The 72,089-nt window shown below is 36.5% G+C and overlaps 4 protein-coding genes across 9 annotated transcripts; 3 read left to right on the top strand and 1 right to left on the bottom strand.

Moving 5' to 3' along the window:
- The first annotated feature begins 7,051 nt into the window (after positions 1–7,051).
- On the top strand, positions 7,052–35,081 carry phf24 (PHD finger protein 24). Of its 2 annotated transcripts, XM_088435810.1 has the most exons (9): positions 7,052–7,462; positions 18,565–18,971; positions 22,555–22,740; positions 26,075–26,153; positions 27,085–27,287; positions 28,683–28,849; positions 30,636–30,668; positions 32,141–32,218; positions 33,898–35,081. In XM_088435810.1, exons 2-9 carry the CDS (start codon positions 18,567–18,569, stop codon positions 33,992–33,994), a joined length of 1,248 nt encoding a protein of 415 aa, XP_088291936.1. In that variant the 5' UTR covers positions 7,052–7,462; positions 18,565–18,566; the 3' UTR covers positions 33,995–35,081. The 2 variants fall into 2 exon arrangements, with proteins under 2 accessions (XP_088291936.1, XP_088291937.1); XM_088435811.1 differs by lacking the exon at positions 30,636–30,668 and having other exon boundaries at positions 7,055–7,462.
- A 2,309-nt stretch (positions 35,082–37,390) lies between these two features.
- prkab1a (protein kinase, AMP-activated, beta 1 non-catalytic subunit, a) lies at positions 37,391–44,839 on the top strand. Of its 4 annotated transcripts, none has more exons than XR_015868032.1 (8): positions 37,391–37,613; positions 38,373–38,560; positions 38,869–39,038; positions 39,119–39,212; positions 39,289–39,403; positions 40,490–40,623; positions 40,693–41,022; positions 42,632–42,720. XR_015868032.1 is itself a non-coding variant. In XM_088435641.1 (8 exons), exons 2-8 carry the CDS (start codon positions 38,414–38,416, stop codon positions 42,707–42,709), a joined length of 807 nt encoding a protein of 268 aa, XP_088291767.1. In that variant the 5' UTR covers positions 37,391–37,613; positions 38,351–38,413; the 3' UTR covers positions 42,710–44,839. The 4 variants fall into 4 exon arrangements, 3 of the variants coding, with proteins under 3 accessions (XP_088291767.1, XP_088291766.1, XP_088291768.1); XM_088435641.1 differs by having other exon boundaries at positions 38,351–38,560; positions 40,954–41,022; positions 42,632–44,839; XM_088435640.1 differs by having other exon boundaries at positions 40,954–41,022; positions 42,632–44,839.
- A 1,457-nt stretch (positions 44,840–46,296) lies between these two features.
- On the top strand, positions 46,297–47,255 carry LOC148411668 (phospholipase A2, minor isoenzyme-like). Its single transcript, XM_088435225.1, has 4 exons — positions 46,297–46,401; positions 46,493–46,640; positions 46,721–46,854; positions 46,961–47,255. The coding sequence occupies exons 1-4, from the start codon at positions 46,353–46,355 to the stop codon at positions 47,077–47,079; spliced, it is 450 nt and encodes a 149-aa protein (XP_088291351.1). The 5' UTR covers positions 46,297–46,352; the 3' UTR covers positions 47,080–47,255.
- Positions 47,256–50,198: 2,943 nt separating this feature from the next.
- ppp1r3c2a (protein phosphatase 1 regulatory subunit 3C2, duplicate a) lies at positions 50,199–53,120 on the bottom strand. Of its 2 annotated transcripts, none has more exons than XM_088435322.1 (2): positions 53,071–53,120; positions 50,199–51,679 (listed from the first exon to the last, which is right to left on the bottom strand). In XM_088435322.1, exons 1-2 carry the CDS (start codon positions 53,079–53,081, stop codon positions 50,686–50,688), a joined length of 1,005 nt encoding a protein of 334 aa, XP_088291448.1. In that variant the 5' UTR covers positions 53,082–53,120; the 3' UTR covers positions 50,199–50,685. The 2 variants fall into 2 exon arrangements, with proteins under 2 accessions (XP_088291448.1, XP_088291447.1); XM_088435321.1 differs by having other exon boundaries at positions 52,351–53,109.
- Positions 53,121–72,089: the final 18,969 nt, after the last annotated feature.

Here is a 72,089-nt window from a genome sequence, read left to right on the forward strand (position 1 = left end):
AAGTTTGAAACAAAATATTGCATATATTTCGACCAATCAACTTACTTAACACAGCATCTCCAACATATTTGTTGCGCAAGATTTATTTTTTTTCAAGTGCATAGCAGTAGAGCCTTTGCCTTGCAAAATTGAGAAAATACAATTTTAAGTGTTATTAGATGCAGTGCTACAATTTATTCAGAGGCGTTCCAATGTGAAATTAGTGTTAGAGTTTGAAATAATGACAACTAGATGAGATGATACACATTCAATATTTCTGACTCAATGTGTGTATGTTTTGGCAGATAATACCAAAAAAAAAAAAGGAAACTAAATTATTGTTGATTAATCATTTGTCATCTCTTTCAGTTGAGTTGAGTCATTCTGATACATATGATAATTAGGTTGTTTTGAGGATTTGACTTGAAGAAATGATTTTACAAAATGAGGCGTGCATTATAATTTAGACTGACTTCATTATTCCTCAGACTGTTTTTCTTTATTTTTTTTTTAACACGCCTGTCACTTTTCTCCAACACTTTCCCAATGCTTGATTTCTTTTTAATCATTTCTGCTTTGGTGAGGATTTTGCTTTTCAAAATTTATGAATAGATTTATTGATGAAGCTTTGACATCAATGGCGATAAGGTCCCCCATTTAAATAATATGATGCATTACTTGAAATATTTTTGCAACTCAAACTTTATAGGGGTTTTTCTGTAAAATTGATCAAAGTCCAAAGTGTCATACTAAATAATTTTGTTTGTTTTTTAAGCATAAGCACAAATAAAGCATAATTAAAACAAAATCAAGGCTATGAAAAATGGATAGAAAAGAACATGATACAGAGAACATGGCCTTGGACCTTTTCCCATTAGTCACTGTTGCCATGCCTACTTGCTTTCATTGGTCCTGCATCACATACAAGTGTCTTTTCCCGACAACATGTTGAGATCGATGCAACTTCGATACAATGCAAGAGTGATGTTGTATAAATTAGCATTCAATCTCTGAGGAGGTGCAGCCTTTTGTATGTCTCCTAAATTTGTTGAAAAAAAAGTGGTTATACAAGGAAGTGCAATGGCAGTCTTGCACATTTTAATATGGATTTACTCCAAAATGTCTGTGGTGTAAAATCCAAGTCATTTTATTCCACATGACCTAGTAGACATGTTCTGTAAGTATCCAGGTGAACATTTCATATAGACAATTATATTTCCGCTAGTTCTTTTTTGAGCAAACATCCCTCTATTTGTTCATGCATGTCAATTATCCCATTTTCTGGAATCAATAAATAAAGATGAGACAACAGGGAATAATAAAATTAGTAACATCATATTTAAATGGCCAGGAGGAGCATATTTAAATGCATGATATTATCAGTTTTACAAGCCCTTTGGGTTTTCAGCTCTCCATGTAAAAGCCTTGCATCAGTTTTCTTTTTGTTTGTTTTATGAACATTTTACATTAATTTAACTTATTTTGCAGTTGTTAATCCTAATGAGACTGGCATTTAAATCAGTGAGTCCTGATTAATGCAAACTACCTCTGTGTTTGGCCAAGATCAATAAAATCTATGCTTATGAACATGAAAAGGTGTTTTATGCCCTCTCAGTGCCCAACTCTCAAAGAATAAAAATAACATTGTTCCCTTTAGTCCATCGCAGCAACATAATTAGCTTCCTTTCATGTGAAACAATGGCGTTCAAAGATATGTATGAGTGAAAAATAACCCCATGTTTGATCTGTCTTATTTACACCAATGGCTGATGTTGTTTAGACATGAAGATTGTCGGAGAAAAACCTATCTTGACTATTTCAGTACATCAAAAATGCTGTACAGTACATCAGAAATTTGTTTAAGTGTTTCTCCAGGTAGCCTGTCATAAATAATGAATAATGAAAACATAATAATGATACCTGTCTTTCGGTGGCAAAGAAAATTAAAGATACATAACGTATGAGACAAAACAAAAAGAATGAAATCGAAATATACCGTATACTGTACTGAATGCATTAATATTCAGTAAAGACAATATATAGAAAGGATTGCCCATTTGTCTGACTTCCTGATCGTACCAGGGACGGAAGTGCGACCCAGTACTATTGTTTATCATATGTAGGCATGGGGTGATATCAGTTTCTGACGGTATGATAACCTTGAGCAAAAATATCAAGCTGTAGATGGGGACACGGAGGTAGTCCTCGTTCCAGGGCTGGAGTTTCAACAATGTGATAACTTTTTAGCAATGTTTTCCATGGTAGTTAGCTGCAGGAGCAAAATTATATCGATATTAAAGCTCACAAAGCAGAAAATGGACAAATTGATTGGCTGGTGAAGCAGAGGAGGACTCACGTATGAAAAACAATGAGAGCACACTGCCGTTGCCATTAAGGCAGATGACGCAACGTCAAAACGTACCTGTTTTGACAGATTTGGATGGTTTTAATTAACCGTGACTTTAAAAATTACTGCCAATACAGTAATCACATACAAGGTATTTTGACCATTTTTGGGGTCATTTTATTCCATGACATTCTCACAGTATTTAAACCAAGGGATTGGGAATTCCTGGTAGTGTGATAACTAAGTGGCTATGCCATCATGCCAACTTTGTAACAGATATTAGTTTTGAGTTAATAATGAAAATATGAATTTTTGATGGAGATGTCCGTTTTGAGATTTCATACAGAGCCTCCTTAAGGTCTTTCATTTCAAGGTCTTTCATTTCAAGAGTACAATTACATTATGTCAGTATCTCAAATTTCATTTTCAAGAGAAGCCTGTTTTTGTATATATATATATATATATATATATATATATATATATATATATATATATATATATATATATATATATATATATATATATATATATAATTTTTTTAACAATGCACTCACACACACTTAGAATGAAATTGGCTGCTTATTGGCGGCTCTGCTCATTTGAAGTGGCGGCAGCAATTTTTGCTAAAGAAAATCCTGTGAATTCACACCTCCCTCCCCTGCACTGCACTGTGATGTCCATATAGAGGGGTGTTCAAATTTGTCAATAATCTGTGAACTGATTGATTGGTTTGGCCCATATTCCAGTCAATTTCCTGGTTATTATAGTATGGACCAAAAAGCAGTCTTTATTTTAAGACTTGATTTGCTTATGATTATGTATTTGTGCTTCTTAGTTGGGCGAATGGCCGCTCTTTAGAGCAGTTGTTAGCATGTCTACCTCACAGTTCAGGCACCCGAGTTCAAATCCATCTCGTTCCGGCCTTCCTGTGTGAAGTTCACATGTTTTCTTTGGGCTCTCCGGCTTCCTACAACACTCCAAAAACAGTTGGTATTGGACATACTAAAAATGTCCATAGGTGTGATTGGGTGCTTGAATGCTTGTTCGTCTCTGTGCGCCCTGCAAATTCTGCAATTGGCTGGCAACCAGTTCAGGGTACCCCCCGTCCACTACCCATAGACAGCTGGGATAGGCACCAACAAGCCTGCGACCCTTGTGAGGATAAGCGGCTTTAGAAAATGGATGGATGGATGGATGGATGGATGGATGGATGGATGGATGGATGGATGGATGGATGGATGGATGGATGGATGGATGGATGGATGGATGGATGGATGGTGGCGCCAAGTAAACAATCACGACTAATCTGGAGCAGAGTACTGCCGGCTAATGGAGATGTTGCCACCCATTAGACACATACACTTTTTTTTTAATGCACCCTTACATCCACATTTAAAACATGGTTTGATCTGTGAGGACATAAGTGGAGGTTAGGTAAGAGGGAGACATTTCAGAACAGAAAGCCAAACAGACAGAATGCAAAGTGAAAGGTACAATTACTGTTTAACTGAACGTAACAATCTTACATGATGAGCCCCATTTGTTTTTTTTGTCTTATTTTTCTGTCACCACCCCCAAGTGATTTTGAACTGAAAGAACAATGATTGCAGTGCTCCAAGTCCATGGGAGAGCTGTTTTGCATGCAGCTGGGCTGTAGACAGCCAGTTAATGCTGACCGACTATTCCTGTGATAAAATGAAATATAAATAAAATCTAAATATCTTGGCATAATGGCCGCTGCTGTTTTTGTTAATCTTTCTAAGCTTGGTTTTATTATTCATATGAAGAAAACTGCTTATGACATATAAAATAATGCACATAAAAAAAATTCATTTCATGTTACAAATGCATTTACAGGGATGCGCCATCAGCAGTGGTCAAAGTTCACACTTCCTGTATAACATACCACAATGGACAATTTCTTCGTTTTTTTTTTTCCCTCCACATGCTATAAAAGAACAAGAACCTCAAGACTGGTGGGTCAGCGTGCACTCACATCTTTATCAATAATGCAAGGTGCCTCCATTTAAACCAGCAAGCTTAGGAATGACACAGTGGGGCCCCGTACATGTAGCAGTTCATACATAAACCATAGCGTGCAGCTGCTGTGAAGGCGAGTCGCTGTTGTCCAAATCACTGTGTGGATACTAACTCTGCTGTTACATCCAACAACTTGAGTCATCCCTTCTGCAGCATGAAGAAAAGTTAAATATTAGGTTCCCGTGATGTAAAAAGGAGAACAGTTGAATACAGTGGGCCCCCGTGTTCCGAGATTAATCCGTTCCGCGGTTGGGCTCGTAAGGCGAATTCACCGTATGGCGGGCAATCCAAACCTATGTTAAATAGCTAATGCTTTTAGACCCCCAGGTAAAAAAATCAAAATTGTACATACATATTAAAACTTGTTACCAAAATAGTATATTCAGTGCTACGTATATATAATATACATGTATAAAATCAGAAAATGTAATGCATAAAAAATATAGAAAGGATTTATTTACCTTTGACTGCCGCTTGTTATGCCCATATTCCCTAGTATGAGTGGCCTAGGCTAGCTTCGTATTTCTTGTATTATCTTCAGCATCGTTTCCATATAAATCATCTTCTTACTTCTCTCTTTAACATCAGTTTCAATCTTGGAACCAATGGCCCACCCATTCAAGTATGAATTAAGCAGTAAAATGCACTATAAATACGATTTTGTAACCACTCTCGATAGAACAAAGCTTTACCATTCCGCCATTTTGAAACGAGTGAGGTCGACCGATAGCAGACCAGCCTCTCCGTTAGGACACGCCGACCAATAGCAGACCAGCATTATAGTGAAGCGTTGCATGGAGGCATTGACGGCAGCACAAATTAAGTGCAATTACCTAAAACGCCTGCATATGGAAAAAAAAACAACATAAATAGAGCCAACCCTCTAGGCCAGGGTCATGTCAGTTTTTTTTTTTTCCGCAAAGCCGTAAAGAGGGGACAAAAAACTCAGTATTCCTCATTGCAACATGAAAAAAATGTAAGCCAGGGATGTAACACGAGGGTCCACTGTACATTTAAAATAATTTTGTCTGGAATTCTTGGTTGATAACAATAAGAAACACTTTTCCAGACTTCTCTCCTTGAGTATTTGAAATGCTTGATACAGCGTCCACCATGAGTTGGTGACGAGACCTAAGCCATTTCATTCCTTAAGTTTCATTAAAATAAATTAAAATGGGTACTGATCCTTTCCTGGTTGTTAAGGGAGAATCATTTCACAATGGTTTAAGATTACGTCATTTTGCACACTCCAAATTGGGAAATGGGTTATATAAAATAACAGTGTATGGTTCAAATGCATAACAAAATGTCTTTCAACATCACTCTTGAAAGTTGTATTTGTGAAAATTTGTCTTTGAGCAAAGAACTGCACCTCAGCCCTTTTGTTCTATACTGTAAACATTGGGAGTGACTGACAAAATAACCACATTCATTTTTTCACCTATAACATGATGAGCTAGCATAGGGAAAAGTCCAGAGCCACTTTCAAGCAACATACTTTGGGAACCACAACAATGTAGAGAGTGGAGACACTATCAGACACTATAAAGCAGAGCTGCATTGATTTATTTTGATACTTTATTAAGCTACAAAATTGTGAATGCGGTCACTGTGGTAGCAGACTAGCAGTGGGGCTGGGGTGCGGGGGGTGCGGGGGTGGCTGTATTTGGTCATGAAAGAAGAAGCAAACAGTGCACACATGTCCGTAAAATGAGCCAAGTGATGCGAAAGAGCAGACGGCCAAATGCCACGCACATTCTCCAGCAAGTAGCATCCCACTGTTTAGTCTTTTTCGCACTGCACTCAATTTTCATGTCATTTACCGTGAGGGGAGGACACGGGAAGGATCAGGCACAATAACTATAAATTGTACTTTGAAATGTAGTTTCAAAGTTTAATAAACCAGACACATAAGGCACAGCTATTTGCGCTGATTAGGAGGTGAAAAAATATTTCACCTTGTTCTGCTATGTGGTCACTAAACATCACTGGAATAGAGGACAAAAGGTATATTATTTGGACTGAATGTAAATCATATTTTGGCCGATTTTACCTCATTAACTGAAGTTTACCATTCATCAGACAGACAACTCTAACATGCCTTTCCAGTTTCATGTTTTCCTTCTGCCCCTGAACTTGCCCTCCCGTCCACAACAGGAGTTTTTGTCAAACACGATGACAGCTAGTGTCTACTTCACTTGGGATTGAGATTTGTTTTTCTACTGACAACAAGACACAGGAAGCCGGATCCAAAAAGGACCAAATCCACATACAAAAGCATATAATTAATGATTAAAAATTAGATTAACACAATTAAAAAAAAATACAGTTTTACTCTGACTGTAATTAATTGAACCTAATTCATCTGTTAATCTGTTAAAATACATCAAATTGGACAAATTCCAAATGAAAATATCATCTGCGTTCTTTGTTTTGATACAAAGTCGAAGAATGAGTATGAAAAGAAAGAAGCAGGGGAAAAAAAAGTCTGACCTGTCACACTAAATGTGATAAGGGTTAATTGGCTGCTGAAGACGCATCTTCTCTAACGTCATTAGTTTGTCGCAGTCGCATGGTTCGGTCCAATCAGGGCGTCCTGCAACTTTATTAACCTCAGTGGTCACTTCACTGTCTCACTGAGGTCGAGGGAGGGAGGGTTGTGGAGGGGGGTCCTCCGGATGCTGCTTATAAATCCGAGATGTAACTTGATTGGCTGCCTGTGAGTCAGCAGCACCAAGGTCTCTCCTCTTGACGCGAGCGGCGGCGCGCTGCGTGGCCGCTCACAGGCACTGGCGGAGCAGCCCACGAAAGGAAGCCAACTACATTTCAGCACCGGAGCTGTCCATTGCCCTGCCAAGTCAAGTCTCTGCTCCCCCCCCAAACCCCTTTATCCCCTCAACCCCCTTTCCCCTCATTTTTTTTCCTGAAGGCGAGAAGCTGCTTCTAACCATAATTCTCCTCTCAGGGGTGAGAGACGAAGGAATAAACAAACTGTGCCATTTATCCGAGCCAAAGTCCTGCCATGCTGAACAGCCCGGTTTGAGGGCACTGGAGTGATCAAATCCTTATTGAAGCGTCATTCTTTTCCCTTTAACGGTGAGTCCGCTTGGGCTGCTCAAGCTCACACACACATACACACACGCAGACACACACACACACACACACACACACACACCTTTTTGAAAGATGTTACATAACAAATTGTAATGCAGGGTGCTAGTTGTGCTCTCGAGAGTCATTTGTCAGGGATCTCGCAGTGAACTAGACAATTACGAATGGGCTGATTTGTTCATATATGTATTTATTTATTACATAATTAGGGTTAATCAGTGGACCGTATATGTTTTAGGACCAAGCAGTTGTCCACTTTCATAGTTAGTAAGAGGCAAGCATTTAATATACTTGGGTTCATTGAGAGCATAGAGCCTCTATACAGATGACATGAAGCATATTTAGGTCAGCATACACTTGAGTGTGGATTGTTTGGGCTTTGCAGCCACCATACGTCACACCCAAGAGTTATGGAGTGGCTATACCTTTTTTTCTTTTTCTTTTGTTGTTTTCTTGTGAGGGCATGACCTTCACTCTTAATCGTACGAACGCCTAGTACCTGTCTCCCTAATGGATAGTCATGAGTGGAAATACAATAGGTTATATATCCCCCAAATCCCATATTTACTTTTTCTCATCAGTCTTTGTTCTCAACGCTGTTTTTATCTTGTTGCCCACATTGATGCACAAACAAACCAATTTCAAGTCCTGCCTCAGCATGTGACAGATCCCCACGGTCCGATCCGCCTTTGCAGCAGTTTATTGTCCGACTCTCTGTGAGCTGGCACACACACATGCTTGGCTCTGGCAGCGCCTGAATGCCAATGTGGTGTCTCTTAGAATACACATGAACCAAGATTTAAATTCCTCTGCCATTCTTGTGCTTTTCATTTGTGTCGCTGTCTCAGAGAGACATTTGTTGTATTTTCAAATGGATGCTAAACTTATTTAGCATCCCTTATTCAGTGTTAAAAAGTTAAGATTTTGTCCACAATTAATTTCTATAACAGTTACTGTACTTTTTCAGATACAGTTAATATATCTCGCTTGTTTTCTGGGTTGATCATGTGACATTTACAAGCTGAGCCGCTGATTGGTTATTACTTGAACCCTGAGCACATGTGATTTCATTTTCAGTCAATAGCAAGTTGAAAATGTGCTTTGAAAGGTATTAACAGTACTTCATCAAATTGATTATGGTCAAAATATTTATGTTTCACTGTCAAAAATGCCTAAATAAATTGAGTATCCTTTTAACTGTATGTAGGGTAATACAATGCTTGATAATACAATGCTTAATAACCTCCAAAATCAAATGCAGTGAGTATAAGATTTTGGAAAAACATTCTTTGAGAATCTAACAAAATATTTCGTTCAAGTAATTTTTAATCACTTATAGGCGTTGTTAGCACTTGACTTTATCTCACTGAACACTAAGGAAAAGACATTCTGACGTTTTCTTTACCTTTTTGTTTGTGTTGTTGTAGTTCCATGGCAGCGTTACAGTGAAAGCTAAAAGATAAAGAGGGATAATGACCACAGACAAGTATAATATAGGGCTGGGCAATAAATCAAATCAATTAAATTAATTTGTTATTTTAAAAATCATCAAAGTTAACATTTGTTCATTTTTGTAGTTAAATAGTTCTTTTTTAATTCTTTAAATGTTTGTTGGGCTTCTTACATTAATTAAAATCATATTAGACCAGAATGACAGAATAAATAAATACTTTTTTTTTTTTCCAGTGGTAGTGGGGGGGCAGGCATATTGCCCAGCCCAAGTACAATATCAGTAACCCAATGCATTCAATAGCCGAAGGCTTTAATATTTGCTGCATTACAAGGATGGTTAGAACACCACTTGGTAAAAAAACGAAAGCTTTTTAAGTTAGAGCGTTAACGCTGTAGATTAATTAACATTATTGTAAAGAAACATAAATTAAATATAAAATAATACCTCAGTTCTCTTTACTTCCTATGGCAGGTGAATTCTTCTAACTTTGCAACCAAATCAAGAGGAGAGCATAAAGACAGACAGTGAGACGTTTATGTAATTTTCATTTTTAAAGAAGTTGCCTGATGGCTCATTGGAAAAATAAAAAAAAAATCGCACACTTTGAAAAGTCCATTTTGAACACAATATTGCTTGTACATCTTTGGCATAACATCTCAGAGAAAAACACTCCACTCAAGTTACAATTGTCTAACAACTGTATTAAATCAAGAAAAAAAATCGCATAAAAAGAGTCATATTAAAATGTCATCATCATTAACGAAGTATATTTGATGATTTTACGTTAATTCCAAGATTTTACCCAAGCAAATATTTGTTCCAAGATTTTACTTAAGTAAACATCTGTTACAAACTTCATAGGAAATGCAAGTAATTGCGATCATGTAAACATATATCCTACGTATTTTTGATGGATATGCAGTTTCACTCATTTCACAGCTGTTAACGTGATATGTTCATAAAAGTTAAAGATGTTCAAATGTTGTGAGTTTTTAAAAGTCCAGAAATGTATTTATTTATTTAAGTGTGAGGCTGAAGGAGGGTCTAAAAATGGATCTCACTAAATTAGTCGAAAACGTTTTTATGATTTCAACAGTTTGTGCGATTCAGTAATCGGTGGTCGACTTCGGAGGGTTACACACAACTATGCGTTTTTTGTTTTTTGGTTTTTTTCTGATGAGTGAACCATGTATAAACATCTTTAATTCAATTCAGCTCTTCATGTTAAACAGAAGGTTTAAGTGCGCGTTTGAAATGTTCGAGAATGATTCCACTTACTCATTTACTGGAAGGTGCTGGCGAAACTCATTAGTGTAATTAGTTCCAGGTCTCCGCTTCCCTGGTCCGCGGGTCATTTCTGTGGCTAAAGGGGGCGGATTCTTTCCCATGAAAAGCTATGCTTTGTGGGGATTCCATTTGGAAAAAAAAACAAAACAAAAAAAAAAACTTCCTGTCAGGCAAGGAATGAAAGGGAGCATTGGTTGGGATTCTAATCAGCACATACCAGTGACATCCAACAGCTTTGGGAAAGGAGTCATGACCATTGAGGACTTGTGCCCACTGTGCCTCTAAGCAAAATAGCAGATTTAAAATTTTTAAATTGCAGATGGCACGACCGCACAGAGTCTGTTTTGTTGTTTATTCACAAGTGATAGGAGCTGTGAATGAAAACAATGGTGTTGTTTTAGTTTTGATGAGCCATTGATGTTGACAAGCCAAACCTGAAAAAACGGGCACATCTATGAGGTAAATTTGCCTTCTTTTAAAACATTTTCTCTTGCCTGTGAAAAACAAGCACTTTCTTTTATCTGGACTTGTAAAGAGAACATTTTCAGATCATTAATGACAGGGGCCAGAAAAAAAAAAAAAAAAAATTAAGGCTGAGTACGACGGGCCCCAAAAACTTCAATTTCTTTAAGTCAGTCTGCATGATTACAATGTTTATCAAAGTAATAAACCTAACAAATTCATCTAAAGAATTTTCAAAACTTAAAACCATTTAATAATGCGTGTAAAATGTTCGAACAACAATAATGTTTCCTGATTTAAAATCGGTTTTCCCGTCAACTTATTCTTAGCTTGTGGAAAAAAAATAGCTAGTCATAGTTTGCTCACCAAATGCTTAAATGTCACAATTATGGAGTTAATAATGACCATACAGCATTACCTTAGCATTTAATAATGCGTGTAAAATGTTCGAACAACAATAATGTTTCCTGATTTAAAATCGGTTTTCCCGTCAACTTATTCTTAGCTTGTGGAAAAAAAATAGCTAGTCATAGTTTGCTCACCAAATGCTTAAATGTCACAATTATGGAGTTAGTAATGACCATACAGCATTACCTTAGCTTTTAGCTGAGTTTCAAATGACCGATTTGTAAAAAGATATATTCATCAAAATGAATATATATATATATATATATATATATATATATATATATATATATATATATATATATATATATATATATATATATATATATATATATATATATATATATATATATTTTGGGGAAATCATCACACAGCACAAAAAAGGTTTCATTATTACCATGTCATTTCATATTAGATTGGTTTGTATCGATGTCCTACAAATGATTTTGAATATCTATAAATATCTTGACACAAGTCACTCCTTGCTTTTTTTTTCAGCATAGGTCTATAATATATTGATTAAGTCACAGCGATCTCATCACAAGTTGATTTAAATAACTTCCTTATTATGATATTAGCAGTGACATGTGCCTTCATTTGCCATGCGGGATTGTACTATGTACTGCAGCTACTTAATAACGAAAAAAAAAAAATAACACAAATTTTAAGTCATAATTAATTTCATCATAACATACAAGCCCTGGGATAATTCCAAAGAGAGACTAGATAAATATCTCAGAGGATCAGAAAAATAAATGAAGGATTGGAAGAGTTCGTTGGTCTCACCTCCCTTTTTAATTCATCAATATTTAATCAAGTTTCTCCTGAAAGCCCCATTGCCATCAATTGCTGACAGGACTCAAGAGGCTGAATGAGTATTGAGCCTCCCCTCCCACGCTTATACTTTACCTTCCCACTAAGGTTTGTCAGAGAAAACGACAGAGCACATTTTCTAAATTTATTAACAATATTTTTTTTTCAGCAACCTTGCAACGAAATATTCTGAATTGCAGCTTTGAAAGTAACATTCCCAAGTCGAGATATGTCACAATGTATCAGCCTGAAGGAGTGGTGCTATCTTACTTCCCTTCCCTTAGATCTTTTTTTAACCTGAGGCCTGTAAATCATTCAGATGCATCTGGGATGGGAAGAACACAAATGTCAAGTTTGAGATAGGTTTGAGATGTCCTTTTATAAATTGAGACTTTAGATACTAACCCTTGAGCCTCATCATTGTCATTTAAAAAAAAAAAAAGGATGATAATGATTTGGAACAGTTTATATATTAGTTATGGAACAACTGTTTGTTGTGTGGGTACATCAATCTTTAAATTAGTTTGATACTCCTCAAATCATTCATTTGACATTTATTTTAATTTAATATATAAATGAACAATCAGTTCTCCACAAAGCACGCATGCACAAATATCAGGTCTCTGAGTCATAAATCTTATTAAATGTTTGAGAGTATGCGCTAATTTTGAGCTAAAAATAAAGAGGAATCGTGCTCAATTTGGGTTTAATGACACCACTCAAATTTGATTCAAACCAGTTGTGTAAGTTTTAATTTGCCTCCAGGTCCATTTGTTCAGCGTCGATACACTCTAAAAACAGGTGGGTCAAAAATAACCCGATTCTGGCTCAAAAAAAGGACCAATCCGTTTTTGTGTCAATTTTACCCAACTATCTGAGTATTTATATACAAAACAATCCCATTTTTTGCAATTGTCTAGGAAATAAACGACCCATTTTTCAGGTTATTTCAGCAAAATTAAATGCAGAATGTTAGGTCAAATTGATCCACAATATTGGATTATGGTCAATTGCTTTTTCGGTTTACTGACTGATAGTACTCATAGAGGCTGGCAGATCATATTTGGTGCCGATATCCTTTTTTAGTAAGAGTTTATATTGGTGTCTCCTCATTTATTATTTTTTTTAATTAATTTTATTAATTGCAGAGACAAACAAGCATTCATGCACCCAATTACACCTAAGGACTATTTAGCACATCCAATACACCTGGGGTGAGGGAAGAAGCCGGACTGCCAGGAGAGAATCCTTGCAGGCTCGGGGAAAGCATGCAAACTCCAAACAGGAAGGCCGGCGCCCACTGAATTCAAACTCAGTTCACTGAACTGTGAGGCGGACTAAGCTCTATGCTACTATTGCCACCAGATTAAAAAATAATAATAAAAAAACTGATGCTGATGTTAGTCAAAATACCAAATATTGGCGTATTTGATATTAATAGAGGCTAAAAATATAAAAGTATTTGTGTGTACTTAGGTGTGTTGGAGTAGTTCCCGCAGTAGCTGAGCAGCACAAACCTGCTGTCAGTTGAGCATCTCGAAAGCTTAAACATATCACGCTTGAGAGGTGACAAACTGTCAGGTTACTGAACTCTAACAAACGAAGGCATCAAAGCGGGGCACTGACCCATTTTTGTCAGAGTAGACTGCACTGGGGCAGGAGGCAACCAAAGAGGTCTTATTTAATATTCAGAAGTTAACCTGAAAATGACATGCTTCTGTTTGTTCAGCAGATACTTCTGTCGGAAGTAGAAAAAAAAAATAAGCGAATATATATAAAAATGAATACATTTAAAAATATTGTCCTTCTGACAATATATAATTCTTGCTTCATACACACATAATGCATAATATTATATATATATATATATATATATATATATATATATATATATATATATATATATATATATATATATATATATATATATATATATATATATATATATATATATATATATATATTTTTTTTTTTTTTTTTTTTAACTGTGTATGGATTTCTTAGAACAGCCCTGGTGCTTTAAGAAAGATATAGCATTCTCTTCTATGTTTAGCTTCTCTTCTCCAAATCATGTTCATGAATTTTTTAATGAGATCCATGTTAAAGTGGTTATTATTTATGTACTTTAATCAAATCTACATACATTAAGGCATTCACATGAGTATTTTTGCTACGCTCAAGCACGCCTTCTCATCAAGCTAAAATTGCAATGCTTTCTGACAGTGATCAAGCCCAAAATAAAACAGTTGCTTACAGTTTCCTCTCATTTATATCCTACAGTTATTTTATTTGTGTGCCTTTTCTGAATGTTCAGTGGGTAAGCTGTAAATGTTGATCCCAAAAAGTCTCGATCAATGCACAAAAACATATTTTCTTAGCACTTAGAAACCTGCTGAAAACAAGAGCTCACCATTGTGAGGGAACAACAAAAAAATGAACGAACAGTGTTTGACAAAAGGTTGCTGTAGTATAGGAGAAAACCGATCTAATAAATAAAACCATGGCTCTTGTTCAAAATACAAAAATCAAAGCCCAAATAAGAATACCTAGAACATACATTTAGCTGGCGAAATGGGATGGAAAAAAAAACCGCAGAAAGCATACTTGATGTTCACTGAGGAGACATATAATACACACTAATTAACAAGCGGAGGCAAACAACTACTTGGCGCATTGAAGTCGAGAAATGAAAGTTTGACATTTGCTCTGCAGCAAGCAGCTGCACCTAAAAAGCTGCTAATTGTCAATCCATGATAGATGGCCTGCAGGACCACCGCCCACCAACGCTAACCCTGGCAGTGAAACACAAAAACACAAAGGAAAAACAGACACATGACACGGTGTTCAGTTCTGCTGACATCTAAGAGTAACACACAAAAAGCAAAGTTTTCTTTCTCCAAGCAGTTTGTCCTAAATGTTCATTCTAAGTGTTTTCTACTACAGAAGCGTGGAGCCGCCAACATGGAATAAACATTTTTTGACTGGCAAGCTTGTTTGAACGTATTGTTTGGATGTAATAAAATACATTTGAACAAGCATGTTCTAACATATTTTCAAATGCGTCAGAACCTACTTACACATACATTTGAGTGTAATTGTATGCTAAATGCTAATACAAACATGTTTACCCATAATGCTGCGAGGAATGCTCATCAACACCCCATGGAATTTTGGAAATAAATGCTATGTGTTCAGCAATTAGTCATTTGCAACTGTTTAAACATATTACCAAATGTGTTCAAACAGTTTCAAAAATACATTCATGTCTATTTTAAAATACATTCAAATGTATTTATAGGTACATATAAACTAATGCCCGGACTCACGCCAGCTGTTTGCCTAACATTTAACCACCAGATCCCACCAAAAAGCATTTTATTGTCCAACAAATCAAAAGTACAATTTCAGGGCACACTTTATCTACAGCATATGCAGTCTAAAGTGCTTTAGCAAGCAGTCATATTCACTTTTTGGAAACATAGTAGTAGTGTACCGACACCAGCCAATGTTCTCACTTTGGCAGGTTCAAGCTACGGAAGGGTTTTCATTTTTTAAATTTTTTTTAAGATCACTTATTTTATCCTAGAGGATCCCTTGTCAAACACTGTCAAACACCCAGAATTTTGTTTTTTTTTTGTTTTATTTTGGATTTTTGCTAATCTCTCATCGCATCCTAGCAACTATCCCCTATGTAGCACAAAAAGTAATTGCCACTGCCATAATCACTGTTTACAGGCTAGATTGATTGAAATACCCATATTTAAAGGGAATTTTATCCAGAACATCAATTTCTCAGTCATTGAAAACTGCTCAATCTTTACGGTATGTCAAATATATTACATTATTCATATCTTGGGACACAAATCTGTTGTTTTAACTGTTTCTCAGCGTGTCAGCTACTTATTAGTATGCTGTAGTGCATCCGAAGCACAATGGCTGACCTCTTTAGAGAGGGAATGTCCTTGTGGATGACATGCTATGTGTCACACTGTGGGTGACTTGGCAGGAAGTTTAGGGGAAGGTAAAATGGAAGCATGACCTGATGCTAGAAAGAAACAAAGATCAAATTTATTTTTAAAACAAAACAAATCATAACAGATTCTTAAAGTACAATGCATGAAACAAAAAAGCACCCATTTAAAAAGGTCCGATAGCCAACAAGTGGCCTTTTTTTCCCCCCTTGGAAACCTTTGGGACTGCCACCTGTGCCAATATGTTTACGATAAAAGATGGGTGTTGTCTCCTCTGCAGTCTATAAAGTACAAGAGTTCAGCAGCAGCCTGGGACCAAATAAAGAGGCTTGTAGGCTATTAGAGTAGCCCAGGAGGAAGAGAGCAAGAATGACTCCCATTTCACTCCTGATAGATGAGATTGAATTTCATACAAGCACTTATGTGGAGTGAAGATGGATGGGATTGAATGTCGGAGCAAAGAAACATGTCCCACAAGAAGCATGTAATCAACTTCAATCCATGATGGCGCCTTTTGAATAATAGATTTTGTTGTTTCACAAAAGTAGAAATTAGAACAAAGTATGTGCAGTTTGGGCATAGTTCTGTAATCACATCTACCTGAGCAAACATCTATTTTCAGAATGGATTATACTGCCGAATGTTTCATTGATTAATTGAATCTTTTGATACATTTTTACTATAGTTTATTCGAAAAAAGTTTTGCCACAATTGCTGTTTATTAATTACTTTTTATTTAGTATTATTTAGTAAAACAAAATAACAACAACTAAAATAACAATTAAGCAATGTCAAGCAAAAGGGATTGCTGTTACTCAATAAACTTGTTAAAACTGATTGAGTTACTGCTTTGTTCATCCTTTACCAAAGTAAAAGCAGTTTGCAAATCTCTTGTTTTAATTAAACACAAAAGATAATCAGTCTGCTTTCAGGGGAGTCCAAAGATACAAAGAGAATAAATACTACTGAGATGTTGAAATCAGAAAAAATGTATTTTAAACTAACAATCGCCCTAAACAATTACTTGATTATAAAAACAGTTGACAATTAATTTGATAAATGATTATTTGTCAAGTAATTGCTTAATTTTGACAGCTCTAGATAAAAGTGGGAAAAATGGCTGGCACTAAAAGAGTTATTGATGCCAAATTTTGATTAGCGTTGTTAGAGAGGAAGATAACAACTGTCCCAATTTTTGATGTAGATATGGAAATTCACCCAATATTTCTTATAGTGTGCTAAGACCATCATTCTTCAGTGTTATTTTCCAAACCTGAAAAGTGTTCCCAGCAACAAAATCACCCAAGATGTTATATCCCAGCTAACTGTAAGCGTTGCAGGGCACATATAGACAATTTACTCCCACAATCACACCTATTGGCATTTTAGAGCCTTCAGTTGATCTAAAAAGCATGTCCTTGGTTTGTGGGAGGAAGCCAGGATAAATGAAGAACATACACTAACTATTAGATAACTGCGCTTAATGGAGTAAAACTTTTAATTGGATTTAGCATGACTGGTGTTGTAGCGATAGATGCGGTGTATCTGTATTTTGCAGGTTCAATTAACAGAAAGGCATTTCTCCTGGGATTTATAGAACTCTGATAAAATAGCTGACTTGGGGAATGGGAAGTTACGTATTCTGACCTGCAGGTTAAAGATAGTTGAGAAGAAAGGCTACCTAATAGTTGGAAGTCACTCTGAGAAGCTGATACATGAAATAAGACGCCATTTTGTTTTGAAAAATGGAAAAGTTATTTAAATGATGGATTTATATCTTGGTTAGTTAGGGTCAGTTCTCATAATGATAACAGTGAACTGGACTTGACCTTCAAAACTGAAAGTCTGATACTGAGTCAACAGTTGTTGAAGAGATCATTTGTTTAACAGCAAGCATTTCAAAGCATTTAAGCTGTAGAACAAATTGAGGTTTTTTTTGTATAGGATTTGAATTTCCAAATAAACTACATCACATACCATTTCTTTATGGCCATAAACAGGACTGTATTAAGAGTGTTAATAAATTAATTATAATTTGTTAATTACAGTCATAGTTAAAGTGGTTTTTAAATCACATTACACACATTTTCAACCTCTAACTTTGTGCTTTCAGTGTGATGATCTGATCTGACACAAACAATTCTTATTCCTAACATTCTAAACATTTTCTAATTATGGCAAACTTCAAACTTGTCAACAGTTCTTACCATAAAAATATAGCCAAATATAGCAATGCTGATGGTGATACTGAAGCGAGAAAAAATAATCTAACATAACTATCTTAAATCTTGTTAGAACACATTGCTCGTGTACTGAAATTCTCACTCGTGTTTGTTGAGAACAACGCAATTCCTAATACGTATATCTGTTTGCCTACCGTCCAAAACACATCAGCTTTTTTTTCACTCTTTCATTTTTGAAATGACAGAAGCAATCTGGGGCAGACAACGTACTACTGCTGCACGGGAATAGAGATGAGTGTATTTTTGTTTCACCTTTAAAGACAGGAAATGAAAAAGCTCAGATACAACTGAGTGGGGAAAGTCTACTTTAATAGCGCAGAGATGATGTATATGTTGTTGTTGTTTTTTTCCTTTAACGGAAAACAGATGGATCTACTATGTGAGCCCCCTCAGGCCTTTTCACACTACTCACGCAAGTGTCCCCTGTTCCCTCCTCTCCCCATCTGTGTGCAGCCATGGGTGTGCTCATGTCAAAGAAGCAGCCGGTGGACAAGGTGCAGAGGTGCACCGCTGTGGTTTCAGCATTTCAGTCAGGCATCAAGGACCGCGCGGCGCTTGTCAAGCCGGCAGAGGGAGACCCAGAAGACGGTGACGTGCCAGCTAAAACCTCACCAGGAGCCGAGGAGAAGAACACGGAGGATGGAGAAGGTGGAGATACAGAAAGTGGCACCGGCCCGTCCCCAGCCCAGCAGACCACTTCTGTCAACCAGGAAGCTTGGTCCAGGTTACGAGATGGGAAAGGAGTTGAGCCTGAAGATCTGGAAAAGAGTCACCAGCTTACACCGCCTGCTTATGTGCGGCCCAAGAGGGAAGCAGATGATGATCAGCCTCTAGAAGTAGAGCTGGCCAAAAAAGAGCAGGTAATGGCAATAGCATAATCAATATGTCAATTAAAAGCATGGGTGAATGACGCATGAAAGTACAATACATATAAAATGACTTACTCTACACACATATTAAATCCCCGAGGCATAAGATTAAAGAGGTATTTAAACCAAGTCAGTATCCATGGCAACAGCAGCAAATGATCCGGTATCATCGTCCAAAGTCGAAACCATTCAGCGAGGAAATGTTGAGCTTTTCTCTTAACATTCTCGGAGAATGTGAGAAAGTTGAAAAGTTCAAAATGGTCATTAAATTCCAAACACACTGTGTGACTTTTGTGCGCACAAGGGCACTTCACACAGAGCATCAAGGGGGTGAGTTGCTTCGCCGGTCTCGGCAAAGTGACCCGCATGCATGGACCTGGAGGAGAACACGGTGGAGTTCACACTTACTCACACCATTAAGTAATGAGTTTTCAAGACTAAATATTGTGCTGAGAAATGTCTCTGGTGACTGGATTAAAAAAATTAAGTAAAAGATTTTTTCTGAGAGACAAAAAATTCAAGCTTATCCACGCAGAGCCTGTCTAGACCACAAGACAGTTGGCACGGTTTAATCTGTAATTAATGACAAATAATTGCACACGGTGGCAAGTTAAGTGGAACAAATGCTGCTTTTATTGTGCCAGTATTTTGTAAAAACATCGCCTCCCTTTTATGTGAAGTGGACTATGTTAATGATTTAATGCAACTAAAGGTCAAGGTTTTCCTATCAAGGTTTCGCTTAAATTATTTAGACATTTTTGGGAATAAAAATATAATGTTTAGAATATGTCTGTAGATAATTTTAGATCTCACGCCAATCTGATCAGCTTGATTGGCTGATATGTGCCATTTAATGCAAAATCAGTAATTGGTTGTCGTGTCATAAATGCTGAGCAATCAATAGTGTCGTTGATCAATTCTACAAGTTATTTTGCCATATGAATGCTTTGAGAGGAAACATTACATTTTTGATTTCACTAGTGTGACAATTTGTTTAAGTTGTTCATTTAGTTTGAGAAATATTTGTTGGAGAATCACTTCCTTTTTTCGGAGGCCTTTGATTGTTTTACCATTGGATACAGAAAAGATTAAGGAGGAGGAACAAGGTTCCCAAAATGGTTGCCATCTAGTTGCAGGAAACACAAAGATGCAAACACCATACAGGAAGCCCAGAGGGGGAATCAAACCCACAACTTCCACATGCACACGTTCACAATTCTTAGCACAAATTTTAGTTTTTACACATACTGTGGATGGTTTGGAGCCTCTAACGCCAAAAGCAATTTGCACAGACATATGACTGGGCAATAGATATAATTTAATACATTCATTTGTCTTTATAAAATTGTGAAATTAGCTAAAACATGAAATCATTATTTTGCCCAAATGGTAGATGTGTTGACAATGGTTGCTAACTACTTCAATGTGGCATTCAAACAAATCATGCACAAGCAATGAAAAGTTACTTTTTTTAGCACAAGATATGAATGTTAAGTTTTTATAAAAGCTCATTTAAAATGACTATACACTATTATTTTTCTGAATATTTTTCACATGATCGTTTTAAATAAAAGTTAAACATGTAAATTAATGTTTTTGGGGTTTGTTATTTTGCTTGAAATCAATGAAAACCAAAAATTAAGATTTCATTTTTGCGTCAGCCCTATTTATTACTTTCAATTTTTTTGTATTTTGAAAGTAATTGGGAAATACAACTAAGCAAAAGTCAAACAGGATCAAACATTGAATTATGCCCAAAGTTTAAGATTTATAGAACATTCGTCACCCTGTTGTTTTGGTATCGCTGAAAATAGTCTTTTTTGTTGGCGCAAAACTGTATTGTACAAATTTAACATTCTGTATGAGCAAATTAACCAACATTACAACTAAGCAAAAATCCGGGATATTTTCTGAAATGATCAGCCAACAACATTTACATGATTGTGTAATTTCACACTTATTAGATGAGCAGACAGCCTAAAAACAAGAACCGTTAAAAATAAAAAAGCGTGAGATGCCAAATTTATACTTTCTCTCTCAATACGCAAACTAAGCTATTAGCACTGGTGTTATTGAACGTGATGTTTGTCAATGAGGTTCATTTGCATAGAGGTGGGCGATTCTTCCGCTAAGTATATGCTTGTTATCTCATTTAAATACGTGCATATAGCACAGGCGCACTGAGACATAATCTGCTTGGCAGTGCAGTTAGCTGAGCATTTCCCCAGCTGTGTTTGCTTTTTGAATTAGATGCTATCTGTTTGCTCCATTTATACTGGTTAACACCACACAAAAGTCGCGTAACCATTTAGTGAGTTCAGTCTTCACTGCATTGAAATTACAGCAAGCGCATTTGAATTCCGGTCTATTTTAGCGTTATTTCAGTATTGTCTCCGGCACCATCGAAAATTTGGATGGATCGGCGCAGACAATAGCCAATGATATTAAATTCGGCTTTGCCAATTGTGGTGTTAGAAAATTTGGCACGTCGTTCAGTGGCGCCTCAAAGGTGGGAAGGGAATTGATAGAATCTCCCCTGCAAATGGGTTCCAATTCCCCATTTTGTGGACTATATAATAGTGAATCTTTAATGGCCTCTGCTCTTCAAAGTCCAGGCTCATACTCAATTTGGCATTTTTGTTTTATTCCACTGCACTGCAGTTACCCAAAGGATTACTGAGGGAAAATCATCCAAGCCAAAACACAACTCCATTCAGCGGCAGTTTGACTGGCTCATAACTCAACAGAAATCCCAGTGCTCACATATTGATAGGCATGTGTGTTCCCATAGTTACCAAATGATATTTGCATTCATGCTTCTTGTTACATCTGCTCCTGTACAATTACAGTGCCCCGGTAAAATATTAGATGCCATTTTAATGAGGGAACTAGCGGTATTCTTTAGTGTGAGGTCACAAGAGAAGTCACAGGTGTTTCGGTCAAATTCCTGAAAGAAGTGCCGTGGCATTTGAAAAGCGATAAGACAGGTGTAGAGTTTTATTTATGGTGGAAAATAGCAAGCATCGTGCGCTTGCTTCCTTCGTTAGCACAGTGGCTTTTGCATGTTAATTGAGGCAGCAGGAAATGGACATAGGAACACACCACCCCTCTAATTATCCATCTAGCAAACACTAAGTAATCTTTTCCACCTGCTTTCTCATTATTTAGACAGGACAGGTGAACTCATTAAAATTGGAACGACTTGATCAGGGTGCAAAGATGTCGGAGAAACAAGCTTTAAATCTTTCAACAACAAAAAAAGCAGGAGACTTACTGCAAATTTAGTGGGCGTATTGGCAAGTTAGATAATTGTACATTTAATGATTTGGATTTGTTTCCATCTGTCCTTTTTCTATACCAATTGTTTTTATTCAGGTCACCAGAGAACTGTAATCTGCTCAGTACAATGCTGGCATGCAAAGAGAAATTCATTTTGGTCAAGATCCTATCCCCTCTATAGACAAAAATATAACGTGTGACTATTCACTGGCAACAGTTTGCTTCCACACAATTTCATGTGCCAATTTAGTAAATCACTCACAAGCAAAATAACTTTTTTTTTCTTCAACCTCAGCCACCCAGTGATGAGATGTGCGACGTATGTGAGGTCTGGACCGCCGACGATCTCTACCCATGCAGGATCTGCACTCGGGTGTTCCATGACGGCTGCCTTAGGGAGTTGGGCTACCTGCGCGCAGAAGCCTTGCAGGAGATGAGGGATACAGCTCATACAGTTACGGGCTGGAGTTGCTACTATTGTGTAAGCATCATAATTTGTTGCAACATTCATACAAAAAATGTCTGAAATAATGGCAGCAAATATCCACATTCTATGTAAATTTTAAATCAAATGCTACATACATATTTTAATGTACACCCAGCAAGAGTGTACATTAAAATACCACTTTCCAAATTCAGAGCTTATTATTGAAGCTGTTTTGATTAATCAGCCATGTAAATAAATAGTTCCAGTTATTTTTTCAGTTTTAGATCCTCCTGAGGGCAAGCCTATTCATCTGTATGGCCTTTTTGATGTGATGCAATTAACTTTGATGTCTTGCTGAGACAAAATAGATCCAGCAGTGGCCACAAATGAATAGGCTGGGTATAATAACACAAGATGGGGCATTTTCCCCACAGTTCCTCTTCTGATGGGTCTCTATCACATTTGACCCTAATACAACCACAGTAGAAAGTAATGAGTTAATAAATACCTAAAACCAGGGTTTTTCAAACTTTTTGGAGTTAGGAGCCCCTTTTAGAATTTTTTTCCCCAAGGACACCTATTGCATATGTTTGTGGAACTGAAACAAACCAATAAAAAAAAAAAATCATCATATTTAGTGACCAAATAATCAAGCTCTTTGACGATGATGTGGATTACGTGTGTCTATCTGACAAATTTCAAAATTATCACATTTAAAAAAATGAAAATTACAACCAGTTGGTTGGAATTTACTGCTTTATTGAAGTCATAAATAATTTCACAATTTAATATAAAATAAAAAAAAAATCGCACTTAACTTGGTCTGTCTTAGCCTAGGTTATCGCCCTTATAATCAAACCATTCAATATTTACGAAGGTATTCAATACACAATCAGCAATTGGTCAGCCAATCAATTTGAGAAATACGTATACTGTACAGCATTTGTCATCACAGCTTAGAAATCAAAGGTTGTGAAGTTTGAAAGTAAAGTTTGAAGTACTTCCAGGTAGTAGTCAAACCCATATTCAAACTGTATGCCAAAAGTATCTTTGCTGGTCATGACCCTGCTGGAAAAATAATATAGTCTGTGTTAATTCCTGCAATGGGCTGAAGAGTGTTTTGCTCAAGAACGCTTCACTGTGGAGTAGAGGCTTTGCTGTGCTCCATCAGCACTGGCAAATTAAATCAAATGCCAAACACTCTCAGAGAGGCATTTTAGGGGGGCTTTCAGCCACTCTGAGAAAGGACCCTGAAAGGTCCTCTGTCTTTTGTTGGGTACTTCACTGGGAGAGGAATGTGGTCCGGAAGACTTTTGTGTCTCAGTGACAAAGAATGAGAAAACTCTTAAATGTCAGTTGTTGAAAAAAAAAAAAAACTATTTGCAGCATTTATTGCTTCAGAATGTGAGTGTTTTTTTTTTTTACATGTGTATTTATAGCAAGGCCTCAAAGCACACTGCTGTGTGTTTGGATGAATGGCTGTCGGTAAGAAAGGGGAAATGTTTATTATCATCATCACACCTTTTTCCTAAGGGTATGGTTAAAAAAAAAAAAAAATCCTATCATGTCTCTATTGTAGAGTTGCAGCCTCGGGAGGCACCCATCCTTTGCTGCTGTAACAACGTAAAAATCAACTTACAAAAGCAAGCTGTCAATTCTCATACATGGGGGTGTCTAAGGCTCAGGAAAAGTTTAAAACTCTACAAAGGTTAACAAAAAGAACAGAATGCTCAATAGCCACCGAATTCAAAGGATAAAGTCATTTTTAGCAGTGTTACTGAAACATACTTAAAATCTTTAACTCCAGAAAAATATCTTTGAAGGAATGTTCAATACCACTTTTTATGTTTTATTCCAGACAAACACCAGTATGAGGACCCAATTGCTGAGTAGTCACTGATATCAAAACAACGATAATGTTTTGAAAAATTTGCCCCAAAATCGATGACAGATCATCCATACAACATATCGTCTCATTACATTAACATCAATTTTGTCTTCTTCTTTGTGAACGCTACTTTGTGATCATAAAACTGATCCAAGAGCTTGTTGAGTGTTTGTATCGGCTGTCATCGCAAATACCGATACCCCAAAATACAGAACGCTATCTGTTTGATACTGATACTTGCTCAACCCAAATACTTTTGCAAACAAGCTTTGGAACATTATTAGTTCTGTTATATTCTATATTCTGATGGAAACTTTTAGCAATAACATGTGTTTCACTCTTCTTTGACACTGATCATTTTTTTCTCTTTTCTTTTAATTGCTTCAATGCAAATGATTAATGATATTGTTATTAGTATATTTATTTTTTTGAGTTGCTTTACCAATATTGCTTTATTCTTTAGGTTCAGATTGAAAATATAAACGCTGTATTTTTTTTTTCTTTATGGGGCTCAAATCCTGTTTATATTTTGACATTTATGAGATTGATATTTATTGTTCTGCAGGCACTGTTTCACCGGCAGTAACAATTTAATGGTTATGCTCCTGTGGATTAAAGACAATGAAGAACTCTGTCAAAATGAAATTGACTTAAAAGGCAGCTTTCAGATCATTTATAAAATGTCAAACACTATTTAACGTTGAATTTCATGCAATTTGTTATCATCTGATCCAAGTTGATGATCTTGACCACTGCACAAAATATGACATTCTTTAAACAAAGGTGTTTCATCATAGATCCTCCTGAACTGTACCTCAATAAACCATACCTCTTGCTTACATATTTTAAACCAGTACATTCTATTTAGAACTGATGGTCCCCAAGAAACCCCAAGTGGCCACTGTGTTTGCAATTGTTTTTCTACGTCCTTCCACAAGAGTTCATTTCATGTGTGGCAACCAGTTCCTCGCATCTGCCAAAAGGAGCTGAACACAGAGAATGTATGAAAGAATGACCCGGACTATGTCCTCCAATTTAAGGCTAATGGAGTTTCTGTTACCAGTTCTTTTCATCATCTTGAAAATATAGCTTGTGGAGTGCATTCATTACTCTGTGACACTTTCATTTGCTGCTGTCCAAGCTTTTTCCATTCACTCTTCTGCATGATGTCACATATACTTGATTTAGAGCTCTAGAAGCGACCTCAAACACATTTAACCGTGTTCTTTTGTTTTTATATTGGCTTCCCGTTAGTTTCTGAATTAATTTTTAGATTTTTGATTTTGTTAAGCGCTTTATGTCAGACACCAACTCCTTAGACAGCCAATTTGATGGACATTGATGTCTAAATAGAGTTCTTTTTTTGTTTGAATAATGCATTTTTTTCACTCATTTTTTATTTTATCATACCATGAGGTTTTTTTAATGAACTGTGTCAAATAGTTGATTCAATATGCCTGTTAACTGCAACGTAATCCTGCCTGTCCCTGTTTCTTGCAGGATAATTTGAATCTACTGTTAACAGAAGAAGAAATGTACAGCCTTATGGAGACCTTTAAGCAGTGTAAGATCATCCCAGGTGAGTTCCTGAATAACCCTGGAAAAACTGCTCTATGTGCATTTGACGCAAGCTATTTAAAGGTGTGTTGGCGTTTATGACTTTTCACTCTTTTAACATGTTTTTTAAGTCCAGATATTCGCTCCCAGGTAGTTATTAACACTTTGTTTCAACACTTGGTTTACCTAAAGAAAGGTCTAAAAATGGCTGGTACAAAATGAATTTAGAGCTGAAATAATACCTTCCTTTCGGGAATTAAGTACTAATTAAGTAATTCAGTAATGGTTTGCTTTAGTAATTTAGTACCTAATCAAGTTTAGATCGTTAGAACTAAGTGACAAAGTAATAGATTACCTAAGGTGATACTAATTGATAGAATACTTTAGGGACCAAAGGACCACAGTAATTAAATTAAAGTAATTCTGTTAAAGTATGATTACTTTGGTACTTCGTACTTAAGTAATCAACTAGTTTAGTATTTAATTCCTTGTAGTTATTTATTACTTTTGTTCTTAATTCATTTAGTCCATTTTTAGACCCACCTTTAGCCAAATACTTCAAAAAATACCTTGAAATACATTTAAATAATTATTTTGGATTGAATGTTTGGGTTCTTAAAATACACAAAAATATGCCTTTGGCTTTGAATGAGTTAATAATAAGAGTGGTATTCCAAAAATTTCCTCCTCACTTTTGGGGATGTGAGGAAAATTTCTCATGAAATAGGATTTCCATTAATATTTTCTATTTTTAACAGTCAAACAGCCACTTTACTTGCTCTCAGTCTCATTATCCTTAAGTACATATCTGTTTTAATTCTTTTATAGACCAGCGGGGGAGAGAACTTTGCTTTGTCTGAAATGTGTCATGGGAAATTCATTATAATTGAAGAAATGTTCTCAGTGACTAATGAAGGTGTACCGTATGTCATTAATTGTTCTTTGTGCTGTAGAGTCGTGCCTGGTATCGGACGAGTTGCTGCAGTATCACCACTTTGTATCCAAGCAGCAGTTTGAGAAAGACCTGAGTGATGAGCAAGAGGAAGAAGTCCTTGCCCAATTTGCGGCGCTGGACCCTGAGAAGAAGGGTCACATCGAATGGCCGGACTTTCTCTATTTTGAATCACTGGCAGTTTTGAGAAAGTTTCGAACTGAGGTAAAGAAAGTGTTGTTTTTTTTTTTAGGTTTCGTAACCTCATTTGTTTAATGAGGATACGAAATGCTTAAGAACTTTTTACATCTTGTATTGCATGTTTGTTTTCGTGCCACAGTATACTAACCACAATTTTGTGCAGACCAATGTATTTTTTTTTTTTTCAAAAGGTGTCATATCACTTGTCCTTCTGATATTAAAAAAAAAATCCTATGGTTGATTAAAACATGATTGGTTGGAACAGCAACTGTGTCAAGCTGTGAGCATCAAAGTGTGCAAAATCATTTATGTCCATCACATATGGAACACTCAAGCGCTGCTAGCTGGCGGCTAAGTCATGCATGAGACAGCTATAAAGGTGTCAAAGCCATACTTGCAACAGGTTATGTTTGACAATAACCAAGTAGGCTATTTCTTAACATTCTGAATTGGTTGTTAACATCCTGAATTGGCGATTGAACTTGATTTCAGAACAACATTTTCTGTTCTTTGCATCAGGAGTAGAGTGCAACAGTTGAAAGACTTCAAAATAAAACCACAAAAAGGTATTCATGCTCATATATTTTTTTGGTAAACTAATGTTTATTTTAAAGTTGGCCTTCTCGATGAGTGTTCAGCATATTATAATGTAATGCTAAGCCTTTAAAATTGTTTCTGCAAGCGGCTTGACCTTATATTTTTGATGTGTACACTAATAAGGAGGGTATCAGGGGAGCGGGCGTTTTTTTTTTCAGACCAAGGCATTCGAGGTACTCAAGGAATTGCTCCAGCCTTACCCTTTTTTTTTTTTTTTTGCCAATAATCCAGTCCTAGCCAAAATAGTTCACACCAGCTTACAATAACACTGCCATGTAAGACAACAACAGAGAGGTCTGAGCCAAGCCTGGTGGGATTGAAACTTGAAAGGCTCCAAAGCTAAATCTCATCCGACATTTCCTGATGTCAAGGCAGGGCTCTGAGTACATTTTTCAATGTCTTCCTTGAAGACTCGCACATAAAGAAATGTTGCTGTTGGTGAAATGTAACACTGTTGCTAAGAATGCTATTGCATTGCAAAACATCCACTCCTTGGCTACATACGAAAGTTGCCCTGTTAAAACACAGCTTCACACTGCCATGAAGGGGGGGGCAGAAAAAATATGCTATCCATCTCAATAATTGTGCATGAGATGTGAATGGCCTAGTGGAATTTTCTTGGAATTTTGCCCATTTATTGACTGGTGGGCAGCTCGCATAAACTCCAGTTTGCACAAAATGGCAAATGGAGAGTAACATTGCTGAAAGGACTTTTCTTGTGCCCAAACTGGATCAGAACTTTTTTTAACATTCCAAATCGTGATCCTTCATACGCGTCTCAAATGCCATTATCTAATACTCGATACAACTTGCTTCCCCCAGAATTCTCTTGTGCGCCTCCTGACTGCCAAGGAGAGAGACACTGCTCGGTCAGTGTTCCTGGGTCTGGATTTGGATGAGGATGGCCTGATCACAAGAGCAGAATGTCGCCAGGCCCAGCAATCCTGGTTCAACAAGCTCAGCAAAGACTCACAGTCCTGCAACGTGAGGTGAGTGCACAAAATGAGATCTATCACACACAGTCAATATGTCCTAAATGATTCATTGTGGATGCCACTTTTGAATAGGTTTTGAAGATTAATGTATTTAATCTAGCGTTTTGGACTACCACTTAAAATGTTGTTTTCTTATCACACTATTAAACACTTGTTAGTTCTAAAATAGAGTTTATTTGTTAATGTTGAACCATTAACAGTGTTAGGGATGTTACTCCTGTAAAAGTCATGAAATAAAATTATTCAATACTTTTTCAAAACGTTAGCTTGTTATTGAATTACGTTTAGATTTTAAACCTTTCAAAAATAATTACCATATTTTGTAGTCGACAGGGCACTCCATTTTCCCGATGCTTTGTACGTTGCATCTTAGAAGATGATTTCAACTTTTTTAGGACACTTTACTGATGTTCAAGTTAAATAAAAGTTTCCCGTGTGTGATGTTTCTAATGAAGGGAAATGAATTCATTCTATTCCTCTGTTTAGAAAAATAAATGGTGTTACCTAATGCTGTCGAATGGCCTTATTACCAACAATCATTAAATTCAACTTTAATGTCTTTTATATTTACTTGTTTTGTAATAATATATTAACTTGAATGATGGACTACAATTATAACTCCATTAATCTTGGTACTCATACTCATTCAATTCTTTGAATACGCCAAAATATAAAAGCAAAATAATATATCTGTCCCTCGCTCCCTTCTCATCATAATCACATCATTTATTATATAGTCATTATACGTATTACATTATTTTGCCATTTATTATGCAGATGAGATTGTCTTCTGCTTCAATGTGTGTTTGAAAAATATAATCATCACTGTATTTACTTTTTTGGGGACGTCATCCTTCACCATTTGAATTTCGAACCAAGTATGAAGTGGTGTTTGTTCATTTTCAATAATAATGACTGTTGAGGTCGCAGGATACTGCAAATGACCTAAGACCTAATCCAAAGTCTGCGCTTTGTATCCCGCATGACTCATTCATTTTCATGACCCTCCGCATAAAACCTGTGCATGCTCTGTCATGATGTTCGATGACGCATGTTTCTATTTTATGAAAATCGTTCTACAAAGAAATTAATAGGACATGATATACAAGGTTTTTGCACAGTTTCTAAACTACGTTTGATTTGGGATTTTCTCATGCCACTACAATATTTTTAAACCCTTTTTGGTATGTTTTGACTGGTTATTTATTTATTTATTTATGTATTTATTTATTTATTTATTTGTGTGCTTTTAATGAATACACTAACTAAGGGCAAGACGGGCTTTGTTGCATCCATCCCTATTATATTGATTCTTCATTCATTTGGCTCAAAGCGCTTTCAGGAAACCCGCTCAATATTGTGCAATATGAACTCTGTATTTGTGGCTGACAACTGCACGTTTATCACATTAATATCCACGGGGATGTAATATGACAACTGAGCGTATGTTTGAGCGTAACATCTGATATTCTGTAATTTGTTGATACTCATTGTTTACAATATTATTGTCTGTGTGTCAATGGTGGAAAAAAAATAATTGTCTCCCATATGTATTATCAACAACACATAAAAATATTTGCAATATTACCCTTGAGAAATTCTTTCAAGAAGGATCCTCTTGGATTATCTTTACATTTACTTGAAATCATTCTTTGGTAAATGATAGTCACACCACTGAGACAAACTTGCATGCGCTTCACCCACATCTCCTAATGTCTTATTTCACATGCACCATTCCATCCTGCTCACCTGTTCATCATGTGACACACCAACCACACAGAATTATGGGACTCTGCGCGCCTATGAATTGCGGGTGAGTGCGACTCAGCAATGTGCACGGCTCATCTCCTTTCTATCGCTTCAACACCCCAAGTACTCTCTGCAATACTTATCATGCATGCTCAGACAACCTATCCATTTAGACTCTTAACCAGAATGCAGCAATAAGGGACTCAAGCAAGCCCTAGAATGAAGTTGATCGTGAGGAGTGGGGAGCCCTTCACATGATGAGCTTGTTTATCCTAAGATTCTTAGCTGATTTTATACATGTGAATTAAGAGCGCCATTTATAATAAAGGTGGATACTCTAAACAAAGTGAGTTTAAGTGCTTTTTGGTATGACAAACACTAAAGTGCAGCTTAAATAAAGGTCATTAATTACAGAATTCCAAGTAAGTACCATCACTTTTGACAGCTGTTTTGCAAAGGTGCTATGCAATATTGATTTTTTTTTTTCTTTCCCTTTCTTTCGAGGCCAGACAATTCAGACTAAAAAAAATACAATAGTGATAACTCATTTTGTAGATCTGTCAATGTGCGAGACTATTTGGGTACTCATGTGAAAACTAAGAGACATTTGTTTATATAACCTGGTTTCACTTAGTAAGCAAACATTTTTGACTTTGCAAACACAACATTGAATTAGTAATACCAGATAAAGAGAAAAAATAAATATATACACACTTTTTCATCACTGCATAAAAATGACACTCGCTGTTGCACTTTTTTTCTGGCCAACATTTTTTTAAATACAATAATTGACTGCAAATGCGACTTTGTTTTTCTGTTAGCGAAAAGTAGTGATAGACTAGATTCTGACATACATACAAATAAGAATAAAGTAAAATGCCATTTTTGTCCTTGTGCACCAGAAATACAACACAATTAAAACATGAAGATGAAAAACAAATAGAATAGAATAGAATAGAATAGAATAGAATAGAATAGAAAAATATGGGGTACATCAAGTGAAAAATACGTATGTCATATGAACAGTGGGGCTCCCAATTTACAATGCGACCAACATAGGGCCTGGTGGGACAATGTTTAGCACGTTCGCCTGTGTTCAATTCCAGCTCGCTCCTGCCTTCCTGTGTGGAGTTTGCCTGTTCTCCCCGAGCCTACTTGGGATCTCTCCGGGCACTCATGCTTCCTCCCACACTCCAAAAACATGCATGGCTATTGTCCTTAGGTGGGATTGGGTGCATTAATGGTTGTTTGCCCCTGAGTGCCCTGCAATTGGGTGGCAACTGGCCCAGGGTGTCCCCTGCCTACTGCCTCAAGTCAGCTGGGAGAGGCACCAGTGAGCCAGCAACCCAAATGAGGAGTTTGAGTTACGAACTGTTGACAATGTAAATAATTTTAGTAAACGTTTTTACAAACTTACAACCCCCCACAAATGTTTTTAGTTTTTACCTTTTTTATACACTGGTCAGTTCAAATTGATTATTAATAATCACTTTTGTGTGTGTGTGTGTGTGTGTGTTTTTTTCTTGTGTGCAAAAGTATAAGTCACGTTGGTCCCATATGTGAGAGCAGCCCGGCCAGCTCCAGCAGTGAACAGAGCAAGACTGATGACAATCGGTTTGTAATGACTTTAATCAAATATGTAATCATGCACATACAGGTAGAGGCACCCTGTAAAACATATTAAAACATATAGGAACTTTGTATTTTAACAGCAATGAATTCCAAAATAAAAGTATGACAAAAATAATATCACATTTATTAATATGCTTGGAGAGCAGGATTTGATCGTCCTGAAAGTGTTTCTATTTTTGTCTCTCTCTCATGAATACAATTCATATCAACAAAATATGGTGTAGTATATATATCTCACTGGGATGGAGTACAGCTATTCGGTTTTGACAGTTGTCATGTTAAATTTTCATCAGAGAACATTTTGACACACAGTCAAAATCCAGCTTTAATAGTGGCACGTGATAAACCAGTAATAAAACAGAGCAGACACGTCATGATGATCGTAACACTAAAAAAAGACCAATACTAAAAATAACAACCCTCTAATAAGCATTAGCTTTATTTAAATAATTTGTTTAATTCAATGATGGATGTTTAAAAGAGGATCAGAGAGCAACTATTTATATGCCACTGAAATAGATTTAAAATAGAAATGCGATGAAGTAGCTAAGTTGAGTATAAGAACTGACACTATTGTAAAAACAGATGACATATTTTTAATATCAGGATGAAAAGCCTTTTTAAATACCTCTTTTAACACCAGCATTTTATTTTATTTTTTTACTTCATCACTTGATTATCTGAAGTAATCGGATACTTTGGTCCTTAATAATGGTCCATCAAAAATCTACTAGGTACTAAAATACTAATTTAATTGATTATTTGAGTCTTTAATTACCTAAAATAATTGATTATTTTGTTTTTTTTTTTAAGTCATTTAGTGCCAGTCATTTTTTAGTTCTCCTTTTGCCATGTATTTGATTTGTTATTTTTTTAAGTATCTCTTACGTTCCAAAGATTGAAAGATTTAAGATATAAATGAAAACATAAATAAGCATCGGACATTAAATGTCTGGACTCTTATAAAAATAATTACTTTGGGAACTGAAGTACCAGGTAATTGATTACCTTAGTTACTAAAACTACTCAAATAATTTATTACTTTAGTACATAAATTACTAATTCGATGACTTTCTGACATACAGTAATTATTTATATAATTAAATACTAAAATGGTTGGTGATAAATGAATTAAGTACCAAAGTAATTGATTATTTTAGAACCTGCTATGATATTGCTTAATTTAATGTGTAAAATAAATGATTAGTTTAGTTTTTAATTGCCTAAAATAATTGATTACTTAATTAATTTAGCACCTGCCATTTTCAGACAGCTTGAAAAAGAAGAAAAAAGTGATAACGATGAAAAATAATAAAAATAAATGAAAAAATGTCTTTGGTATTGAGTGAGTTTAAAAAAAAAAAAAAGAAACGGTGCTCAAAGTATTAATGACTGCAGGTTTTATTTTAAATATTTATTCCATTGGTGTGTAAATCAGAATTCAGCACTTTAGTTTCTATAGAGATTTTTAATTTCTTAGAACAGCAAATCCTGGACAGGATCAGGCATTTCCAAGCCATTTTCCAATTTAAATTTAATGCACTTTAATCTGCCGTAATTGTAAGTGCCAGCACAAGCAAATGACCTGTAAATGAAGGAGCAAGTCATTGAGTAGAGCCGTGGGCCGGTAATGTGTTTTTAATATTGTCTGTGTTCGATAGGCCAACGTCATGGGCGGACTTTCTCAGGGAGAGTGCCATCTACATCCTGGCCGCACGTCCCAATAGTTCGGCCATGCACATCCGTCTTCCCCTATAGTCCAGGACCTTGCGCTGGCTATAAGTGGGAGGGGGAGGGAGAGGATGTACATTAGAATTTGCAGGAGGATGAGCGAGACACCTGATGACAGCGTGACCGAGGCTGAACGATGGAACAAATAGAGCGCGAGGGTCAAGCATCTGGTTGGTTTTGAAGCCTATTAAAGAACAAGATACAAAATGAAGTGAATGGCAGCAGGAGGGATGGACGTGGAAGGCAGCCAGAGAGGTATTTTGGAAACCGAGAGAGTGAAGAAGTTTGGATGTTCGCGCTTTTCGAAGTGACACTCGACTCAACGCACTAACCTCTCTGTGCGGGTGTTGTTACTTTGACGGGCTGTTACTTTACAAGCATTGATTACTTTGGGCCTCATAATGTCTTTATGAAAATTTCTTGCTACTGTAATGGCATTGTGTTTATTTGCTATCACATTGTTAATCACACCACTCCGAAGCACATGCAAAATTAAGTTTTGGGCACACTAGGTGTCTGTGAGGATGTTTACCTTGCAGGCAAAAGAACATATACCGTACAAAAATATATGTAATAGAGCTGCTATACAAACTAGTCTAATTTATTATAAATGCATTACAAATCTATATTTATTCGTGTATCTTCAGATGTACATCGTTTTATCTTCACACTAATCCATAAATCTTTGTTTTTCCAATGTACTTTGAATACGGATGTGACCCAGTTTGTGACATGGATGTATAGCCATTAATTAGATTTGTTCATGTTGTGCTGTGTTTTGACACGGTGGTTAGATCTGTCATGAAATGCACCTCGAAACTGCAAGATGGTGTTGGACAACTGTGACATTGGCACCGTTGAGACTTTTATGTTGCTGAAGTGCTGGGGCTGTTAGATGTGCTGGTGAAATAGGAAACTCGACAAAAGATTACAAAATTGCTACTACAATGCCTGATGAGCGACTAGCATAACAACTAGAGCTTCATGTATGTGTGTATGTCCTGTAATTATGTTTTGAAGCTAGGTCTGCTTTGTGAATAAATTATGATTGACATAAAATGTGATCATGTGAGAGATGTCACAGTGCTAAAATAAATGCATGGCATTAACTCTCCTACAGGCTCTTGTGTTTCTGTCTTCTCTCCCTTTTCGTGAATCAAATAAAGGATTCAAGAGCATAGAGTTTAAAAGGAAACTCATGTGACATCATTTTTACAATTCAAAAATCCGACTAATGACATTTTTGTTTTTTTTTCCTCTCTGAGCCATGGTGTGTTAATAAAGAAAATCTGACCCAAACAAACACCTTTGTAATTTGTGGGGTAGGAGACCTCGCAATGCTGTAATAAAATAAGCAGAGTTTTTTTTTTTTTTTTTTTTTTTTTATTACATTCATTATCTTTGTACCTGTGGGACAATTGTCTCACTGCATGGCTTCTAAAACTGTTATAGTTGGAAACGGGTTGAAAGATTGATCTCAGAGCAGACTCCACAAACGATGAGCAATCAGTAGGATTTATTGAACCAAGAAAGCCAATATTGAAAACCAAAAAGAATGATGCCTAAAATGTTGCCCCCCCAAGACGACAACTAGACAGAGGCAATAATTACATGAACAAAAAAAAAAAAAAAAGTCGAGGAACCCACAGTGGAAGGAAGGCACAGGTAACAGTGCCATACTGTTTTTACTGTGGAGACCATTTTTGAGAGACAATGGAGATTAGAACTAAGAAAAAATATTTACATATGTGGGAGGCAAAATCATTTTGTGAATGTTACATAATTACTTCACAACACTTTCAGTGATGTTGTTTTTGCATTAAATTCTGTCATTTGCAATGAAACTTGAGCAGGGGCGTTCGAACCTTTTCCTCTGATGGCCACATTCAGAAAAGTGACAGGATGCCACTGAATTTTTATGACATTCAATTAATTAGCACACTAAAATCTATCTATTATTGTACTTGCATACTGTTTATACTATATATCACAGTGTGTTTTCAGAAAAGATACACAAATATCTTTTGACTAGGCAAAATTTTGAGATTTTTCAAGATCTTTTTGGTTGTCAGAAACCTTGTAATCCACCAGAAAATGTCAGCCCTTACACAGTTGAACAATAACAAAAACATAAAAAACAATAGACCAGCCTGAATCCCATCCCTGCATTCAGAACTAAAACAAGAGCAATCTGTCATAAAATCACCATATTTTTTTAGGCAGTGTAGTGTATTTTGTATGTGACCATGCATCTTCATTTACTTTTTATTAATTTATTTAGTAATACAATACAATACAATACAATACAATACAATACAATTTATACATTGATCAATTTTGGGTCATATGAGTCGTGAAAACCTTCGTTCTGATAAACCCAAAGCAAGCAGCTGCATTTAAACTTTTTTAACAACGTATTGACACCAACACTATATTTTTAGACCTGCCTCCACATGAAAAAAATGTCACTTTCAGTACAACCATTTGGCTGTCGCCTGCTGTGTCTGCAGGCAATTATGGCAGCCTTCTAACAAGCTGACACTTTGGATGTCAAAAAACATAAACCTCTCATACATGCAGAATCTGGGCTTAAATATGAAATATTTTTCAGTTTTAGTTCTCCAATTTAGATTGCATCCAAGCGGAAACAAATCAACCAGATCTAATAATGAATATACAGTATTTCTCTGAAAAGAGAAGAGACATTTATGATCTGCAAATGTCATGACTCCTGAGACATTCTAAGTAACAGGGCCTTGTTAAATATACATTCATCTGTGGACCAGTGAAGCTTTTCCTTCTTCCCACTTGCTTTCACTGCCCTGCTGGACTCCTCTTTTAATTTAGTGCCTCAGTATTAGCAAAAAAACACATCTTACCCTTGGGACTGAGGGATCTTGGAGTCTGGGGTGGGGGGCATCATTACGGCCATTACATGATAGAGTTGAGGGAAAAAATGGTATACAGTACTGTATGAAATGGAGCAAAGCAAAGACTTCCTCAGTTATTGCAGGGTTGTTTTTGTTTGTTTGTTTTGACAAAATAGAAGATCTGTAGCCTATTAGGCGAAAACAGTTCTCGAGATAATAATTACAGTATGCAGTAGTGATGTTTTGGTAGTATTTTCCTATGACTTTTTTTGTTCCTGACTTCGATTTCCAACATTTTCCTTGATTGGTGGTGTTGTTACATATATATATATATATATATATATATATATATATATATATATATATATATATATATATATATATATATATATATATATATATATATATATATATATATATCTAGTGACCCTCTTCATATTTTTCTACTGCTGCCTACATTTGTTATAGAAATAACGATTCAAGGACTGACCCTTGAATGATGCTACCATCTAGTGTCGAATATATATATTACATGTTGTGTTTGTCGTCTGTATTCATGTTTTAGGACTACGAAATAGCTCCACACACAAACGCTCAAAATATTTGCGTGATAATTATATGCATTATCGATTACTGCAACGTTGTTGTTGCGCTCTGCTGCGCATGCGCAAAATGCAGGAGACGCCGGTTAAATGTTTGTTTATCCTGGTCGGATGAAATGGGACAGGAGGACTAATATTCGATCAAAGTCATCTGTCATCGCTGTAACCCTGCAGGTAAATGATCACGTGCATCGTTTATTCCGCGTAATATTCGGTGTACTGTGTTGCAGACGCCGTTATCACTTAGTGAGATAAGATAACCAGCCAATGACATCGTACTATGTAGTGCTAATCTTAGCCGCTAGCTAGCGGCCGTTTAGTAAATAAATACAGTATAACGGTACCGCTTATTCCTCATGTAACTTTACTAATATTTGCTCTTTCTTCCCAAACGGTCGGCTGAAATGACACTGCACTAAAGCTCTATTTATTTTGCCCCACGTCACACCGCTGGCTAATAATTATTCAATACTAGTTTATCTTGGCTGGCAGCAATGTCGGAAATAGGTTTCAATTTATTTAGTTTGGCACGATTGCTTGTTTATGAAGTAGACAAATTCAGTCGTAGTGGTTGTGTTTAGTTCGTGGCAGATTTTTGGGGAATTTAGCCATTGTGAAGTGTACGCACTGGTCTGCTCATTGCACATTTGAATGAAATCTAATTCACAAAATGAATAAAAAATTGCACCTGTGGTCAGTTTTGATTGACAACGACAGAGAGTTATTGGTGTAATAAATAAACAAACAAACAAACAAATAAATACATAAACATATATTAAATATTTCTCTGTAATTGTGTGTCTTGCTAATGAAAACCGTTGCTGCTTGCACTTTGAAGTCACTTCCATTAATTATTAATTTGACTAATATATGAAATGTCAGGAGTTGCTCATTCCCTCCTCTTTGAACAGTAAAGTTTCCTGAATCTTACAGTCTGTTGGTCACCTTGAAGCTCACCACCGAGAAACGACGCAATGGGGAACACAAGCAGTGAGAGGGCATTGGGTCACGGAGAGAAGGCCCAGCGGAGAGACAGCAGGGGCACTAAGGATGGCGAAAGGCCCAAAATTCTTATGGACAGCCCTGAAGATGCAGATATTTTTCATGGTGAAGACATGAAAGTAGGTCATGCTTTTATATTGTGGACTAGTAGTTCAATTGAGCAAGTGACCCTTTTTTTATTTTAGTAATTTAATTAAACAAATTATATCATACACAAGAAATAGTCAACATTACTGTTTTCTCAATGGAAATGAGTTTCACTTCTTCAGTGTAACTAATGAAATGTGGAAACGAATGCTTATTTATGTATTTGTTCAGTTGTATATTTACTGTACTACATCTGCAGTCTTAGTTATGTGTCAGCTATTAAATTGCCTCTGTTACGCATGAACAAATATCTTACTATGTGGCTCTATTCTCACTGCAGGCTCCCTTGGAGAAAGAAGAGTTCCTTGCATGGCGACAAGATTTAGAAGCGGAAGACAAAGACCCAACCTTAGATCGACCTACCGTCTTTCGCTGGAAAGGCGATGGCAAAGAGGTGTTCCTCTCGGGATCTTTTAATAACTGGGCCAATAAGATTCCCCTCATTCGAAGGTAAGGAAAGCGAGAGTCATTTGGAGTCGCTTTTGATTATCTACGGTCATTTTTCCTTATGCCTTCATTACTTGTCCAAGTCAAAACACCTTTGTGACCATTGTGGAGCTACCTGAAGGGGAACATCAGTACAAGTTTTATGTAGACGGGCAGTGGACTCATGACCCAGCTGAGGTGTGTAATAAGAGGTAGTTATCGTTTTCCTGCTCCTTTTTATTGGCTTATTCTTTTTTGTTTCCTCCCCTGACAGCCTGTTGTAACAAGTCAGCTGGGTACAGTCAATAATATCATCCAAGTGAAGAAAACAGACTTTGAGGTGTTTGACGCTCTCATGGTGGACTCGCAGAAGTGCTCAGATATGTCCGGTAAGCTTTTGGGAGGGACAGAGCTGCTCTTATCAACTTGCTGTTTCTTCTGGTCCAGTGAACCACTCTCTGAAAAATGCGACCTGTCTATATTGAGGCATAGGAAGCTCAGAGAAGGGCAGCTTGTATGCCATCGGACCCGAGCCTCCTCAGCCAACTGTAATATTAGTGTATTGAGTTTTTTTTGTTTTTTGTTTTTTTTTGCCACCCAAGTACCCGTTAACTAGTGCAAAGCATTTCTAGATTTAAAAAAATATATAAAAGAAAGAAAAAGGGCTGCACGTTTATGTTCACACCTATCCTTCCCCCTTTAACGTCAGCATCCTGTCCGCTATCATGTCCTCCTCCTGGTTTTTTTTTTTTTTTTTTTTTTTTAACATAAGCGGCATGTGAGGAGGAAAGGTTTTCAGTCAGTCAAGCGAGGAACTCATTGATGTCACTCAGCAACATATACAAATTTTGGAACTGGGTGCACACTTACTACGCAGTACATCAGAAGACGCCTCGTCAATTTTGGCGGTAAATTAAGATTTTTAAATGCCCCTCAGGGCTCTGAAAATACGGTAGCTTATATTTTATACTGAGGTCAGTAGTGCTCACGGGCCGCATATCGAATTACCTTGAGTAATCAATTACTTTTGCACTTAGTTGTAATCTACCGAAAATCGATTGTGTACTTCTTTTAGCCAAATACTTTGAAAAAGAAAGGAAAAGATGAATAGGTAACTAGGATTGAATGTCCGGGCTCTTAAAAATGTACACATACAGGTATATCTTGGGGATTGAATGATTTGATTTGCTTTTGATTTGAAAACAACAATTCACTGTTCTTGTCACGAAAATAAAACCCATTCAATTAGATTTCCTGATTCTACAGAAACCCTGTTAAAGTCTCACATGCCCCCATTTAAGAACTGCTGCTGTAGAGATTACTCTGACTTTTTATGCATTCAAAGAACCAACATGCTCAGAAAACAAAATTGAAATAGCAACACTCAAAATGAAATCAAAACCAACTATAATGAAAATTTCACAATGGCGGTGTGTGTTATTATTTCACACATGCTGCCTCTCTTCCTCCATTAGACCTCTCCAGCTCTCCCCCTGGGCCGTATCACCAGGATGCGTACATTCCAAAACAAGAGGAAAAGTTCAAGTCTCCACCTATACTTCCACCTCATCTCCTCCAGGTCATACTCAATAAAGACACCGGAATATCTGTAAGTAATCGCAGTGCGTGTCTTAAGGACTGGAGTTTGCAAGTGTTGACTCAATATTGTCCTTGTAAGGGCGTGGGAATAGTTGTGTCTATCATATATGCCCTGTGATTGGGTGGCGACAAGTCCAAGGTGCACTCCACCTCTCAACGATTTGAATTTGTCTCCCCTGAAACCCTCATGAGGATTAGCACTGCAGCAAATACACAGATGGATGGATTGATCAACATGTGGTCATAGTGCAAAATTGCTCAATTTCAAATATCTCAACATAAAAAACAGAACTGTTTTATTCCTTTCAACACTAATTGAAATTGTTGTTTCTGTGCCTAGTGTGATCCCGCACTCTTGCCGGAGCCAAACCACGTTATGCTCAACCACCTCTATGCACTCTCCATTAAGGTACGATCTACTTCCTGCGGTGACCTGTGGGAAAGCAGTTTATTTATTGTTATTGTTTTCACCGGAAACCGTGAGCATTGCCTTGAACTGGCACAGCTGATCTGTCGATCTGTGGAATGCCAAGCATAATAACAAACTCCAATCGGAAGAAGCTGAAGGGGAGCCAATGTTCTTTTCTTTCAAGTGTGACTGGAAAAATAAACAAAACATCCATGCCAAGATAGACATTAGAACACACAGAGTCGGTTGCGTACGGGAAAAGGGGGAGGCGAAAGCACACACTTGTGCCATGCTCGCACCTTCCCAGCTGAGTCATGCTTACGTTCCCTTATCAGTAGACAGCTGCTCAGACAGCCGCTTTTTCCACTTGGATATGTCTGTGCCAGAAGTGTGTGTTCTAAGTTTGCGTGTGTTCCTTAAAGCCAGGCAGGTGTTTGATTGCAGATATGCAACTGTGATCAAACAAGAGCTTGGTAAAACTCTGAAATATTTACGCAAGTGATGATAAAATTGATAGGTGAATTAACCAAGCACAATAGGCTGTCTGTGTACCTTCTTCACATGCACATTTACATACACACATTGCCTCCTATGGATAACATTTTTTGGGGCTTTCACGATCAAATCTTTTTAAATACCAATCATTTCATCAAATAATTCTCCCTGCCACCCAAGTACTAGCTATTTATTATCTTTTATACATTAGAATTTTTAGAAACTAACATAAATTACCTATGCTAACCAATTAGCAATCTCAATTAGCATGCACGTGGTAATGATGGGATTTAAAGTCAACAAACACTAACTATCATTTAGTTCACACATACATAATGGTACATACTATGTACATTGCACATGTAATAGTGTACTTAGTCACTCACAGACGATGCTTCAACAATATTCCAAGAGTTAATTTGAGATTGGATTTACCTGTAGAGCTAATAAGAGGTCAATAACTTCCTCTTCCTCTATTCAAATACATAAAAATACATCTACATCTTGAGTAGACTGTGCACATTCTGTGCAGGATTACCCACTACTGGTTAAAATTTGAGGACCTAAAACCAAGTCGCTCTTGATTGTAGTGATTGTTTATGTTCTTAGATTGTATAACCTGAGTGCTTTTTGAGAATGTGTTTTCTATTGCTTTTTGAAGCTGGGTGTGCCAATATTGTATTTAATGAAAGCCACCATAGTAAGTGATGGTAAGTGTTTTGAAGCACACAAATAGCATCCGCATCCTTCGCCCACTAGTTGGAGCGCCACGCAAGCTGTAAGTCAAGAGGGTCTCTGCATATATGTTTTTTTTTTTTTTTAAGGAAGTATTACTGTGGTATCCCTTTACAACTTTGTGATAATTGAACTTTACTTTTGTACCCTTTTTATTATCATTAGATGATCCAAACTTGTAATATCTTCTGTTTTATGGGGGGAGTCTTTTTCCTTTGCCGCTATTGCGAGTCGTGTATTTTTAGTCGACCTATTTTTAAAGTTGACATCCCTGGCTAGGTCTACTTTTTTCCCCCAGCCCTACATTTTATACACAAAGCAGAACTAATTATGTTAACTATCACAACTAGAGGATGAACAACATTTTGGTCTTTTACAGGATGGTGTGATGGTACTCAGCGCAACACATCGCTACAAGAAGAAATACGTCACCACCTTACTCTATAAACCGATCTGATGAAAGAACATAGCATTATTAACTGAGAACCTATGTGAAATCAAGTAGCAATACTCATCCAGCTAAGGATGGAGCCACCCATCACCTGTTTAATCTATGGTACATTGTAGGAAAATATTGAAATACGTTTTTTTTTTTTTAATTCTTAACTGCTGAGTTATGGAGTATTATATGAAAGATGACTTGAAAAATTAGAGTGAAGAAACTAATAATGACTGCGATGAGCTGTGTGGAAACACTTTTTAGGACAGTAAACAAATTGATTGAGCCACTTGACCTTGCACAAACCGTTCAACTTTGAATCGGGTTGGATGGCTGATACCTAGCCTTATTTCAAGGTATTGAACCCTGTGAGGGCAGCCTATAAATACTATCCGCCCCTATCTAGGAGCACTTTTACCATCACAAACTAGAAATTAAAATTCAGCAAAATACACAATTGTCATTACTTACATGAAATTTTAAGGAAAATGCTATATTGGTGCTTTGTTTTAATCATACCCTTGGTATTGATAAACAGTATCTGTGAGTACTTAAACTGAGTAGTTTTACTGGTATTGATCTGGTAAAAAAAACACACACACATGCATAAAATATGTATATACATATAGATACATTTTCTAGGGCCACTTATCCTCACAAGGGTCACATGCTTGCTGGTGTCTATCCCAGCTGGCGTCAGGCAGTAGGCTGTGGACACCCTCAACAGGTTGCCAGTCAATCGCATGGCACACAGAGACGGAACATCCATTCACTCGCCCAATCACACCTAAAGACAATTTATTGTGTCCAATACACCTGCCATGCATGTTTTTGGAGTGTGGGAGGGAGCCGAAGTGCCCGGCGAGAACCCACGTGGGCTCGGGGAGAACATGCAAACCCCACACAGGAAGGCTGATTAGTTTACACAATTGTTTTATGGCATCGGATCAGTGAGGTTGTCGTTGGAACATCATAGTGTGACACCGCTCTTAAAACCCATTCCAATGCACTTTCCCTGGCAGTTAGACGTTTGTCACTTCCTAGTTTTATGGAATGCACTTGCATAGTAGACATTTTCGCGGTCATAACTATGCTTAACCTTAAAGATTAAAATGTTTTCAAAAATCTTTTAAGTCATCGTATACATAAAATGAGACAATGTGATGTTGAAATCATTGAAGAGAACTAATACCCTGTGGTAGCACTCCACTGTTTGAATTCCTTTGCATCTTTATTTTGCACATTCCATTATGAAATATACACTATTTTGGTTTTAAGTTGATGAAGTCATCTTATTTTTCTTAGCACTGACATTTGTATTGTTTTGCATGACAATGACCAACGTTGAATGTAGACTGTGTTTTTACTTATTACATTCTTTTATTTTTTTCATTATGCCCTTATTGCCATGAAATGTTGAAAATGTTTTTGTTTTTTTACAATTTCAAAACATAACATTAGACTAAATTCTTGTGACATCATGATGTTCCATGATGTCTGAGATACCATCAATGTTTTTGTCGATTCCAAAATACAAATACCGGTACATTACTATTTTAGACTCTATCATTTTAAACGGTACTTTAAAAAACTAAACTTTAAAAAACTTTAAAAAACTAGCATTCAAAGAATGTTTTGATCAAGGGTTCTAGATAAATGAATTAAAACATTTACACTGTTGACTGACTGTGTACATGTATAAAAACAATATGCTGAATTCAGATTTATGCCAACATAGTTGCTTTTAGCTTTTGACAAACACTGGTGAGACAATCAATCAATTTCAACAATTAAGACCAGTGAAGCTAGATCTATGTAATTTATGGTAAAATTCTATATATTTTGTTTGTGATGATGAAGGGACGAATGGAATGTTGTGTACTTACCATTTTCATGAAAGCTTGAATTACGTTCCTTGTTACATATTTTGATTTGTACATTATTATATATACTACTATTTTACTCTTGGTTTTTTATTCACATATTTAATTGTTTTCAGCTCTGTAGGCCAGTAAGCAATCATTCTAATGATGTTTTAAAAAATAACATTTTTTATTCCTGTAGCATTCAAAAAGTTGCTGAGTTTTTTGTTTTTCTTTATCCTGCTTCCATTGTCACTCTATTTATTAAATAAACAGATTAAGTGGACTTTGTTTCAGTTCTGTTTTCTTTTTAGTTCCGCTCTTATTTGGAGATGATTATTAATCTAGTTTGTTCTTTTTTGTCAAAATTGCACAATATCTATGAACCCACTGCTGGGACTTTCCATGTCGCTTCACACCCTCACCTAGTGTACAATCATTTCAATATGCTAATTCCTCCTAAGTATATTACAATCATGTCATGTCTAACAACACCCAAATATTCTTGTAAACAAATTTTGCTGCATTATAAGAAAATATAGTATAATGGTATTATTGTTATCGCAATATACTTTAATCAAATATGAGTTTCATTAATACATACTGTACATTTTATGGGACCGCTTACCCTCAAAGGGGTCACAGGCTTGCTGGCGCCCATCGCAGCTGATTTGGTTTGGTTGGAATTGGTTGTCAATTGCAGGGCGCACAGAGACAAACATTCACGCACCCAATCACAACTAAGGACGAATAAGTATGTCCTGAGCTTAATCTGTGTTAAATTTTCAACAGCTAATATTCAAACCTGTACTTTGACGTACAGAGATGTATTCATCCAAAAATTGTCGCAATATACAGTATATATATATATATATATATATATATATATATATATATATATATATATATATATATATATATATATATATTTATGTTTTTTTTTTTTTTTTTTTTTTTTTTTTTTTACCTCTTGACGCAAATCTAACAAATCAACTGGCGTAGACTCCAGAACGTGCTGTGATCATGAACAGAAGGAACAGTATAAAAAAATACAGAAAAACAGCAGTGTAAACTGGCAATAGTTAACTATTAAGTTAGCAATGTTTTTATTGTTTATTTGTTTATTTTGAGTTATGAATTTGTTATAAATTACGGTAGTTATAAATGATAATACTCGATAGAGTAAAGCTTCGATAACCCAACCAATGTAGTGATGGTACGTTATAAGCAGTAAACAAGTCAATAAAATAGATATTGCCACATCTTGTAATCTGATTGGTAATCAGATAAATTCGCCGATCATTGATCGTAGTCATATTAAATCTGGTATTAATTAAACATGGAAGATTTTTTAGTTATCAAAATATTTATTGGCAAAATATGAACTTTATACTGTTTTATACATGGAAGATAATTTAGTTATCAAGTTTCTTATAGGTAAAATATTAACTTGATACTACTGAAAATGTTTAAAAAGGATTTTTATCCTTTATTGTCTGAGGTGCTTGTAAGATTATGTCGCACATACAGTACACACACACAAGCCAACGATTCCAAACATGGCTGCCGACCATGTGAAGTCCATACAGAACATCCAACACGTTTGAACAAGTTCAGTGGGTTCACGTGACGCGAGAGTCCCGATCTTCCATACGTGTTGAACTCATTGTGCATTGTGAGGCGTGCGACCCTGGGCAGTATGAACAGCTGACGTTGCAGATACCAAGGTCCCCGGCTATATAAAGAAGGTCTGATGGGAGAGTGATCGCAACGCTGCCACTAACCTTTAGGCTCTCAGGATGAACACCCTCAACACTCTGCTTCTCTTGGCTTTAAGCCTCTCTGTTGGTAAGTCGCCGTGAGACTGCTTTGTCATTTAATCCCGTACATCAATGAGGACGCGGTGACCAGGCGTGCTCCTTCCTGTTACGTCCTGCAGCTCACTCCATGGATTACAGAGCTCTTAACCAGTTCAGAAAAATGATCCTGTGTGTGATGCCTGATAGCTGGCCCATCTTTGACTACGCTGACTATGGCTGCTTCTGCGGGAAGGGCGGCTCAGGCACACCTGTGGATGACCTGGATAGGTCTACGTTTATTTCAACACGAATTTCAGACCACAGCTAATTCATTGGGTCTTTCCTCACACGTTGTTTTATTTTGGCAGGTGCTGTTACGTGCACGACCAGTGTTATAGTGATGCGATGCAGCATCCTGATTGTTGGCCCATCATTGACAACCCTTACACAAATTTGTATCACTACAGCTGTGATGAGGACCAGAGGAAGGTCACCTGTGGAAGTAAGTAGAGCAAAAGATGGATTTCCCCCTTTAGCCAGATAACAGCCGAATAATAATCATTGTTGGTACTAACATGGACATTAATTTGTATATTTTTTCTATGTAGGCAAAAACAACAAATGTGAGATGTTCATCTGTGAGTGTGACAGGAAGGCCGCTGAATGTTTCGCCCGGTCGCCATGGAACCCTGAGCACGAGCACTTGCCCAGCCACATGTGCAAGTGAAGACCGCAGCGAACTTGTGCCAATTCATGACTCACCCGGAAACTGTACAACTGGAATGTTTGGAGCAGTTGAATATTGTCAAGAAGCATCAATCATGATGTTTTGTTATATTGTTTAAAACATCAGGCCTTGTCTCACATCAAACATGTTTCCATTAAAAGTGATGTCATACATGATTATCAACGATATTGTGCATTTATTTTACTCTTGCACTGAGTCATGATAATAGTCCGAAAAACATTCTTATCCTCCTGGCACCCATTTTTAATGTGTCCACTGTTGTGGGTATTTGTTTTGGTCTCTAATTATGATTACATTAAATTACATTACGATACTAAGTACTTGGTACTGAGTAGAGGACATCTAGGCCTTTCCAATGATGTTTTATTTGTTTGGTTGGGATGTAATTCACGTGACTGTCCTGATTAAACCAAATGGACACATCAGTGGACACAAATGAATAGGACTGGATCCCAGGAGGATATACATAATAGCACATACATAATGTATATGCTCAAAGGCCTCTGTATTTAAGAGATGATTTATTTTTAATAAATATTTGTGTTTTTATTTGCATTTGCTTACCTTCGACTACACAGTATTTTACATGCTGCCGAAATTAATTGGATGCCTATAAAAAGTGTTCTGCTTCCCGTCATAAATGTATTTGTTCATCAAAATGTACAAAAATGTTTACATTTGTCTCTTCCCTCCGGGAGCTCGGCACCCCTGAATATCTGACCCTAGAACCGCCCCTGCATACTGTATACAATGTGTATTTGTTTATGAATAGAATTATTGTAATTATAAATTTATCTTATTTTTAAAACCACTTTAGTACATGTTCTTAAAAAAAAGGAACTCAGCATTATGACACATCGTCATCCATGTTTACTAGGGTTGTGCAGACAGATCCAGCATCGATAGAATCACATTGAAACCAAAGAGTTATTATCAGTCCTTTACAATTATGCAGTTGTTTAATTATGTTTCTCATAGTTCACAATCCCCTTTTAGAGCCCAGTTTCTTCATTTACTAAATATATTTTGAATTCCAGATTTAGATTTTCAGTCCTTCTTTGACTCTAGTCCCTATGTCTGCATCCACATATTTCTTTTTCATGCTAGTTGTAGAACTCTAATATTATGGCATGACTCAACAAGACGGTGTAATTAAAAAAATCAAAAACAAAAACAAAAACATTAAACAGCACAAATGATTTACAAAAGGATAATATTTTATGATCCTAAAGGTACTTTTATCAGTATCAGCGATACTGACATCAGTATTCACTTCGTATCAATCAATACCAAAATGTAAAATATCACACAATCCATCATCACATGATTCTCTGTCTTTTTTGATTCTGTATCCCCTTACTTGGCATTTATATTCAATACCAACATTTTAAGTCTCGCACAGCTCTATCATCTACATCAGTGGATCTGAACCTTTCTTCTATGATGTACTGTACCCAGCGTAAAATATTTTTAAACCAAGTACCTGCTAAACAGTGCGAAGCATTTTTGGATGAAAAAAAAAAAAGGAATTAAGTCAGCACATTCATGCGTGTACAAATTTACAAATTAAAGGTCTACAATGGTTTGTAAATAAGTCACATATTAGGAATGCATTGCTTCATTGTTCAATTAATTTTCTCTTAATTTGAAAAGTAAATAAACTGTTCTTTTCTTGCCACTGAAAAGCATTCGATTAGATTTGCTGATACCTGGAGAAACTATGTTATTTACCCTCAGGGGTACTCGCACCTCGTTTCTGAACCACGGATCTCCATCAAAATTACCTGTACATAAAAGTTGTAAGTGGTGATTTATCAAAATCAAGTCTTTTAGATTTGTCCGATGATCAGCCAGAGGTTTAAAAATATGATCAGTCACCGTATAGCTTTCTAGAAATAAACTGTAGATTCTGGTCTGAGACTATTTTAGTCATGAGAACTGAAAAGGTTTGATAAACAAAATAGTTCTTTTAATGTCAGACCTGTTGATACTAGTGATTGTGGTTGATTGGTGGATGCTGGCAGGAAAAAAACTCTTTAGTGACACTTCAAAATTTTTAAAAATGAAATCTTCAGCCTAGATTTTCTGAGGAAAAGGACTTTTTCTAAGCAAGGAAGACAGCAAAAAAAAAACAAGTTCAGCAGACAGGTGACAAAACATGATCATGACAAAAGAAGTGAGAAGAGACGCTCTCACAGTTACAATCTCACAATGCCTTGAGTCTTGCATGTAGGAACAGGCCAGCATATTTAAAAATGGTTACAGCTCACACAAAATACACAGGCGCAGATTCTCACAGGCGAACGTTTACTGCTAACGTACTTTTAGGGGAAACAAGGCCTGGTTTTGGTTTTGGCATGATAAGCCACGTGTGTGTCAAATCACCTTTGGACCCTTGAGGATTTTACACCTGCGAGCAAGCCGATACATTTTAGGCTTTAGAATACATATTTGAGAGTTGTCTAAAATCTTTACTATAGGCCATAGTAAATAAATACACTTGTTCTATAATTATCTGTGAGATACATTAGTTACACTTAATTTCTCAAACTTTGTGATTTGTTCACTGTAGTTTGTGAGTGCCAAGATAGAACACGCTCACCCATGCAGCGCTTGTGTGCCACATTGCCCAGAGCTTTCTGACTTTTCCTGTCAGGAATGCATGATACATGAAACAAACACCAGAAAACTGAGTCAAACAACCTTGCATGTACTTGCGTGTTTTTGACTGAAGAGTGTTCGTTTTCTTTTCTGTGCTGGGAGACAATGGGTTACGACATGGGCATTACGTACAAAGGGTTCTTTAAAATAAAATCTTTGTATAATGACACTGTATATGTTACATGTGCTCTTTCAATTAAGTCTTAGTCTCAGTTGTCACTTTCCCTGGAGGGTATCTTTTATCAGTGTGTGCGCACACACGTGTGTAAAATGCACAGAACAGGCCATGTGAATATGTTACATCATTATGTAATTAATTTAAAAAAATAGCCAGGAATAATTAGTTATTTATTCATTCATTCATTCATTATTAAATTGTTCAATTATGCCAAGAAACTCATTATAATTGATGAAAATTCCACAGGAAGGCCGGAACGAGGTAGGTAAACTTGGAACTCTGAAATAAATATTATATACATCTTGTTAATATTAAATATATTTATATATATGAATTATATAATTAATAAGACAATTTATTACACACCTTTTATTCTTATTTAGTGTTTAATTTACAGTTTGAAGTAAAAAACAAAACAAAAATAACATCGATATTGCTTACAGAATTAGAGCTCAACCAATTTTTTTGATTAAAACGGGTATAGTACAAAAGAAAATGACAAAAACTGGAGTGATCTAAGGAAAATAAGTGTTCAATTCTGCTACCATCCCCCAAAGAAACATTCTAAACACTCTCACTTATCTTATCATTGTTGAAAAGTGTGCTAAAAATGTGCTGGTGTTAAGTGCTTCATTATAAATTCAAAACGTTTAAATATTAACATTCCAAAAGGGTGGCTGAGATATGGCACTTTACAACACCCGTCCAACAATGGAAATTTTCCATAATGTATTTCCTTTTTTCCATTATTCATATGTCCTCATAGCTCTTTTTACTGGACTACTGTCTTCTGGGCGATTTATTTGAAAAAAGGGATCTCCGTTTTGCTCAGACTCCACATGAGAAAAGCTTGGGTACGCTTTGTTCTGCAGACTGAGGGACACATAAGAAGGCAAAGATGGTGGACTGTGCTTGATAAGAGAAAGCTCAGATTGTCCAACATCTTTTTCCACAAACACCTTGTAATTCTTGCCTCTGTTATTGTCCCAGTGCATCGACATGCCGCACCCAGGCCTGAAAGCCACACAAAACTCTATCCCCTCATTTGGGTTGATATTCTGAGGTAAACTCAAGTCGAAGGTGAAGACGTCCACGTCGAAACCTCCACAGCGCATCTGTTGCAAGAACATACACGGAACGTCGAAGTGATGCTGCCAGGAGTCAAAGGTGAGCCTCAAGTGCACGGCCTTGTCAGCGCACCCGTGGCAGACGTGCACTCTGCCGCTCAGGCAGCTTTCGGAAACGTCGCAGCTTTCCAACTGTACGTTTGCCTCACGTAGGCGTGCGAGGAACGCTTTGGAGTCGAGTGTCGGCTGAGGGAAGCCCAGGCGATACTTGTGATTCTGTGTCTTTCTTGAACCGGGCGGTTTCTTTGGGCAGGACTCCATCTGATGTGTCTCAGGCATAAATAGATGCACCGCAGTGAGGGCAAGTCCTTTTGCGTCTGCAAACACCACGCGTTTCTTGCCGAGGCCTGCAGCTTTCCTGAGGAGACAGCTCTGAAGTTCTGACGACGGTGAGGGCGACGAGAGACTTGACGCACAGGACTGGGAAAAGGAGGCTTGATGGGAAGAATGAAAGCTGGTTCTCTGTGGATTGCCAGTGGGCGGATAATGCCGCAAAGTAGGTTTCATGGATAGAAGTTGATAAAGTCGCTGGCGTTGGCTCAGGCTTAAGCACATAGCGAGGTCCACTGGCAGCCCAGTTGGCTGAGGGTGACCGCCAAAGTTAGGCAGAACTCTGAGGATGGTCAAAAAAAAAAAAAAACAAGATCACATTCGTATCAAGGTTTACATTTTAATTAAAAGCAATTGGGTAAAAAAAAAAAACTAAATATGGCGTCAATTTGCCCTTTTTTTCTTGCTTTTGTTTAGGTGTTTGAGTGTTTTGAACAAAACAACACATTTTTTAAATGGTGAAGAAACCTTTCAATACGTGGTGTTTTTTGACACAAAAAATGTCTTACCATAGTTCATCTCTTTTTTTTGAGTGGAGCAAATTACTTTACAACATCGCTTCTCAATTATATTTTGCCTTGTAAGAGAAAACTTTTTGCGCCACCTACACTCAACACACTGATTATAAATAAGATCATCTAAAAAAAGGTATAAGTATACCTAAATCTGTATAATTTTTAACACTAACAAAAGAAAAGAGAAAAAAAAGAAAAAAGAATAAAACTCAACTTTAATCAACTGGTAATTATTTTTTTACTGTATTTGTATGGGTTACAGCTTAGTCTAAAACTGAAAAAAATAACCAAGTGCATCAAAGTGCCTGAAAAAAAGAATCTTGTTTTATTGCAATTACACTTCACATGATAAAAACAAAGTCTTTTCCTTGGGATCATCCGCGCCTCCCCCTGTCTGTCACCTTATACATGTTTAGCACCTTATGATGGTAACACTTACCTTGTGCAATTCATATCCAAGTTATAGTCGTCACTGCAAGAGGAATTCTGACAATTCCAACTCATCCACATATAGAAATCAACAAATGAGGAAACACAGACTTTGTAAAAATTATCACATATCTCTGGATTAAATCAGACAAAAACAATTAATAGGACCTAGCAACAATATCAAAATTTGCAATGAATTACTTCAAAAAGCATTAAATTGCTGATACCTAATGAATAGGTACTTAAGTTCATGTCCAAAGAGGATTGAAAAATAATTGTATAGGATATAATAATATATCCAAGCAAAACTGACAGACATACAGTATACTTAAGTGTCCCAACATGTTATGTGAGAGCATCTACACATAGATTTGTATCACCTCATTTGACATTAAAACATTAAAACATATTTATAATTATTATACTGTATATACTTCTAAGTGTGGATATTAACACAATTGAGGAGGGCCGTCCCTGAGAATAATACATGTCGATCATTTAAACTTAACCCAAATTGATACGGTAATCAATAAATATCAAGAAATGACAAAACAACAACTACAAACCAAAACATACATTATATAAGCCTGACTCTTTGCAACAACAGTCCGACTATAAACTAACTGAACAAAACAGAAGACTCTATTCTAGCAACAGTGCGGATCAACAAATGCACATTTACAAAAATGCGTGTAAACAACAATAGAAATAAAACAAAAACCATACTCACTTGTGTTTCATCAATAACAGACCAAAACTCTGCTCTCACCTTATGTAAGAAGTTTGCAGAGAAATGAGGCTGAACCTTCAGGGGCAGTTGTTTTGCATATCGCTTGATTTGAGCCAATGAAGCGTCTTTCTGCATGTCCTGCCCCTAAGCTGCATTTGAATTGAAGAGCTGTTCATATGACTCTTATTTTCAAAACCTTCAAAAAGAATGCTATAGTTTACTATTTTAATTCAAGCATGAATTTGAATAGAAATTAATACTGAAAGCTGAATATGTTATGCAAATATATTATAATTGTTCTTGATATTTAGATTTTAAACAGAGGCTGAATTGTTAGCAAAAAGCATATATATATATATATATATATATATAATTCTAATATAACATTATAATATAACATTAGTTGATTTTTAACTTTAATCACATTTTATTTTATAAGTCACTGCTATTGTTATTAACGCATTAGTGTGATTGTGTGTGTGTGCGTGTGTGTGTGTGTGTGGGTAGTGCAATAAGTGCAATTGCTACTTGCGTCCTACTTGATTCTTCAACGCTTTTTTATTTCTTGACAAAAGCATCACATCTCCGCCATCATGTTGCTCACACCTTTCCAAGCCATGTCAAGCGGTGTTATGTATGAAAAAAAGACTTAAAAAAGAATGCTTTCTTTATCCGTATGAAAACACTGTAAATGAAGGCATGCAACTACAATTCAGCAAAAAGTTGCTTCATGTTCCAATTAATTTGCTCTTGATCTGAAAACAAAAATACTATTTCTGTCACGGCATGAAATTAGATTTGTCATACCTGTAGAAACCTGGCTAAAATCTCATGTAACCCTTAATGCGCCTTCACAATCGTTGATATTATCTGAGAATATAGTTACTTATTCGTCCAAATTAAAAATATACTCTGTAATAAAAAGGTGTTGAGGTATGTATATTATACAGCTTTATATACTGTATTTTTAAAAATATGGGTAAAACAGTGACATCCTGATCAGACGTGAGCTGGTGGTGAGTCAACATTGACTATGATATGCACAGGTGTTCAATGAGATCATTCAGACACTAAAAGTGCGATATGTCATGCTAGTAATCTCATCTTTCTGTCCTTGTACAGGTCTGTCTACCTGTTTAGCTCACTTTCGATGATGCATCAATGTGGGTATTGTCTAGGAGTAACCTGACATGCCACCACATGTATTTGTTGAATATTTGAGGTGGTGAATCTAAGGAAACCAAAATATCATTTCATCATTTTTTTTCAGTGAATAGAATCAGTCTTGAAACGCTTTGAGAATTATTCGGAAGGAAGCATACACAAGTTTGCTTGTACACTCTCCTTCCTCATATACTTGAGGCAAGTGTCTCCAAACACACACAAAACATTTTTCATTCATTTAATTTGTATTTTTTTTTAAATCATAGTTGATATTTTTGTGTTAATCTATGTCAATATCAAATTATGCGAAATGATAATGGAAAAAATGGTTTAGTCAGGTCTGATTGATGGAAAATTAATACAGTATGCATGAGCCTATTATGTTTATTTACTTATTATTTTTGCATCCAGTAAATAATGTACTAGAATAAAAAGAAACTCAAAAAAACATAGATGATAAAAAAACAACAACTTCCAACTCCAAAACCCAGAGCTGAATGAATGAGTGTAAGGAAATGAAGTGTAAGTAAGTTCAAAGTCAAAAACATTTCTGTGTGTGTGTATGCGTGAATGAGTAGGTGTGTGTGTAGGAAGGGGGTGTCTTCAAAGCCCCTCAAATTGTATTTCCCCTCACAAAACGATCAGCTTTCCACTCAGAGGGGAAATGATGAGAGTGGCTGATGTAAGCTTGCAGGAGGAGAGCACTGAATTGCAGGTTGCTCAGCAAGGGTACTCCCCAGCAGGTCCTCCATCAATGCCCTTTTGCCACTCGCGGAGAATGACGCCCCCCTGTGGACATACTAGATACTCTCCAGTAAAGAACGCTGTATCCAAAAAGTATGCAATTACAAAGATAATGATCTTCAATTTATACTGGCACCGATAGGGAGCTATTCATTTAACAACGTGTTTACTATTATGGATTTTTACTTTCAACATTTTTAATTAATATTACCTGGGGTCAACAGGTGACAACATAACTCCTGGTGATATATAAAAGAGGAAAATACTTTGCTACAGCACCTGCATACTAACTTTTTCACAAACAGTGAAAAAAAAAAAAGACTACTAGTACTGTATTCTTTCTTTATTGAAAATGATGTATCATCTATGTTGTATATAACACAAAACTAAAATTGCAACCCCTGCACCGACAAATTTATGATTACAAAGACCTGAACATGTCTATTGCTTGTGTTTTAAAACGTTGACTTATTCTTTTTAATGCAAGTGCAATGGTAAGATTTTCAAAGAGTACATTTAATTATTCTCTATTCATCGATGAGGTTTGTGAATCAGTTCTTGTACATTTGGTTTTCATTTACCTGCGTTTGCATGCAGCATACACTTCTGGAAATAAGTTGTAGCCCACAAGCAGATATTGGAAAGATCTAAATCTGGAACGCTGCAGGCGTCATAACATAATTTTCAGGGCGAGAGATGTGCCACATTTTACCCTGCAGGCTCCTATTTGAAGACAAAAATAAGGAGTGAAATTGAGTCAAAAGCAGCCAGAGGTCCAAAGATTGAGAAGATTTTCTCACTAAGCACAACCGATATTCATGTCCGGTAGGTCAAGTTAAATATCATCATACCTTCCTGATTCTTTAACCACTGACATACGCTCGGCCTACCAGCCACGTGCCAGATTTGGAATGACAGTCATGAAATTATTTGAGAGCTTGCCAGTTGTACTTGGAGTGGCTTGAATCTGCACTGCATAACGCTGAGAGGTATTTGTGACAAATAATTAAAATTTAAAACATTATTGAATTAACACCTTACCTTCTCATTTAGAACTTTGAGTTATTTTGAAGGAAGTTGAAATTTATTAGTGCTTACATTTTGTTGTTCAGTGGTTCTCAAATGGGTGTATGTGAAACCCTTGGACGTACATGGAGACACTTCAGGGCATAAGTGAGTTTTTAAAATGTTTTCTGCAGGTATCATCACATTCAATTTAATGCTTTTTCTCGTTGTGACATGGACATTTTTCTTTTCAAATGAAGAACAAATGAAGAGGAACATGAACAAAATGTATTGCTAAATTGTAGGGCTGAAATCAGTCCTCAAGTAATTTGAATACCTCAGTTTTGCTATTGCTCAAGGCATTTTTTTCTTCCCAGGGATATGGGTTATTAGTATACATAATATACATACATACATGAATATTCTGTAGGATTTCTGAATACCATGAATGGTCAATGGATGCGACGTCATATGCCTTTATTTTGTTAAGTTTTTTGGGGAGTCACATTGTCGTTTTCAGAAAGATGAACCATAAATATAACCAATGATGTTATAAGATGTATCTTTTGGAGTTCTTGATTAAAAGGGGCTTCGAGATAATAAGACAAATTTGGCACAGCATTCGTTTTTAGGTCGCTTTTTTTTTTTTCTAATCCCAAAATGGCTTGTCCTAGTTATTGGGTACTTGGTTAATGACATGTTTCACTGTGTATACATAGCTGAAAAAAAGTTTGTGAACCAGCGATGAAGTTTATGTTATGGTAAATTTCTGCAACAGCTCTAATCTAACTATAACAGAACTACTGCCTAAGGTTTACCATTTAAAGGGACAATCACTTCGCTTCATTGAAGTGGGAGGGCTCTAAGTGATATATTTTTCCATCAGGGCCACAAATCCCCGGTGGCACACTTGCCTATTATATATTTACATATTCTTTTCATATTCTGTGCATATTATTTCGTGGACAGTGGTGTATAAGCAAAATTGAGTGCTGCGTGACATCAAAATCCCGCGAGGAATAGCCCATACGTGTGATGTATAATGCACTGCATGTGTCGTATGATTTATAATTGATTCGCCTCAGTTCTGAAATCTGAAACTTTTCTGACCCCAACATATTCCTCTGTGGGTCACGCTATAATAGCATGCAATCTCGTTATAATATCCATAGAGGAAAGTATAGAGTAATATATTCAATCAAGTCTCATTCAAATTAAAGCTTTATAATGCTTAATATGGGAAGGAGCACCATGGGGATGGTAATGTACGATGGGGGGTGCTTGTATAATGTAGAGCAATGGCAGTCCTAGAGAAAAACATGGAGGGGTCCCTGTCGTCTTTATTGCAAAATTGTAACAAAAGGTTCAGGAGCTCCCAAGGTTATCAACAAAACTCAAAGGAAAGGTTCAGCAATAGCCTTTGATAGTTTTTTTTACAGTAAATAAAGTTCTCCAAAATGTCCAAATAACACAAATATTAAAATGTACCCAATCATTCTTTACATTTCAAACAAAAGGTACACTACTTCAAGGGTCAGCTGAATGTCTTGTAATCTCCAGGTACTCAGCCTTTGTGTTCACTTTGTGACACTGATTGGCTCTCATTGTGTTTGACGAAACCTGATAGGCTGACATTGTGGGTTGGAGGGCATTCGGGAGACATGAAAATGGAAACATGTGTGGGAGTTGCCTGTCCAATAAATGTTAAATTTAACTTTAAAAAAATCCAAACAGTGCCTTTAATAAAAGAAGAGCATTAGTCATTCTTTTTATGGAGAATGCTTACCACAGAGGCATCTGAAATTTAGCTTGTCTCATAAATGCAAAGCACCCAGCCTCGACTGCAGCCACAGCTAACGATAGCAACATAGATGCTAATGAAGCGAGCCAAAGTAAATCTGTTTGCCAAACTAAGCTTGAGAACAGACCACGTTTGAGCTAGTTTGTGACACACAGGTGGACAATGTTTCATATGAAATATATTTCTTAATTATTTGGTGGTTGACAAAAGAAAACAGCAACATTCCTCCTAATAGTCAAAATTGAAGTTTTCATCTAGCACTTGGTACTAGTGTCATAAAAAGCTGAAGATAAATAGCTACAACTGCATCTGTTAGTAAACTCTTTTTGTTGTTCAATTCCCATTTGTTTTAATCTTCCACAATAACACAATGTATCTAAATAAATTAAAATAAAAAACCTTGAGTTAAGGTTTTTTTTTTCAGGTGAGATTAAAACGAGAGTAATTACAGAACTGAATTAAGGAATATTTCCATTTTTAATCTATTGATGGCACTGATCCCCGCAAATTTAACCTGTCGTGTCTTTAACAGGCCTATTTTTTTTCTGAATCTCTTTGCACTTTGAATTAGTTTTTCACCACCAATTTAGGTGTATTTCAAGTGGGTCATTTTGTCAACTTTCAAATAAATCTGTGCTATTACAAAAGCAGATGTGTCCTAATCTTCACATTACACTCCCATTTCACTCACCAGCTGTGAACAACATTTGATTTCTCTCCGGTTTGTATGCTCACACAGCTGGAGAGTAAACGGACCAGTCATGTGAATCCAGGTGAAAGTGACCAATATTGCATCTTTCAGCAATCATTCTCCGAATGAATCATGAAAAAAGGAGGCAATGAATGCTGATCATATGCATCAAATATTCGAGCCACACAATCAGACACATGGATTTATGTAGTAACCCACTGAGCTGTGCATGTGAAATTGGTGTCTTGCTCACTTGATGGCAGTAGAGTAGCAGCCATGCTATCAGACTCAGTTCCCTTCCCTGATATCATGATGTGGCCACAAAACAGAAACAAGCAAAAGTATAGAAAATGGCAGGGACACTGGCCTGTTGAGTTTGGACATGTTTGCCCCCATTCGTTACCAAATTAGGACTGATGGATGTCATCACCACTCACCGGACACTTCATGAAGAACCCTTGCATTTTAATTCTCCATAATATGAATTAATGCAACAATACGTTTATTACTGTAATTGTAGTTTGCAGCGTTGTGTGCCAATCAAAGCAGATGTATTATTCTGCTGTCGCGCTGCATGTGGTTTATTACACATATGTATCAGTGTGGCGGTAAAACAGTGGTTAGAACGTCCACGTCACAGTTCAGGGACTCAAGTTCAAATCCACTTCGCTCCGGACTTCCTGTGTGGAGTTTGCATTTTCTCCCCCGATTCTTCCCACATTCCAATAACATGTATGGCAGGTGTATTGGACATATGGAAATTTGTCCTTAAGTGTGATTGGGTGTGTGAACAGTCGTTGGGCTTTGTGTGACCTGCAATTGGCTGACAGTGTCCCCCGCTGCTGGGATAGACACCAGTAAGCCTGCAATTCTTGTGAGGATAAGGATGGGTGGATCAGTGTGCTATTTTTTCAGCCTATGCAACACTTGAAGAGTCGTGTATTAAATTGAATGCAAGAAAACATTATATTAATAGAAAATCATTCACCCGCGGAACACATCTCACACACGCAAGGAAAAGGTCCTTGTGCACTGATGTTGTTCATTGCACATGTTCTGTTCGAAGGGGAGTGGGAAGGCAACCGACTGTATTTACTGCATGAATTCATGGAAGTTCCCATGTGGTTTATACAAATGATTGCAGGTAAATAATAGATTCACATCTCATAGAGCACCTAAAGGCACACGGGCGCTGTTGTTCAATGTGACTCATTTTGCAATCACATGCCGCAATGTGTTGACCTTCGAGCAGGGAAATTGGGAGAGCCTTTTTTCAAATCAAGACTCTAATGATCCCTTAAGGATTGCATGGCTGAGTATTGAGGAAATCCAGTGAATTTCTGCTTCATGATAATACTCCAGAGTCTGGTTCATAAGTGTTAACGAAATGTTGCTGTTTCGCTGGAAAGTACGCAATTTAATATTCTGAAGCTGTTTAACGCAAATACTAGACCACCAGTGCTCAATGCGTAGATCGCGATCGACTGTTCAATCACGATGGTAGTATTGGTAGCGTGTGATATAGTGCCTACTCCAATCATTGTGACAATTACTTTTCCAGTTTGTATACAAAATCCATTTTTATACTTGTTTCCACCGCGCATCTTGTAGTCTCACACGAAATGTCATCTTGGTCGTTGATGTGATTTGTGTGTCTCTTGTGGAACCTTCTGTGCTCGTCCTGTTGGACCAGCCTGGACGCTCATGTTGCAGTAGCAATAGTTCAAAATTCAGAGCAAGTATTGCTTGTACTAATATTGCTTGACAATAGTTTTGCTTTCATCCATCCACTTTCAGTTGCTCTTTTACTCATTTGGGTCATGGATGAGCTGGAGCTCATCCCTTCATACTTTGGGCCTGATATAATACACTAATTATTGTTTTTCTTGTTTATGTAAGTTATTCTATGGCACCACTCGACTCTGAGGATTTTCATTTGCTCTGAGCTCAGAATGGTGGAAAGTGAATTAACCATGCAGGCTGGCAAGCAGGCCAGCAGCATTGCATTAAAATTCTCTCTAAATTCCCTCTGATGCTTTTTGATCCTTCTTTATTTTTTTTATACCGTCATTCATCATTTCAAATCACTTTTATTTTTGCGTTATCACCTGGAAAACATCTTAAAACTCATGAAAATTATGCAGTAAAAGACACTTTTTTTTCATTACATTTTATTTATTTATTTTTGTATTATTACAAGACAACCTCTCAGAGGTGAAATCCTCTTGAAACACTGTTCCTGTTGTCAGGATAATGCAAGGGTAATCCATTTGCCCTATGACAAATGACAATCCTAAATGTACTTTGGGATTTTAAGAAAGCGATGATGTTGTCATGACCTTAGAATTCTATTAAAACAAAACAAAGATTCTCTAGTATGCGATAAAGGGGCTGCAGTGCAGTTTTTGGAGTGCTGCAGCATTTGTTAAATTTTACAAGCGGTAATGTCATCATTGTTATAGTATCATGTAAAATTGTACTATATACTCTTGGTCGAAAGATGCAGTGGAAATGTAATGCATCTTCTTTACTCCAGCTTTAATCTTTAAACCACAAGCTCTATTCACAGGAGAAAAAAAAATTCACAAGAGGTACATGAGGCTTTATTTTCTATTTAATACTAATAATGTAACGTGCACAGAGTAATAACATTATATTTAACATATTGATTTTTTAATGAATGCATTAGGCATAAAAGTTGCTATTAAAAGATGAGGTTAAAAGATGCCTTCAGTGATAATACCTGCTGATGATTATTGCACTTTTATTCACAGTAAATAACTCAAAGTTACATATTGTTACCAAAAACATAAAGAATTGAAATGTTATTTTTAAATAATATAAAACAAAATGCTGCACCCCACATCATATATGTTATACAGTAAACTATGATAGCATGCTAACATTGTGAGCCAAAATGCTAATCGCTAGCTTTAATGTTGATTGCTAAAGTCCCTATTCCATTGTACTCATTTATGTTGAATGACTGCTATACAATGACAATACAGACATTCATATGTAGTGGATATTTTTATTTGTTTTTTCATTTCGACAAAGGCAGCGTTTGTGAGTGTTCTTTCAGGGTTGCAAATGTTAGCAAAAGATTCACCAAGTGTTTGCCAGATTGATGTCTTAAATGCTATCATAATTAAACATATGTCCAAATATCTCTCTGATACAAAATTATTAATACATTCCATTCATTCATACTAACTCTACCTATCCTGCATATCATGCAATACATACTGTACATATGCTATCGATATGCTACGGTTATTTAGCATCGGTAAGTGCTTGAAGCAGCATCCAGTTTGCTTTTCACAATAAAACATTTTTTTCACAGTGACAAAATAAGGCAGATCTGTAACCATCGAAAAACAAATCATATTTTCAAGAGGCAGAGTAAGTCCATTGACTGTAGACAAAACAACTAATGGGGAAAGTTATTAAAATCTATACCGGCCATTGAGGTGGATACCAGGGTCACTGACTCATCATAAATTCATAAAGCAGCCATGTTTTTCACCTCATATAAATGCATATTATTGGTTTTTAAAGCAGGCCTGACTGGTTAAAATTGTGCTGTTATATCAGAGCTCAAAAAATACATATTAAAGATGATTTTATGAAAACAGCACTCAGTGGGTACTTAAAGTGAAGAGAGCAACCATGTTCAAAAATTAAATACACAACACTTTGATCATTAACTAAATGGAAATATGGTATTGATTAGCAACATGTGTTCAGATAAAAGCAGATAAAAAAGGGGCAGGCGAAACATTTAGGGGACTCATATACCCAGCACCCCCTGGTTACACTGCTTTTGATATTAGGCATGACTAAGCAATAAAAAAATACAAACTGAATTAGCTGTACTTATTACATAGAATCTCACAAAATAGACAGAGAAGCAAGCATGACTGTGAACCATAGTTATTCGAACAGTTTGTATCTGTGCAGTTTAAACATTTTCATCATCAACATAACACATTAAACTCACTGCAATCATTGAATAAATATAAATGAACAGATAGATAGATAGATAGATAGATAGATAGATAGATAGATAGATAGATAGATAGATAGATAGATAGATAGATAGATAGATAGATAGATAGATAGATATTGTTATATTGTTTGGCAACCGATTTATTGTGCTATGCTTATTAGGAGGGGTCGTCTAAGCAAAAAATGCCAGGGCCAATTTTTTGCCCCGGCCGTTGAGCCCTGCTGACGTTGCGACCATCATCAAGTGCATTGGGAGAAGACTTAGGGACTTTGACACCTGCTGACTAACTACCTGAAGTGCTACACCTCAAATACCAAAGAGCTCATGTAAGCACAAGGAAAAAAGCGGAGCCCCAGGTGATGGTGGCCAAAAAGAAGCTGACACTGAACAAACATTTTGCGGTACCAGCCGTCCTTTCCACACGGTCATTTGCAACCAGAGGAGTGTGTTCAGTGACGGGCTGCTGCACTGGAGGAGCAGCACAAACAGAAGAAAGAATTCCTTCGTCCCCGGTGCCATCAAAATGTAAAACATCAAGTCACAATGGGATTGTTGAGGTTAGGATTTAATGCATGTCTATTTTGAATAGGATTTTTTTTTTTTTTACAATTGTATCTATTAAATCTTAATTTGATCCTAATGTGCATTATTATTATGTTACTTTAAGGAACAAATGGAATGAATATAACCTGAAAATTACCCTGGATGAAAGTCAATATTTGATCAGGGCATCAAATTTTCCACACTGTCTGGTCGAAGTTAATACCATGCCTCCTTCTTTTCACCATCAGAATTCAACATGTCTGCCTAATCAGCCATAAGCAGAAATGATCTGCTAACATTTCATATTTCCATGAATATTTGATTGTCAAAAATTGCCTTAAGGGAATGCACTGGGCTAGAGGTTTGGTTTTGATTTGCGATTAAACTATCAAGAAATCAATTTCATGTGCTTTGAATAATTCAGGGTTTAATGGAATGAGAAATGGCAAAAGGGGCATGGGTTATGAAATGATCTGAAGCCTGTGTGTGTGCGCGTTTGTGTGTTGGGAAATGGAAGGTGGTGTGTGTGTGTGTGCATGTGTGTGCGTGTATATGCGTGTCACTCAAATTGAGTGGCTGGGAAGCTATTGTCAATTCACCTGCACCACTGGAGGAGCATGTCAATTGCGGGCCTGTGTCAATAACTCATTGAAGGTTAGAGGAAATGTGACTCCTGATTTGTGGTACTTCTTTCAGCAACTGATACCATCAAGGGTTCTATTATTTTTTTCTGTGATAAAAATGTTTTGATTTTCAAGAACCAATCCGCACTTTTGATTGATTTGCAATGATGACCGCGCCCATCCCCTCCCACCTCGGAAAGAATGAACATTAAAAGAAGTTGGCAGATGCCTATTGAGTAATCATGTACTCCAATAATGTATTGCCAGAGTAAAATACATCGTATTTTTCTCATGTTTGAAGCCTCCTCAATGGCGTCACTCGTGACGTTTAGCTACGATCAACGTTTCACGTACGTGCCAAATCAGCCACAAATTTCCACTTTTATGCTCGTTTATTAGAGTTGAAATGTAAATTAAATATGAGGGATGAAGCATGAAATCTGAAGATGAAAAGATGATTGCGTGTTTATCGTATCAAATCATGTCTCCCAGTCCATTAATGCAAACAGCATATGTGCAGAGATTTCTGCAATACTGATGTCTTACTGAGCAACAAAACAAAACAACACAACACAAAACGAAACGAAACGAAACGAAACAAAATGTAAAAATACCATCAAAATATATGTTCTTTAATTGGCCAAATACATTTTAACTATATTATCAATGATCAAATTTACTGGGCACCATTGGGCCACACTAAATGGCAAAAAAAGGAAAAACAATCTTAAATTAAGTTTTTTTTTTTTTTTTGTTTGTTTTTTTTGCTATCGGTGTCCGTAACAACCAGGATTTTTTTTTGGATTTATTACCTATATCTATCTATCTATCTATCTATCTATCTATCTATCTATCTATCTATCTATATATATATATATATATATATATATATATATATATATATATATATATATATATATATATATATATATATATATATATATATATATATATATATATATATATATATATAATTGAGGTCAGTAGTCTGTCTTGGCCATAAAAACCATACAAACCATAGCAGTATGTGTCTTAACAATACATTCATTGCACTGTAAGTTCAAATCGGACTTTCCATATTTGCGTTAATATTTGAGAGAGCCTCAAAATATGCCATGTAGGTGATCTGAAGCATACCGCAATGACTTGCAGGAAGGTGTCATAGTCTGTCTTCGTCAGCTCCAAACAAACAGTGGCACTGGTGTTTCTGGTGACAGCACACAAATAAGTAGAGCAACACTGACTGCGCGCTTGCTGACCGACCTGACACTTGCCGAATTTGAGCAGTGGCTGTTTTGTCAATGAGCTGAAACCATACCCAGCAGCCATGAAACTCTGTTGTTGCTCGTCAAAAAATGTTGGATAGTTTCAATTACACACACAAATCAGTTGGCCAGCTAGTTTATCTATCCTTTGAATATTTGACTGACAGGTGTCGCATTTCATGTCATACGCCATACGGGTGTGAGAAATTTGGGAACATCTCCAACGTGTTCTATCTTTAAGCTACATCACATCCTTGCAAGACACGTGTACGTGAAACGGCTTCAAAATATTTTGAATGCGTCATTTTTGGGGCCTATGACTTGTAGTATATCATGCATATGAATAATCTGGCAAGATACTTATATGTATATTTCAAAAAGAACTGTTGCTGACAGGAAGCACGTTTATAACAGTGACGTGGAGAGAAGATCAGATGAAATCAAAAGGGTCTGCCAAAATGTCATGCGCTTAAGAGGAATTTGTGTTTAGGCTTACTACTGACAGGAATAACAACTTCTGAAGAAGTGCAAAGATATAGATATGATAGCCAAGAGTTGAGATTTTTTTTTTTTTTTTTTTACACACATTAAGAGACTAATTCTTACAAGTTTGAAGAGGATAAGCTGAAAACTGCTGCTTATCCTTACTAATTAATTTCATTTTCATATACCATTTGAGAGCGCAACTAAAACATAGAGCAACAAACGCAGACACACAAGTGAATTTAGCGTTAGCAGTCACGCTACCGGGGCAAGAATGATTAAGTAATTAATTTTCAAATTAATTAACCTTGCTTCTCTTCACTTATTAGATTGTTGATATTATTTTTCTGTCATCTTTCCTTTTGACGTGAAATTCTGAGTCAATAATTTAGAAATAATACATTTCAATATAAGGTGCTCGGTGGGGCATGCCTGCTTCAGAGTTCAAATCCACCTTGCGCCGGCCTCCCGTGTGCAGTTTGCATGTTCTTCCCAAGCCCGGGGGGGGGGGGCTTCTCTCCCTGCCTACTGCCCAAAGTCAGCTGGGGTAGGCACCAGGAAGCCTGCGACCTTTGTGAGGATGAGCAGCTCTAGAAAATGGATGGATGGACGAATTTGATTGAAAGTGAATTTTCAGCCGAGTTTTGGCACCCCTTTGTGTCCGGCACCCTTAGTACAGTGGTCCCCTGATTTAACGCGTCCCTAGCTTCTGGTTTTTTTCATGTTACAAAGTGGAAGTTCTTTTGCCTCCAAGGCATTTTTCCTGCTTTACAGCATCAACAACTGTCATGACCTGTGGGGTTGGCTGTCTTGTTGTTTTGCCTCTTTGTGTGGCATGCATGTTGTCTGGTACATTTTATGGTTACTTGATTTCATGTGAGTGCTTACAATATAATTTTACTGTGCATTATAGCGCTAAGATGTGAAAAGTAGAAGTAAGAAGATGATTAGTATGGAAACGAAGCTGGACATTAGCAAAAAATACAGTACGACGAAGGCTAGGCTAGGCTAGGTCACCCTCGATAGGGATTATGGCCATAAGTAGCTCAAGTCAATGTCACTCAAAGGTAAATAAAATTTCATTTTTCCTTTATATATATTCTATTTAAGATTTTATTTAATTGTATACATGTATATGATATATAAGTAACACTGACTATAACACTTTGTAACCAATTTTTAATATGTATCTACAATCTTGATGCTTTACCTGGGGTTTTATACCCATTAGCTAATTACCATGGTTTCTATTGTTTCTATTGTCTTATTAGCGATGAACAATTTACGATTACGACAATTACGACAATTACGATCCCAACTCCGGAATGGATTAATTTCGTATGGCGGGGGTCAATTGTATTTGCCTTTCTCGCATGATAGGTGAGACGGCCCTGCTGTAGAGTTACGATGTATGCATGACTCAATGACACCACCCAGACTAAAAGAATGAAACTTCAAAGATTTTCGGTCAGTCTTACTTTGCCACCTTGTAAACATCACCACAAAAGCAACTGCCAGATGACATAGTAATATCTCCTTCAAACACGACTCTTATAACTCTCCTTTAACACCGTTCAATGAAACTTTTCTGAACCTGAACTTGTTTTGAATGGTCCACATCTCAAGGTACTTTGAGTCTGAATGTCATGACAGACATCGGTGTCTGTTTAAAATCAATAAAAAAAAAAACTTTTACACATCAACCTCTGCTATAGTTATTTAAAAGTGAAGTTGTGTCTCAGCTTCAAGGCCAGAAAAAAAAGAATTGATGTAGCTGCCTCTCTGTCTTGGTGCTGAATTGTCGCGATGCCTTGCCAGTTTCACAATGCACACACATACTGCAGGTAGGTGTCTCACATATGCACTGTATATAAATGTTCTTATATTGTCAAATATAACAATAAAACAATTAAAACAATAAAAATAACTAATCTCAGGTTTTAAACCAGCACATATTGCTCCACCATATATTCCTTTTCTCTGGTGACCACCTGAGGATTGAATCCTCGTAAATTTGCACATTTACGAGGTCTTTATTGATATGATGAATAAGAAATTACTGAGATTTGTTGCCTGCGGGGCAAATAAAAAAGAAGAAAAGGAATATATATATATATATATATATATATATATATATATATATATATATATATATATATATATATATATATATATATACACACACACATAGATTGGACTCTCTGTTACACTCATCAAGAAATCTATGTTGTTCAGAAGTCCAAAATTAGAAATGTTTTATAGCTGCAGGCTGAGAAATTCTCCCGTGAATATTTTCTTCCAAAATAATTCCGTAGCATAAACCTAGAATTTCAATAAGGAACAAGAAAGTGTATCAAATATTCATTCAAAGGAACCCGAAGAACAATCGTTGCTTTCCATGTGACAGGCAATTATTTCTTAATTTGCTCAAATGCATTTTGTCTCTATTTTGATCATTTCACCCAAGCTCAAAATTGCTCTGTCATTTCACCTGTTGTGAGGAAACGGTAATTTGCATTTAAGAAGCCCTTTGTGGACATTTAAATGGGGCGGTGATGGATAATGAGCTGTGCTTCATTTAAATTCCCTTTTTTTTTTTTTACGTAGATTTTCATGACCCAACTCTTGACCTCTTGTCATCAGTTTCTTCGCTCCTGATTGCCAAGCCTCAGGTGATTCAAAATGAGGAAAGAGTGCAAACCTTATATGAATGGAAAAATTAGCAGATGCAGCTCAGAACAGTTTTGGAAATGGGAGTGACAAGTAGTGTTGACAAACCATCAAACTGAGACTGATTGCTTGAATAATTGGTTTGTGCCTAATTATATTAGAGTGCCCTCTAGGGTGTGAGTTGGATTATGTGTGTAGCGCTTACAGTGGGATAAAGACTGGCCAGAGGAGCTTTGCTGCAAGGAAACTGGCAGATTTGTTTCCGAGCGGGGACCTCGATCGGATTGGTAGTGCAATTCTCCACAACCGCAATTACATTTTGTAACTTTTACAATCACGTTAGGGAACTGAGGAGAATGAGGGAAGCGCTGAAAGGGACCAAGAGTGTTTGTTCTGTGCCTGTGATAAGAAGACCACTGCTAAGTGAGTTAAATCAGAAATAGCATTGGCACAGCTGTTGTTCTATTAAAGGCCCCCAAGGAGACTTGAAGAGGGTGGTCTGGGAGGATCCTCTCTGGGCAATGTGCCAACAGGGCTTGCTGGATCCTTTACCGTGCTCTTATTGAGCATGTAGACAACCATACTTATCAAAAGGACACACACACACACACACACACACACACACACACAAATAAATCATCCAAACAACACACACGCTCACACAATTTAATTTCTTATCTTTATTATCAAACCAGGCATTGTACTTACTATTATCAAATCATAATTTCCTATTTCTTGACCACTGCTGTTGTTGTGCAGTGGTTCTCAAATGAGGGTATGTGTACACTTTGGGGTACTTGAAGGCACTTCAGGGGTACGCACCATTTTAATGGGGTTTCTGCAGGTATGAGCAAATCTAATTTAACCCTGTAACGGCCGCTGTATCAATTTGGCACATGAACTAGAATGTTTAAAATCTAGACATTTGCTTTGATGCAAACTTAAGCCTGCTCCTGTGTTTGGTGTATGTTATGCATAACAATAACTTAAAGACCTTTTTTGGGAGACAGCAAGGGGGTGCACTTTTAGTTTTGGTTTCCTCGCAAGATAAAATTTTTCTAAAACCACACAGGGCATTTTTATTGTGGCCTACTGAACAATAAGTACTCTTGTCGAAAAAAAAAATAATGGGACTCATTATATTTTTATCTTTTTATTTGTGTTTATGAAAACATTTCTTTGGATTTAATTTTAAAAATGGTCATTTCTTTAAATTGGTCTCTTAAACAAATCAAGAAATGTGTTTAAGTGGTCAAGAAAAAATACAAAAAGAAAAAATACATTTTGAGGTTATTATTTAGGTTTATGAAAACTACAATATTTGTTTTTTTTTCCCATTGGCAGACTTGTTTTCTGTTACCTGTGTTCCTAAAAACCAGTAAATTCATTTTTTTTCACTCAAAGAGGATTCCTCTGCCATTAAAACTATAATCATTTTTGATGCTGTGAGACGTGCATTTTTCTTTTTAAATTATGGCAAATTACATGGAACATGAAGCAACTTACAACTAAATTGTGTTATAGTGACTCTTTTGCAAATAGTGTGCCTTCATTGTGCTGAGTTTTTACTCCTGCGCATTGTCATTGGTGAGTAACCCTAACCCTAACAGAAAATCTATAAATGAAACCGATGATAATACATCCCCTATATTTTCAAACTACTGAATAAAATACACCTGCAGATAGCACTGCAAATGTAGTTTCAAAGTTTAATACATCATACTATCGAAAGCTGAACCCACTGTCTAAACTGGCACTGGAGTACGTGACTCTTTTAAAAAATCGGTAGAGAAGCACTGTTGTAGAGCATTTTCCCCTAAATCATTTCTGCATGAGATCTGAAAAAAGCATACCTCACAGCAAAGGGCTTTAACATTGATCGTGTTGAACTTTAAATTATAGTGGTATCTGGAGGTACAACGGATTAGTTCTGTTTATACAACCTTTTAAGCACAGACAGATAATATAACAACTCGCACAAAAATATATTCTCTATGCGCTACAAAAATGACCAATATTACAGCAATTTAGTCAATGAACTGGATTGCAGCTTGAAATCATGATGTGCTTTCTATTTATTGCTTTGCTTTCAAATTAATTATGTTATTACTCTATATTTGTGTAAAGTGCAGTATTATGCAGGCTATTTTTCCTTCTTAAAAAAGCCAACAAAAACACATTAAAAAAAATTGCTTTTCTTTTTTTCGGGGAAGGAGGTGGAACAAATTAATGGCATTTCCATTAATCAGGTTTGTTAAGGCCTCAGTCGAACTGCGGGAGGCTCTACTCTTTTTTTTTTTTTTTCTTTTTGGTGTCCCCTGAATTCGATCTGCCATTTCACCCTGATAAGCAGGCATGAAAACTACTAGATATTGCAGGAACAGTAAAAACAAATACAACTGTGAGATTTCTATCAGAGACATTGCATTACATTACTATTGGATCTTGTCTCTTTGCTTGTGTAGGACTGCTGATCCTATATAAGTGCAAAGTCCTGCAGGAAGATGGGGAGCTTTGCCTTGCTTAACTGAGAGTTACACGGCTGTGCGTGTCCTGAATGTTTATTGTGGACTCCGTCTCGCCTACACAGTATACGATACTCCGCACTAAATCCTTGAATAGTTTACAAATCACCAAACAGCATCTTCTCGTTTTCCTCAGCTCTACTGAGCAATTTAGAAACATAAGCTCATTAAGGGCTACGCTGTTGCCGGTTTACTCTCACTGTTACGGAAATTTATTTTACAGTTACGACAAATGTTGATTGGGAAAAACACATCTCAAAATTGACTACCAGCTCAGGATTATTGCAAAAAAATCAAACAAAACGTAAACACAAAACACATTTAGTAACAAGAATGCCAATAAATGTATTTGCTAAAATATTGCTAAAGCCCTTAACACACTGAGAGCAAAATGAGTGTCGATTAAGATAGCAGCTCTTTTTATCTAATCGGGGTTCTTCAAGGTCACCGATGTTCACACAGATGTTGATCAGAGGTTGCCAGAGATCTGTCTGTGCTACCTTTATGGGAACACACTCAAAATTTCCTTATGACAACAATCGCTACCATCGATGATACTCGTCCAAGTTTGCTCCTAAATGGGATAGGGCTTGAAGTAATAGTCAGTACAGCTGATGCAAAAAGCCCATTTGTATGTAACAGTCATGGAAAGTGTAGAAGAGAGGAATAATGTCACGAGAGAAATAAAATATATAGAATATACGGGCTGTATTTTGTATTTACCAGACTTGACCTGGTCAAAGAGCTACTCCTTTATTGAATCTCATGAAATCAGGACAGAAAACATTTATTCAAGGTAAAACTAGATAAAGAATCCCTCTCGCTTAAAAAATAAATACGATGATTAAAAGAAAGAAAAGGCAGACGGTTAAACAAAACAATAACAACAACGACCTTGTGAATTACCGTATATTTATGGTCTTCTCCTCTTGTGTTGGCCAAGGTGTAGCATCTGCACCACATTTAAATGGCCATAAAAAGTCTATGATCCAGACGGTGTTTGTCTTTGAAAAGTTAGTCCTCTTACTTTTGTTCTTTGCTCATGCACATGCAGCCTCCCCCGGGGTCATCTCTACTCAGAGAGCCTTAAATCCTCGCTCTCGCACAGACGGCTGAAGATATCTATGTCAGGAGACACATTTATTTTCCCGCTATACACATTCGTATCTTGAGCCCCTGCGACCATAAAAATTCTCTGGCATGTAACAGGAATCTCTCCTCAAGAGTAATTTCTTTGTTGGCTACTTATCTTGATTTCCTCTCATGTCGGACTAGGGAAACTGAGCCTTTAGTATAGAACATATCCTAACTGTAAAAATGATATCTGACTTAGCAGCCTCCCTCTTATCCTTAAGCCATTTTATGAGACTGATAACACTATATGCATGTATAAGATGTTTCTTCTATTTCTGTTTCACTTTCATTACTTAAATTTTGCTTCCCCTAATTCAAACTCCCCATTGCTTCTGACATGACTGCTGCACACTGACCAAATA

Source organism: Hippichthys cyanospilos, chromosome 15 (assembly GCF_059441005.1).
Source record: "Hippichthys cyanospilos isolate Australia breed blue-spotted pipefish chromosome 15, RoL_Hcya_1.0, whole genome shotgun sequence".
NCBI classification, from domain to species: Eukaryota; Metazoa; Chordata; class Actinopteri; order Syngnathiformes; family Syngnathidae; genus Hippichthys; species Hippichthys cyanospilos.

Bases quoted from the DNA above. Each gene is read 5' to 3' on its own strand.
- phf24 (XM_088435810.1), top strand. From the start codon at position 18,567: ATGGGTGTGCTCATGTCAAAGAAGCAGCCGGTGGACAAGGTGCAGAGG. The intron at 22,741-26,074 runs GTAAGCATCATA...TGTTTCTTGCAG, and splicing joins GCTGGAGTTGCTACTATTGT to GATAATTTGAATCTACTGTT. The intron at 27,288-28,682 runs GTAAAGAAAGTG...TGCTTCCCCCAG, and splicing joins TGAGAAAGTTTCGAACTGAG to AATTCTCTTGTGCGCCTCCT.
- prkab1a (XM_088435641.1), top strand. From the start codon at position 38,414: ATGGGGAACACAAGCAGTGAGAGGGCATTGGGTCACGGAGAGAAGGCC. The intron at 38,561-38,868 runs GTAGGTCATGCT...TTCTCACTGCAG, and splicing joins TTCATGGTGAAGACATGAAA to GCTCCCTTGGAGAAAGAAGA. The intron at 41,023-42,631 runs GTACGATCTACT...GGTCTTTTACAG, and splicing joins TCTATGCACTCTCCATTAAG to GATGGTGTGATGGTACTCAG.
- LOC148411668 (XM_088435225.1), top strand. From the start codon at position 46,353: ATGAACACCCTCAACACTCTGCTTCTCTTGGCTTTAAGCCTCTCTGTT. The intron at 46,402-46,492 runs GTAAGTCGCCGT...TACGTCCTGCAG, and splicing joins GGCTTTAAGCCTCTCTGTTG to CTCACTCCATGGATTACAGA. The intron at 46,855-46,960 runs GTAAGTAGAGCA...TTTTCTATGTAG, and splicing joins GAGGAAGGTCACCTGTGGAA to GCAAAAACAACAAATGTGAG.
- ppp1r3c2a (XM_088435321.1), bottom strand. From the start codon at position 52,421: ATGTGGATGAGTTGGAATTGTCAGAATTCCTCTTGCAGTGACGACTAT. The intron at 51,680-52,350 runs GTAAGTGTTACC...GACCATCCTCAG, and splicing joins TTGGATATGAATTGCACAAG to AGTTCTGCCTAACTTTGGCG.